The following is a 72,089-nucleotide window of genomic DNA, read 5'->3' on the forward strand; positions in this document are numbered from 1 at the left end:
TTTTAATTCTTTGACTTTATATAAATAATTAATATGTAAAAGTAAAGTTAATTATACGATCAAATTGTTTGAAAATAAGATAATTAATGAAAAGAGAAGTTAATTATATGATGAAATATGATTCTAATTGTTTGAAAATAAGACAATTAACTACAAGAGTGATGATTGATTTAATTGGATGAAAGCATGATGAATTTAATTAGGAGAGAAAAGAATAGTTTAAATATATATATATATAAAGTATATATTATGCAACAACAAAAGTGAAATAATAACGATGAATTGTAACGCCTTTAGTTTAGGACGAGACATGAATGAACTATATTAAAGTAATTCTAAGGATATGAAAGTAAGATTTAAGAAAGACTTTAAAAAAGTTAAAAGTTAATATTTATGCAAGGTGCATCTTCCTTCTCAATGACCCAATCATAGGAACTCCAAAGTTAAACTCTAACGACCCAACTCTTTATACTAAGCTGAGGTCATTACTACTAAAATAAATATAGACTTTCTTACTAAAAATATATAAAAGGAAAATAACTTTTCAATAAAACTCCAAATACTCATTTATAAATCATAATAAATTATGTAGAAATAAAAGTAGAAGTTAAAATTTTAGGTCGACCCTATCTGTCTTTTAAAGAAAAATAACATAAAAGTAACTCATAGGTTCTATAAATTTAAATAAAATAATGTAAACATAAAGACGGAACCAACCATAAACTATCTCCTACGGGAAACCATGGTCACTTCTTGTCATTCACCAACTTTCTTCTACCCCTACATTTGCTTGAAAAATTAAACATAAAAAGAGTAAGTATAAACATATACTCAGTAAGGGACCCACTACTAATCCCGTTAGGTGTCTGTTAACTTTCCATTATAGTTTCACAAGGAAGTACTCCATAACTGTCGTGTTCTCGAACACACGCTATCTAGAGATCCTAAAAGAACACATTTGGTATTCGGTGAACCCGAAGGAAGACCTAAGAGAAACTAGTCTTCAGTGACCCGAAGGAACACCTAAGAGAAATTGGACTTTGGTGACCCAAAGGAACGCCCAAGAGAATTGAGTTGTATGTGACCCATCATACCACTCATAACATATACCAGTGGTCCAGTCGACACACATAGTCATAAAAATGTGGTGATCCCGAGGAACACTCATATAGGTACGATCCTAACAAACAAAGTTAACAGTCAGTCTATAACATGTAGCATATCATAACATATATCATATCTCAACATAATATATCTCAATCATAACATATCAGTCATCTATATCAGTTACATTATGTATATTAGCTATCTTAATACATAATGAAAAAATACATGCAAGCTCTGCATTCTATTTCGAAGTTCTAGTAGTAGAATCTCTTATCTTGAGACTAGGTAATAGGTTTTTACTAACGGTCGCGGTCAAAGTTTTCCAATGAATAGGTCCTAACATAAATAATATTTAAATTAATAGTTTGATAACCAACATCAGACAATTAATTACTTAGTTTTCCAAACTTACCAACGAAACTAAAAGGTTGAAACCAATTTAACTTTTGAGGTATTTCACCGATAGTTATTCCAATGAATTTTGCCAAAAACCTTCAAAGAACAAAAATCAAACTTAATTCCACACTTTAAATTATTTAAGATCCAAAAGGTATTTATTTGAGCATACCAAACCCAACCAAGTACTCACCAAGAACCAACCAAATGGCTTAAATGGCTAAAGGAAAGAACTGCAACAACTTGGCTCACATGAGGCTCAACTTGACTAAGACATAACAACTCGGACGCGACTTAGAATTTTGGAGGATTGGCTCGGCAAGGAGACAGATCGGCTCGAAAGGGACACGATTCAACTTGGGGTTTTTGACCGGCGAGTGCGAAGACAAAACAGAGATCAGAAGACGGTCGGTGAACGATGACCATTTGGATTTACGTGAGATAGAGATAGAGCCGACAAATGAAGGAGGAGACGTGTAACACCCCGAGCTCTAAGGGATTTTTTTTATTATTATTGTAATTAATTTGCCTTGTTATTTAATGATTTAAAAATTTGGGTGTTATTTACTGTACTTGGGGTGGAAGAAAAAAAAAAAGAAATAATAATAATAATATACATATATATTTGTTTTTTAAAAAAAACAAAAATAAAAGAATAAAAGAAAAACAATTTCCTTTTCTCTCTTCACCCGCGCGCGATCCCCCTTTTCTTCTTCATCTTCTCCTTTTTCTCTCCCTACCCAGCCGCCGCACATCTCCCCTCTCCTTTTCGCTCGTCCGCCAACCACCATCACTGCCCAAATCTCCTCATCCCGTCGTCGCCGCTGCACTATTCGCCTGAAGTCGTCGTCCGTCCAGGTTACAAAGCCGCCGCGTACTGTTTCTGTTCGTGCTGCATCCCACTGCATCCTTCAGCCGCCGACCATCTCCCCTCTCCCTTCTCCTTCATTTTTTTGGCGCCGCTGTTACCCACACCCCCAACTACTCGTCGCGGTTCGTCTGTGCCTCCTTGCTGTCCAGATCTGCAACCGCTCGAGCCACTTCGTCACACTGTCCGTCATCTTCTGCTAGTCGCACTGCTCAGAAATCTGCATTGCTCAGCTTGCACAAGTCTTCTGCCCCACGTTTTGTGCCGCCGTGACGTCCGCAACCGTTCCCACACCACGACTTTCCATATTCCAATTTAGGGTTTTGTTCTGCTTTCGTCAACCATTTGCACCGTCGCGTCTGTTCGTCGGCCGACAGTAAGTCAGCATCGTACTTCTTCTTCCAGTCGCAGTACACTCTAATCTATAATCTATTTGTACGATCTTTGTCATTTAGGTTCGATCGCCGCTGCCGCTGTTTTGTTATGTTGGAAGTGACATTCCCTCGTGTTCATAACCAAAATTGTGAATTTTGGAGTTCGGCTCGCCAATAATTGGTATGAACTCGCCAATACTTGGTATCTTTCATTGGATATAGTTTGTTCGAGAAATTGAGAAACCTTGAGGTAAGAGATTTTCTACCGGACTCAATAATATAATAAAAATTAAGATGTATTGATGGTATGGACCGTAATATTATATCTTTTAGGGATGACGCTCATGATGTATGTTTGGATGTGGACCTAATGTTTAATGTTTGCTGTGTTTGACGGTGAGAAATTTATATATATGTGCATGGATTGATGTGGACTTGTGGTTGAGTGTATGTTGTGACTCATAAGGACGTGGAAACGACTGAATCTCGTAGATGTTGCTATATAAAGTGTTAATTAGTAGATTGATTGTTGTTTAGACTGAATGTATGATCTACTCATGTTATGGTTGTGTGCTTGTTAACGGAAGAGACGTCATGGTCGTGCCCTTGTAGACTGAGGAGGAGGTTATGATTATTTAGTTTGTTAACTGATGTATTGATGATATGTTTTTGACTGACTTTGGGCTAAACTAGAGTAAGACGATTGTTTGGGGTTAAATGAGGAGTTTATGTGATGAGACTGTTTCTGTGAACGAAGTTAAGAGTTTATTTTGCCCTTAACGGGGCCCTTAACGGGACCCGTAGTTGGTCTCCTACTCAGTATATTTATACTCACCCTTTTATGTTTAACTTTTTCAGGCAAAGGTTGAGGGTGACAAACTGACGAAGGGCCGGTGATTGCCATAGGGAATATGTTATTTTTGCTTCCGCTTTATGTTTTTTATCTTTAAAACATTGTGATGGAACTAAGCTTACGAACTATTATTTTGGTAAAAAGTACTTTTAAAGTTTTAAAATATTTGAAATCGGGTCCGACTTAAATTTGTTTTTCCTCGATTGTATATTTTCAAAAGTCTTATATTTCATTTTGTATCAATCAAGGTCTTTTGTCAAAAATTAATGACTTCGACTTAGTTAGAAAAGTTGGGTCGTTACAAGACGAAAATGCGGTGGAGAAGACGCGCGAACGAAGATGAGGCACAATGATCGCAACAGTGGCTGCTTGATCGTGAGGGGTGCACAAAAAGGAGGTGGTCGGAGATGGTGGACGTTGGCATAAACATTGAAGAAACGGAGATGATTGGCGATCAGACAAGATTGTGATGGGCGATGACTCTAGGATTTTTTTGGAGGAAGAGGATGATGAGTAGTGTTGTTCACACATATTGAGGAGTATATATTCATATTATTATTATTATTTTCTTTTCCAAAATAACAAAAATCTCTCTTCATTCAATTTCTAGCAAATCTTTTTTTTATCTTCTCCAAAATTGATAATACAATGTCTTACTAATTATATTAGAGTAATTGTAATAGATGACCATTTGAGGAATAATAATTAAGGATATAACAATATTTAAAAAAAAATACAAATATAGCAAAACTATCATTAATATTTACAACATGGTTTATCGGTGATAGACTTCTATCATTGATACAGTTTGACAAATTTTGCTATATTTACAAAAAAATTTAAATGTTGATATATACTTAATTATTTTGAATCCAATTTTCAATTATCCCATTATATTATCCTTAATATGATAATATATTATCTTTCTCTTCCGTAACTAATTATATATATACATATATAATTAACCAAATTCTCTAATCTCACAGTACCATTCAATCATCTTCAAATCTTTAACAACACCAAAATAAAATTCCCACTTCAATCATTAATTAAATATTTCTAATAAATATTTAATTGCTCCTAATTTTCACAAAATCAAATAATTCTTAACAATTAATTAAAATAACATCCAAATAATTTCAACATAATTAAATTAAACTAAGACAATTAAATTTAAAATTACCTTAATTTTTTTTGGTATTGCATAAGCATGCTTAGCTCGAAGCAATTCTAAGTTGGGTGACCTCTTGAAAGTTTTTTTGACCAAGCATGCTGAAAAGATTCACTCTCGTAAACCTTTAAGATAAGTAAGACAAGTGAGAATGGTATTATCAGGTTGTAGGAGAGTGTTGGGGATATGAATTTTGGAATGCGTAAATTGAAAAGAAAAGGAAAACAAAAGGTTCAATAAGATAGTCTTACTGCGGCTTCCGCCGCCACTCACCAGTCTTTATCGGTCTTGGTTTGGTGAGTTTAGGTGAGTGTTTTAGGTCTTTATTGTGAGATTTTAATACCTATTAAAGATTACTTAAGACACTAAATTAAGTTTATTATTAAAATTGATTTTGGCTACATGCCTTTAAAATGTCTCATTGGCAAAGCTTGAGGATTTAATTGGTGAGTTTTTCCATCAAGGATGAGAGACTTTTTCAATCTCAAGTTTGGAAGGCTAAGGTAATTAAATTAATAATTTGATGGCAAAAATTGTTAATTTTGTACCAGTGGAATTGTGATTTCATTTGCAGCAAGAAATTTAGCATAACCTAAGGTAAGGTTCTTCTACTGGATTCCCAATTGATGGTTAGATTACGCTTTGGACATAATTAATAATTTTATTAAGTAAAATTATTAATTATTTTCCTTATGTTTAGGTTAATTTGAGAAATTTTCCCACAAAATGTTGAATTGGTTTCAACCTTGATAAGTTAATTTGGAAGAATTTTTGGATGTTGGCCATTTTAATTTTATTAATTAAAAATTATTGAAAATTTATTTACTGTTTAGGAACATGTTATTTGAAATTTTTTTATTGTCAGCAAAGAAACATTTTTTTTTTTTTGCTAATCTCTCAAGTAAGAGATTCTGTTACTAGACCTTCGAATGTAAATTTAAGAGGCTACATGTATTTACCAATCATGCATTGATGGTAGCTAAAATGCATATTGAGGTGTTGTCTGATGTTATATGATGATTATGCATGCTTTATGAGTTACATGATTATGAACTGTTATGACTGATGATTCATAGTTTGTTAATGTTGATTGTTACATGCTTTTTGGATTGTGGTGATTGTTAATTTTGGCTATTAGGATGTGTACCTACATGAATAGTGTCCCTCGGGATCATCTTCTTTCATAGATCTCTGACTGTGTGCGTTTGACGAAACCATCAGTTTGTCATGTCATGTTTTATGAGTGGTCCAACGGGATTACTTCACGACCCGATATCATGATTGTTTCTTCGGGATCACCAGACTAATGAGTGTTCCTACGAGATCACTAAATTGCGTGTATTCCATCGATCACACGATAGTACCAATACCTAATAATGGAAAGTTAATAGATCATCTAGCAGTGCTAGTAGTGAGTCTCTTACTGGATATATGTTTATACTCACCATTTTTCTATGTTTAATATTTCAGACAAAGGTAGAGGAAATGGTAAGCTGGTGAGCGACAAGAAGGACCTGTGACATGCCATATATTGTCACACCCTGCCCCACACTTTGATTTTTTTGGTACACATAGTTTAGATTTGGCTATCCAATAGCCCAACGATTTTTTTTCACGATCTTTTTTATTTGGAATAACCAAATAATAATTTGAAAAAAATTAAAAAATAGATTTTTTATATTTGGTACTCAATCTTGAACCAAATACAGTTTGAAAAAAAAAACCGCAAAAAAAGAGAAAAAGACATGGAAAGAAAAAAAAGAAGAAAAAAAGACGATGGAAAGAAGAAAAAAAAGATAGAACAAGAGAGAAGAAAGACTATGAAATGAAAGGACAAACATGAAATAATTTTTTTAAAATGGATAGTTGCAAATTTAGTAATTAGATTCAAATAATTAAGTATATAACAACATTATAAAAAATTTACAAATATAGCAAAATTTGTCAAATTCTATCAATGATATAAGTCTATCACTATTAACAATAAAAGTAGTTAGACTGTTATTTTCTGTTGTATTAGTTAATCTGTTATTTTCTGTTGTATTAGTTGTATTAGTTAATATGTTATTTTCTGTTGTATTAGTTAATCTGTTATTTTCTGTTGTATTAGTTGTATTAGTTAATCTGTTAGACAGTTATCAGTTGCTGCCAAGCAACTATAAATACCAAGCTTGGTTGATGTAAATATCTTGACATACAGAAATAAAGAATTTACTGCAGTCAGTAAATTTTCTCCCAAATTCTGCTTTTCTGTTATGGTATCAGAGCGATTTCCGCAAAGAAGTTGCAGAATAAAACCCGAACGTCCTTACCCTCGTGCAGTCTACAGTAATGACGACACCTGAGAGTTCGACGTCCGGCAGCTCCAACTACTCAGTTCCGATTACCTCTTCTGATCTTGACGCCCAACTAAATCCCTTCATGCTTCATCATTCCATCACTCCAACCACCAACCTTGTTTCTACACCATTGGCAGGATCGAACAACTACTCATCATGGAGTAGAGCAATGATGCTGGCCTTATCTGGAAAGAACAAAGTTGGGTTCATCACCGGCCTGATCAAGAAACCTTCAGAAGGTAATCTATTATCCGCTTGGAAATGCAACAATGATGTGATAGCTTCTTGGATTATCAACTCTATTTCAAAAGAGATAGCAGCAAGCCTCGTTTATAATGGAAACGTAAAGGAAATATGGGATGAATTGAAAGAAAGGTACAAACAGTCCAATGGACCTCACATATACCAGTTACGAAAGGACCTAGTAACCACTACACAAGGAAGTTTATCAGTTGAAATATACTATGCAAAAATCACCACTATATGGCAGGAACTTGTGGAATATCGTCCCATGGATGAATGCACTTGTGAAGGATCAAAGAAAATGATCGATTTCTTGAATGCAGAATTCGTAATGATCTTTCTCATGGGATTAAATGAATCCTATTCGCAAATTAGAGCCCAAATTTTGTTGATTGATCCTTTACCTCCCATAAATAGAGTCTTTTCTCTAATCATCCAAGAAGAAAGACAAAGATCCATTGGATCTTCACCCTCCATTGAGAGCATCACATTGATGGCTAACTCTGAAAGAAGATTTTCTTCTGATAAATCCAAGAAGAAAGATACAAGACCTATATGCTCCAACTGTGGCTATAAAGGACACACTGCTGACAAATGCTACAAGTTACATGGCTACCCACCGGACATAGACTTGCCAACACAATAATTTGTCCATCAAAGACAGACAACACAATCCAAGATGGAAATGACAAAGTGACAGAAGTTTCTAAGAGGAATCAATCTGCCTTTTTTGCTAGTCTCAACAGTGATCAATATACACAGCTTCTGGGCATGCTTCAAACTCATCTCAACACACCTCAAAATGGTGAGAATTTCAAAAATGAGACTACACACATAGCAGGTACTTGCCTCTCTAACTCACTCAATGATCCCTTAACATGGATCATTGACTCTGGTGCTTCCTCACATATTTGCCATGACAAGTTTATGTTTACAAATCTCTATAGCGCCCAGAATATGTTTGTTATTTTGCCCACTAAGACTCGTCTAAAGGTTGAGCATATAGGAGATGTTTTCATATCAAATGATCTAGTCCTGAAAGATGTACTTTATATTCCTGACTTCAAGTATAACCTGCTGTCAGTAAGTACTCTCCTCAAGGATGACAAATTTGCCATATCATTTGCTGATTCTAATTGTCTTATTCAGGACAAGTGCTTTTGAAAACGATTGGGAAGGCTGAATTAACTAATGGGCTCTACCTACTCAGAATGAAAAATGAAAGAGTTAATTGCATTCAGCACACTGCACTAATGTGTAAAGTCTCGGCCTCTATGTGGCATAAACGGATGGGACATCCCTCTATCAGCAGAATAAAGGAGTTAGCTAAGATGATAGAAATTTCTGACTTTCCAAATTGTAAAGAAGTCTGCCATATTTGTCCCTTAGCTAAACAAAGACGTCTCTCTTTTCCTATATTGAATAACATTGCTGAAAATATATTTGATCTTATACATTGTGACATATGGGGTCCTTTCAAAACCCCAACACATGCTGGTCATTCATATTTTGCCACCATTGTAGATGATAAATCTAGATACACTTGGGTATATCTTTTGAAACATAAGAGTGATATCCTACAAGTTATTCCTAGATTTTTCAAGTTAATTGAAACCCAATTTTCAAAAGTCATCAAGGTCTTTCGATCTGACAATGCTCCTGAGTTGAATTTCAGGGATCTTTTTGCCAAAACTGGAACAACTCATCAATTCTCGTGTGCTTACACTCCTCAACAAAATTCAGTAGTGGAAAGAAAACACCAACACCTTCTTAACGTAGCAAGAGCATTGATGTTCCAATCAAAGGTTCCTCTTATCTTTTGGGGAGAATGTGTTCTGAGTGCTGCATACTTGATCAACAGAACGCCTATGGTATTACTATCAAATAACACTCCCTTTGCTGCTCTATTCAAGAAGAAAGCAGATTACAACATCATTAAGACCTTCGGGTGTCTTGCCTATGCCTCTACCCCCAGTAAACAGATCTAAGTTTGATCCTAGAGCACAACCTTGTGTTTTTATGGGGTTCCCACCAGGCATCAAAGGATACAGATTATATGACATAGCCAAGAGAAAGTTCTTTATATCTAGGGATGTCCTATTCTTTGAAGAACTATTTCCCTTTCATTCTATCAAAGAAAAGGACATTCCGATCTCCCATGACTTCCTTGAGCAATTCGTCATACCATGCCCTCTATTTGATTGCCTAGAAAAGGAAGATAGTATTGATGCAAGACCTACGACAGAGGATAGCCCTGAAGACAGCCACGGTGTTGATGATCAAAATCCACATATCAGTAACTCAGAAGAAACCAGTAACACTGACCAAGAACCAATTCCCATCATGACCAGAAAATCCTCCCGACCACACCACCCACCATCTTACCTAAAAGACTTCTATTGCAACCTCACCTCCCAAAATTCAACTCCCTTTCCCCTTAACCAATACCTCTCCTATAATGCCTATTCCCAACACCATAAGAACTATATGTTCAATGTTACCTCCATCTATGAACCCACATATTATCACCAAGCCGTGAAACATCAGACTTGGAGAAAAGCTATGGCTGAGGAAATAGAAGCCATGGAAAGAACCAATACATGGACAATTGTATCCATTCCAAAGGATCATCACACCGTTGGCAGCAAATGGGTGTACAAAGTAAAGTGCAAACCGGATGGTACCATTGATAGATACAAGGCAAGACTTGTAGCAAAGGGCTATAACCAACAAGAGGGAATTGATTTTTTGGATACCTTTTCACCAGTGGCGAAAATAAGCACTGTGAAGATATTCTTAGCTCTTGCCACATCCTATAATTGGTCCATTAGCCAAATGGACATAAATAATGCCTTCCTCAATGGAGACTTATTTGAAGAAGTGCACATGACCCTACCATTGGGTTATCAAGTCTCTCAAGTACCAGACAAAGGAGAGAAATTGGCTTGTAAACTAAATAAGTCCATTTACGGTCTTAAACAAGCATCAAGGCAATGGTTCCTAAAATTTGCAGCAGCAATATCCTCACATGGTTTCATCCAATCCAAGGCTGATTACTCCTTATTTACTAAGGGGAATGGAAGCACCTTTGTAGCATTATTAGTATATGTTGATGACATATTACTAACAGGACCATCTCCTTCGAATATCAACTCAGTCAAAGATTCTTTGAAGGCACACTTCAAATTAAAGGACCTAGGACAAGCAAGATACTTCTTGGGTCTAGAATTATCAAGATCTGAACGAGGACTTATGCTCTCCCAAAGAAAATATTGTCTTCAAATCCTAGAAGATACTGGTTTTCTTGATTCTAAACCAGTTGTAGCACCTATGGATCCTAATCTGAAGCTATGTAAATCTGAAGGAGAACAACTGACTGAGGAAGACGCCACTTGCTATAGAAGATTAATTGGCAGACTGATATACTTACAAATATCCAGACCTGATATTTGCTTCTCTGTTCACCGCTTAAGCCAATTTCTGCATAAACCTACTAAACATCACCTAGATGCTGCTCATCACCTATTGAAGTACCTCAAAGGTTCCCAGGACAAGGTGTTTTAATAAAACCTATTGATTCGTTTCACTTAAAAGCCTTCGTTGATGCTGATTGGGGATCGTGCCTTGACACTAGAAGATCGGTCACAGGGTTCTGCATCTTCCTAGGGGATTCCATCATCTCCTGGAAATCTAAGAAACAACCAACCGTCTCAAGGTCCTCTGCAGAAGCTGAATATAGAGCCTTAGCATCAGTCACCAGTGAGCTAGTATGGATCACACAGCTCCTTACTGATTTTAAAATAAAGACCTTGATGCCAACCACTGTTTTCTGTGATAATCAAGCAGCCATTGCTATTGCTTCGAATCCGACATTTCATGAACGGACAAAACACATAGAAATTGATTGTCATTTTGTTCGAGACAAAATAGTTGAAGGATTTCTAAAGGTTTTACCTATCAACACTAGCCTACAACTAGCTGATATGTTCACTAAAGCACTACCTTCATCTACCTTAAACAGACATATATCCAAGTTGGGAATGAAAGACATTCATCGTCCAACTTGAGGGGGAGTATTAACAATAAAAGTAGTTAGACTGTTATTTTCTGTTGTATTAGTTGTATTAGTTAATATGTTATTTTCTGTTGTATTAGTTGTATTAGTTAATCTGTTAGACAGTTATCAGTTGCTGCCAAGCATCTATAAATACCAAGCTTGGTTGATGTAAATATCTTTGACATACAGAAATAAAGAATTTACTGCAGTCAGTAAATCTTTTCTCCCAAATTCTGCTTCTTCTGTTAATCACCGATAGACCATGTTGTAAATATTGGTCTATCACTAATAAATCATATGAGTCTATCAGCGATAACTTTGCTATATTTGCATTTTTTTTAATGTTACTATATCCTTAATTATTATTTCTCAAATGGTCATCTATTACAATTATCCTAAAAAAATAACGAGTTTCATGGACTATTCTATTTTGTTACGTGGGCCATAAACATTTTATTTGATTTATTATATTTATAAAAATTAACCATAAAACAAGACTTTTGTTTTTCGTTTGAGATGGAATGAATTAACAAATATGTATTCAGTAGATAATTTCTATTTAAAAAAATATCTTTTCAAAGTATTTAATTTACCTAGTCAGAATTCTGAAATAATATATATTTTTTGTATTTTTATTGTATGGGTACAGTGAATTTTAAATTTTAAAATGTTATTAAATGTAGTATTTGATGAGGCGAAATTTGTTGGCAAATTAAAAAGAAAAATCAATATTGTTTTTTAAAACATTGACTTTGGACAAATGAGGAATATGAAAAATAAAAAATGGGCTTAGTGGTTTTTAGATTTTAATTTCTTCTCTCTCAAGATCTCTTTGCTAAAAATGACCTTAGGAATATGAAGCTTTTAAGATTTAAACATTTTAAATAGGTAACATCAAAAACTAAGAAAGTTATCTATAACAATAACAATAATAAAAATACGACTAAAAGTTTAGAGAACGGTAAAAACTAAGAAAATTATCTATAACAATGATAATAAAAAAATACGACTAAAAGTTTTAAGAAATGACAAGAGAGCTCGAGAGAAAGATAGAGAACTCAGAGAGTGATGAGAGAAAAAGTGAGTCTTTTTTCTATGTATTTATTAAGGGAAAAAAAGAATTTTTTCCCTTCCAAACTTGTATTTGGTAAATTGAAATAATATTTATAAGTATAACAAAATTTTAAGGTCAATCAATGATAGACATGGTTAGACTCTAATAGATATCCATCCATGTCTATTATATCTCTACAACAAAAATGGTATATGACGACAGTTATTTTCTGTCACGAATAAAATCCGTGACAGTTATTTACAGTCATAGTATTGGAAAGTCATGAAAAGTCTTTACATGACAGTTTTCAAAAACTGTCGCAATAAGTTTTTTCATGACAGAAAATAAATGTCGTTAATTACTATTTTATGACAATAAATAATTGTCATCATTTGCCTATTAATGACAATTAAACAAATGTCGCAAATTTGTTTATTATGACATTTTTGAATTGTCAAGGATATGTCAATCCTGACAGTTCTTTTAAAAATAAATGTCATCTTTTCGAAATTGAAGACTGTAAGCCACTATTTTTACTCACCAATATTTTTTTTTAAAAATAATATTAGTAATAATTGCTAAACTTTTATTTATTTATTTATTGAAAAAAAAGGTAATAACATAATATCTTATAACATCTCATTTTTTTATTTTAAGAAATAAAAATAAATCAATTTATTTTAAATAAAGTATTTAATATCACATTTACCTTATTTGTACTATTTTAGGAAAAAAAATAAATGAATTTGTTTTAAAAAATATTCTAATATCAATTTTGACTTATTTAAATCATTTTATGAAAAAATGAAAATCAATTTTAAATAAACGTATTTCAATACTTATTTGATGTATTAATTTACTTTTCACAAAATTCAAAATATCTCATTTAATTTATTTTAGAAAAATAAAAATTTGTTTTATTAATATAATATCAAAATTTGATTTTATTCTTATTAGTTTTTCTTAATTTGTAGTACACTCCATCTATAAATAGGGGCCTTTGTCATTTGAGAAGAGAGAAAAGTTTTTTGAGGAGAAAATTTTGTTACAAAAGGTCACCGAGAAAGTGTTAGAGAAATTTTTTTAGAAAATCTCTACCATTTGAAAGAAAAAAAAACTTTTGCAAAAGGTGGATATTTTTATTTATTTATTCTTGGTTTCTTTTACTTTCATTGTTATTATTTTTTTTAGAAAAAAATCTTAATCTTTTTCTTCTCCCAAAAAATAGAGAAAAAAAAAGACAGACTTTTTTTATCTTTATTTTATTCTCTTTAAATATATATATATAAAACGAAAATTTCATTTATTTATTATTATTAATATATTTTTATTGTTATTAATGTTTTTTTATAAAAATTTCTGTTTTTCTTCTTTTTAACTTTATTACTGTTTTTAACTTCTAAAAACTTCTGTTTTTCTTCTGTTTTACTTTATTATTATGACTATAGCTTTCTATATATTTAAAATTTTTAGTACTGATTTATTTATATAATTATTATTTATTTGTTATAATAATAATAATTATTATTATGGGTGGCAGCAAGACAACTTGGGGCCCCACCACTTTTTTTTTAAATAATCTTTTTCTTTCTCTTCTAATTCTTCTTCCTTTTATTTATTTTGTTTCTTTATTTCTTCTTTCCTTTTTCATTATTTATTTATTTCTTTCTTTCATTTCTTTCTTTCTTCTTTATTTTTATTTATTTATTTATTCATTTTCGTTATCTATCGTTGCTATTTCTTTTTTTTTCTTTTAAATTATTTTTATTGCATACATAATAATTATTCTTACGTAGTTTTAAACTTATGAATTTCTTTTTGCACTTTGCGATGTTACCATGACATTTTATATCAATTATTTTTTTTCTTCTTATATCGTATTTATCTTTACATTTTATCATTCTAAAAAAATCTGACGGTGAAATTAGAAATATCTGGAAGTCCGTTATTTTCAAATTCTTCAGGTGAGGGAATCGGTTCTTTGGGAGTCCAAGATCGATTCCTAATATTTTTTTAAAAAATCAAATCTTATCTTACTTGCTTAATCCGTCGTGTGATATATTTGATTCCATTGTGCATTATTTCCTATTGATCTAATTTTGAAATATTTCTTAAATTTTCTTTTTTAACCGTTTAGAAATTTTTACTTTAAAACTATCCTTTTTAATTTTTTTAAAAAAAGTTTAACATATAAATATATATTTCATAAGTTTTCCCGAATCAACTTTTTAATAACTCACTTCTATTTCGCTAAAAAAAATTCCTATGATGGAATCTAGAAAATTTGGGAGTCCAATTTCCTAGAATTCTTAAGGTGAGGGATCAATATCTTTGAGAGTTCGAGATTTGATTCCAAGAAAAAATAAATTTTATAAATATTTTTAAAAAATCTTTATTCGAAGACTAGCCCATGATCGACTTTGAAAAATTGTACTAATTTCTCATTTTCTTAAGGTGAGAAACTTTTCTCAATAAGTAGTCTTAATTAATGAAATATTATTCCATTTATTTTATGAGATCATTGCTTCAAATATTGGAGTAATGAGGGGTGAAATAAGACATTGGTTTAAAAATAAATTAAAAAATTTTTCAATTCAAAATTTGAAATTTGGCACCGTTTATCTAAATGAGTGTCGTGGGGTGCTAATGCCTTCCCCACACACAAATGACTCCCGGACTCAACTCAATTTTTTCGCAGACCATTTTTTTAATTGTTTACTTTATTTCGGTGTCCAATCACACCGTAAAAAAGATTGGTGGCGACTCCTATTTTATTTTAAAATTAGCTCTTTTGAAGACGTCGGCCCTCCGCGTCGTCTCGGGCACGTGGCGACAATGATAGTTTAAAAAGGTCACGAATTCGTATTTTATGACAATTTTTCCTGTCAAATATATGTCAATCGTGATATTTTTTTTAGAAAATTAAATGTCATTGTTTTGCTATTGACGACATTTTTTTTCTGTCAAATATAGGGCAATCGTGACAGTTTTTTTTTATAACAAAAATGTCATTGATTTAATATTGACGACAATTATTGAGTGTAACGAATTCATATATTATGACATTTATTTTCCTGTTGCAAATTTCTCAACTACTATCGCTTTTCCCTGTTCTCCTTGTCGCATTGCCATTACACGAACCATTTGAATGACAATAATGTTATAATACATAACACCCATATAGAAACAAATGGTCGACACTTTAATATATATACGCTATAATACACTTCTTTGTAATATTTATACATTTCCAATCATGTTTGAACAATTTACAAATATGAAATTACAACCCTTAATCAAAACTAGTGTAAATATCATCATAATACATATAACATGATTTTATACAAGCATAAACAATCAACCGGTAATCCTTCATCTATGAAAATATTATTTGTTTCTACAGTTTTCTGCATTCCTGATGTACTACTTGTTTCCTTTTGTTGCGAACTTACCTTGAAAAATAAGATAGAAAATGAGATAATATTACTAAAGAACCATACTTAGCGTATAGTCAAATGAAAAATGGAAAAGAAGAAAAAATATATGACACCTATTGGATGATATTATTTATTCACTAGTACAAAAGTGGTCTATCAAACGACAGTAATTTACTGTCATAAACGAATTTCGCGACAGTTATTTTCAGTCATAGAAGCGGGAGTCATGGAAAGTCCTTCGACGACAGTTTTTAAAACTGTCGCAATAGGTTATTTTATGACATGAAATAAATGTCGTTAATCAACATTCAACGACTTCAAATAACTGTCATATTTTATTTTATGACAACAAATAACCTATCATCATTCGTGTATTAACGACGATTAAATAAATGTCGCGAATTCATTTATTGTGACATTTTTTAATTGTCATGAATATGTTATTCGTGACAGTTTTTTTTTTTTTTTTTAAATGTCATTGTTTAGTTATTGACAACATTTTTTTCCAGTCAACGATTGTGCAATCGTGACAGTTTTTCGATAACGTTAAATGTCATTGTTTTGCTATTGACGACATTTTTTTGTAGTAAAATATTTGCAATCGTGACAGTTCTTTTTAAAAAAAAATTGCCATTGTTTATTTATTGACGACATTTTATTTCTGTCACATATAGGACAATCGTGACAATTTATTTTGTTAAATAACTGTCATCGTTCTCCAATTTACAACAAGTAATAACTGTCACAAATTCATTTATTACGTCATTTATTTTATGTTGCACATTTCTCATTTACTATAGTTTTTTTCTGTTCTCCTTGCCGCTCCACCATTACACGAACCATTTGAATGACAATAATGTAGCTGAGAATGACAATTTTGAATTTATAATATTGACACCCATGTACAAAAGAATAGCCAACACTTTAATATATATACACTATAATACAATTTATAATATTTGTACATCTCCATACAAGTTTCAATAATCCACATGTATGGAATCCTAACTCTTAATCAAAAAATATTTTAAATAGCATTAGAATACATCTAACAAGATTTTTTGCAGAAGCATAAATGACCAACCGAATGTTCGACCAACCATCTTGCATCAACAGGATCTTGACATAGAATACTTGTCTTCCATGTGTGGCAATAATGAACGAATCTGAAGAATGGCAATTCGACTAAGGTTTACCAGTGTGTAGTTCAGATTGTCCTTCAGAACACCAACATTATTTTCAACCCAATTGCAATTGAAAACAACAACCTTAAACATATTGTAGTTGACTTCCCAAATCTCTTGAATGGTGCCATAGAAAGACATGTCACAAACGACCGGGTTTTTGTCCTTCACACTTGACACTTGCATTGTTGTTGCGACTAACATAATCCACTGTTTTGCACCGTTCGGTAGTCATCACGAGATTTTGTGTGGTAAGACGTTCCATTAATTATGTATTCGTCGTACATCATTAAAGCAGGGTGGGGTCCATGTGCAAGCCAACGTATGGTGTTCGAGAGAACCTTTCCTTCTTGTAGTTCACTCATCACCTATTGAATAGAACAATTAGTCGTTCTAAATATTGAACAATTAGATTAAACGAAAATAAACTTTTGATTGTGTACATACCCGATCCCTAAACCATGCACTGAATGATCGTTCTAAATATTGTTCAACTTGTAGCCACTGTTCATTTTTGGTTCTTCTGCGATTTTCCATCTTTAATTGATTGAAATGTTGCATATGAAAAGTTTCATACATTAAAGTGGTCCCTTGAGGGTAAATTAATGGCAGTATATAATCATACGAATGCTTACTCAACGTATGGGTGCACTTCTCCAATGTTCTGTAAGACATGAAGATGTGCTTGCTTGAGTTGTTGGACATCAGGTCGAACGTATGTTCCTGCTGATAACGGTCGATCGCTTTGTATTTCTGCCCTTGAAATGAGTGGCCCAATCCAATAGGATCTAATCCAGAAAGAAAATCTGAACAGAATTCAACTGCCTCCTCGCATATGCTTGCTTTTGCAATGCATCCTTCTGGTCGAGCTCTACTGCTAACATAAATTTTCAACACTTTCATGCATCGTTCAAATGGGTACATCCATCGCAAATATACTGGTCCACAAAGCTTTACTTCTCTAACGAGATGAACGACAAGGTGAACCATGATTGTAAAAAACGAGGATGGGAAATACTTCTCAAGATTGCATAAAGTCAGAACTATATCTTCTTGCAATGCATCAAGATCTGAGACAGAAAAACTTTTGGCACAAATCGCATTGAAGAAGAAGCACAATCTACTAATAATGTACCTCACATTCTTCGGTAGGACTGAACGTATTGCAACTGGAAGCAGTTGCTGCATTAAAACATGACAGTCGTGCGACTTAAGGTCGGTTAGTTTTAAGTCATCCAAAGAGACACGACTACTAATATTTGCTGAATAACCTTATGGAACTTTATTTCTGACAAAATCTTGCAAAACCGATACTTCTCTTCTTTTGACAGTGTATAACATGCCGCATGGATATAAGTTCTATTACCAGTAAACGTTGGTGCCAATTCTGGTCTAATTTTCATTTCAACCAAGTCAAGTCTAGTAGTCATCCCATCCTTACTTTTTCCTGGTATATCAAGTAAGGTGCCCACTATGTTCATGCATACATATTTTTCAATATGCATTATGTCTAAACAGTGTCAAACATGCAAGTGTTTCCAATATGGTAGTTGAAAAAAATCAGGTATTCTTTTCCAATAGTCATTGCCACCTTCATTATGCACGGTCTTCCCACACTTCTTCCCACATGAAAATATCATGTCTTTCATCTTAAGGTACATGGCCTCCCCCGACAAGGGTTGTGGAGGAATTTCCATGCTCTTGCTTCCCATTAATTATTTTTTTTGTATCTGTATGGATGATGTCTTGGCAAATACTTATGAAAAGAAATGCCCACAATCAAATGTTCCTCGTAAACAATCATTGAGAAAGAAACATTATACTTAAGATTTAGAGAAACAAATCCACCTATTAACACTCAAATACCATGAAACATTCTCCTAAGACTTGAGTCAATTCAGACCTCCCCTATTGGATTTTGTCGACTTTGACAGTTTTAAAGACTTTGGTCCTATTAAACGAACCACTCGAATGGCATGATGAAAACTAATGGAATTTGTTACATTAATTTGAAAGGTTGTCTCATTACCACCTTAGTGATGGAACCATCTTGAAGGAAACTTCTCGGTTCCCCCCCAATTAGCTAGAACCTTTGTTATTTCAAGTTTTACACTCAATTGAAGGACAATTTCCTTTACAGACATGATGAATGATGAAGGGAATTAGTTGACAATTAATTATAACAATAGTTTGTCTTTAGTTAGTTATTAGGTAGGTTTGTATAAGTAGTTTGGTTTACATTGTACAAGTAATTAGACCAATTTTAGATTGTACCACAGTACACTGCCAGAAATTAAAATTAAAGAGAAATCAACAATTAGAAAACAGAAATTAGGCATAACTCAAACTCACAAAATAATCTCATGTAGTTGCAAGAACGAATTAAGGTCATATAATGAAAATTCAACGATTAATGACTGAAATTGGGAAAAACTGAAACTCACAAAACAATCCCATGGAGACAAAGAAGAACTTCATAGAGAGAGAGAGAGGGGATAAGGAAGAGAAGCTTACCGGCTAAGGGGTGACGACCGACGTCCACAATTTGAAGCTTCAGGTTGATTGCAGAGGTTTGGAGAAGACGGGGTGGTGGCGACGGGTGGTGGTGGCGAGGAGGAGGAGATTTGACGGACGGGCAGGAGGGGCAGTGGTGGGCGGACTTAAGATGGCGGAATGGGGAGAAACGCGGACGGAAGGAATGGGTTAATGGGAGAAGCGCGGATGGAGGAAAAATTGGGGAAAAATTTTGGGGAAAAATTAGAAGGGGAAATTGTTTTTTTTAAAAATACAAATATGTAATTTTAATTTTTTAAATATAAAATAATAAATTTTTTAATGGTAACATTCTATGACATTAAATAACTGTCGCGAAAAGTGTTTTTCAAAAAATCATTCTTTTCCCGCCAAAACGTGAAATTTTCTTTTGTGATAGTTTTTTATTTTCCCATTCATTTTGTGAGATATATAACTGTCATAGTAGACAAATTTTCTTCTAGTGATTATAGTTCATTTGACAACTCTACCCATGTTTTAAGTTGTAATCGTGACTTTTATCTATGTGACTTTTAATGGGCAATACTACAATCGAAAACATCATCATCGATTATACAGGCCCAAAGGCAAACAAAGTGCTTACCTTCTGAAAAATCTTCTTTTTATAGCGATACCCCTGAGAAAGTAAACAAATGAGTAACTTTTATGAGCATGATTTCACAGGAAGAACAAGTGGGAGGTAAAAAACCCAATTTTACATTGTGATACTAGTTGGGTTGAAGTTACCAGAAGGAACTGACATCATTGATATTAGATGCAGTTTCAAAAATGGTCATAATGTTAACCATGCATTGACATGAACAAAAAACAAAATCCTGAATTTCAACGACTTTGAGAATTAGTCGTTATGTTATCCATATTGTAACAATATATCAAAGCTATGAAGTTAAGAGCGTAGAAAGCACCTTTGAGTAGTACTCAATTATGACCATTTTTATAATCCTTGTCCCTGAATGCAATATCCCCAAACTTTTTCATGTTTAGCTAGTTCCTACAAGATAAATTGTTTCACGTTATACAAATGTTATAATTCAACCTAAAAATCATAAAGAAGATAGGATGCATGAATGAAAATATTTGGCATGATGTGCCAGCAAAATTATAGTTACTTACTATGGAGTCAAACGAAAGATATTCTTCAGGAGTCACCACCATGGTAGAATACACAATCACAAATGATAGCAAACACCTGTCACCAAGAAATAAAGAAAAAAGAAAATAATATTTTGCTTAAGATCAGTTAAACATATGAACCATAATATGTTAAGTTTGTATAATATTGGCAACTGACCTTAGATCATGATTAAACCTACAAAACAGACAAACATTGAAAAATAGAACACCAATAATCTCATGACAAATAAACAATAAAAAACCTGAAGTGAAATTAGTTTTGAAAATATATATATCCAAATCCTTTGTTCCAGCTAGATTGACAACTACAGTAGCTAAAAGTATCTCGAGAATCTCAGCTTTTAGCCACTCTAGTTGCATCTAGCTAGTAATTGTTTTGAAGAAATCCCTTCCTGTTGAGCTAACTACAAAGGAAGAATCTAGAAGTCACTATCAAGGAAGCATACATAAACATGTTGACAAGAATCTAAGGAACCATTCCTATAAAAGTAAAACTATGAGGGTGATGTTTTTCCTACAAAGAACCATCAATATATCACAAAAACCATCAAAGAAAAAAATTCAATAAGCAAAACATTTAGGTCTTAAGTGTAAATAAAAGACAAGAAATATATAGAATTTTGAAAATGGAAAACAATTAGGGAAAATTGTAAATAAACTAAGGTAAAAGCTTAAATTTGTATCTCTTTAGATAACTTCTTGAAACTGCAAATTCTGAAGTTAGTCTCGCGACCACGTCATGATCACATAGTGTTTATATTTATTATCAATTTGAAAATTTATATTCTCAATTTGAAATCACTACTACCAAAATTGGCTTACTTGACGTTTTTAAAAGCGTCAAGTAATGGACTGTTAGTATAGTCACATTACTATACACTAGAAAATCGTCAAGTATACAGTTACTTGACATTGTATTAACGTCAAGTAATCTATCACACTTGACGCTTATTATGTGTCAAGTGAGGTTATATACATGACACCTTTTATGTGTCAAGTGAGGTTATATACATGACACCTTTTACGTGTCGAGTGAGGTTATATACATGACACCTTTTACGTGTCAAGTGAGGTTATATACATGACACCTTTTACGTGTCAAGTAGAGTCCTATACTTGACGAGTTTTGCACGTCAAGTAGGATCGTATTCTTGATATTATTTACATGTCAAGTAAGATCATATGCTTGACACTATTTACATGTCAAGTAAGATAATATACTTGATACTATTTACTCGTCAAGTAAGATAGTATACTTGACGCTATTTATCCGTCAAAGTAAAATTGTATATGTGATTTAAGTACGATAGTATACTTGACATATATTTAACATCATGTATAGCATTTATTAATATATTTAATATACAAAATGTTCCATTTTCTGTTTTTTTCATTACGTACATTCATTTCAATAAAACATATTCATCAACAAAATAAACTCTCCAACCAATAGTTACACAACAAAAAATGACCAATAATTTAGTATTATTATAACACCCCGAACTCTAAGGTATCTTACTTTTAAATTAAATTGCATTTTAATTTGAAGATTTTTTTTTTTTAGAAAAGAAGTTAAGGGAGAAAGGGGATTAGAAATGTTATAATAATAATAATACTATATATTTATTATTATTATTATTATTAGTTATTATATTAAATAAGAGAAAAGGTAAATAGAAAAAAGAAAAGAAAAGAATTTTTTTTTTCCTTCCTTCTTCCTCCCGCGCGCAAACCCCCCTCTGCTCCTTCTTTCAGTTTTCTTTTCTTTTCTACCCAGCCGCCGCCCACCCTCCTTTTCCTCTCTTCTTCTTCTGTTCGCCGATAGAGACTTTCTCACCAAGTAGCTGCATATACAAAACTGCATAAAATGGTTATGTGAAATTAACAACTTCGAATTATTATTATCTTTTGTCATACGTATACCTGTTTCAGGTAAGTAGAACCCTTTTGTTTATAAGTCTTCAAAAAATCATCCACATTTTTTATTTCGTTGGAGGACAAGCGTTGGAGATATGCACCATTTTTGGCAATTCCTTCTAATCGCCAGATTTTATCTCCCCTACTTGGAGGGTGGTGTTTCTTGTACCCTTATGCATCATAATAAACAGAAAACAAAAAAAGGTTTGAATATATTCACCAACTTTGATCTAAAAATATAAGGACTAAAGGGAATCTGAATGAAATACGGCCATTGGAAGGACTAAGATATATATAAAAATATAAAATAAGTCTCAAAAAGGGATCTCCAGAGAATGATATTTTCACTTAAAAAGAACTTTGCATTTGAGAAAAAAAAAAGGCATACCTTCACCACGCTGATCCATCACTCTAAAAGGTTCGGAGATAGCTCCCTCAATTCTTGGAAACTTAGTTTTGATTTCGTCATCCACAAATTTCACTCCCAATCTAAACTTCTTAGTTTTGGTCCAACTTGAATTGTCACTAAAGCTCAAATCATTAAGCTGTACAAACCCATTTGCCAAGCGAATTATCTTATCATTCCCAACAATGGCATGGTTAAGTGGCATGGTTAAGATGAAATCGGGGTGGGTGGGGGGAAAGGGAGATTGGAAAAGTGGGGGGAATTTTAGGGAAGGGGGAAAAGAGGGAGAAATTAAAAAAAGAAAAGGTATTTTTATAAAAGAAAGTTTTTAAAAGGTAGGGGTTTTGGGAAGAGTTTTCTTGAGGAGAGAAAGGGGAAGATACAAAGAGAATATATATTTAACAATTTCTTTAAAAAAAGTTTAGGGAAATTGAAAGTAAGGGTGAAAGTTTGAAGTTTTTCAGCAACATTTAAGTTTGTTTCTAAAACTATATAGATTTTAATTACATTATTTATGTGTGTTACTAATTCTTTTAGTGACGTGGATTAAAAATGTGACACTAATAATAATTTTTTGTGACATTTTTTTTTGCTTCTTTACAAACGAACTTTTACTAACAAAAATAACTTGCGCCACTAAAACTTTGCCATTGAATCATAAATTTCTTGTAGTGAATTCAAAATGAGAAAAACAAAATAACTAATTGATCAAATAAGTAAACAAGCAAAAGAACTCCAAAATGGCGAGAATTGCACGAAGATGGAGAGTTGTGGGGGTTGAAGGTCGACGGTCGGGTGGTCGGTGGTCGGTGGAGATAGAGAGTCCTGGTTGTGGGTTGGCAACTGGTGTAGAGATGGAGTGTTGTGGGTTAGAGTCTATGTGGTTGGCCATCCGAAAATGGAGAGAGTGTCGTGGAGATGGAGAGTCGTGGATTATGTCGACAATCGGTGGAGAGATGAAGAGTTGTGAGCCGCGGCCGATGGAGATGGAGAAAACGATGTGAAGGTTTGGTGGAGAGAAAGAGGGAGATAAAACGAGAAGGGAAGGGAGGAAAATTTTCAATAAGTTTATTTTAATAAAATAACTTTTAATAAGTTTATTTTTATATTTTTATGGAGGAGGAGGTTTTTTATAAAAGAGTGAAAATTATTAGTTATAATAAAATGAAAAATGTATATAAAATAACAAACGTTGAAAGGGCTAAGATACTTAATTTCTAACTTAATCATCATATTAGATCATAACTACATGAGCTAGCTTTTTCTACCATACATCAATTGGATTGTGAAAGTAAAGTAATTGAAAGATATACAAATTGATAAAATGCCTTGAATTTGTTACATGTGGTGCTACGAACAACAAAGTATAGAGGCACAATTTAATTTGTACTAAGAAAAGATTTTCTCCAAAACATGTGTCTTCTCTATCTCGTAGATGTAGCTATGACACTGTTAGTAAACCACAAATAGATATGTACGTCGATTTCTCCACACGTTTTTTGTAATTCGATAATTCATTGTTGATTTCTTTAACAAAATTATATTTTCAATGTGGGTGATTTTCAACTTAATCCAAAATATAAAGCCTATTTAAGGTCACGAGTCCTTGATCGAATATAATATCTTTTTATACTAATTGTGACATCAACTATCTCATTTTATACTAATTGATTTGATATTAAATTAGTAATTGGAGAGAATATGTTGCAGGTGCAGTGATTCAAGTCATAAACGTCATGATCGCTAACACATATCAGATGTCAGTTGAGCCATGTGTTTTATACTAATAAAACTCTTGGTGTCGAATAATAACTCGGCAAATTAAGTAAAGGATGTGTTCTATCGAAAAGTAAATAAATAAACAATTACAATAGAGATCACTTCCAGGTTTACTGATTTAAGCGTATAGTAAAATTATGAAAAGTAAATATGACAATGTATACTCCTATTACTAGGTCTAGGTCTATATATGTATGTGTTTCTATTTGTTATATTTACAACTAAAAAAATCGGTTGAAAATGTCAAAGATATAATTTGTGTAATGGCAATTTTGTAAACTACAAATGAGATCTTCCACATTGGTAGGGCTTTAACGTGAAAGGCATTTTAAGCCATAAGAGGAAGTTAAATTAGTCAAAAAAAAATGTGAGGTGATCAAGGGAAGCGTGGCAGTGTGTCATCGTGAGTCATTAGTTTTTCGATAGTATCGCCATGAATACTGTTTCATCCTCAATTCGATTTGTGGTTTTGATAAAGAGTACTTAATTTTATTTTTCTCTCTATAGTTAATTTTACTCAATCTTATTTTCTATAAAATCAAGCGCTTAACATATATAAATTTGAACCATAAGAAAAAGAAGAAAAAACATAAGAAGAAATTGAAATTGAGAAAAAATGAAATCATTTGTAATTTGCTTGATTATCCTTAGCTTATGTGGTGGAGGATCCACATCAACCATTACAAATTCCGCTACGAATGCCAACCCTGAGGATGCTGCTCGTCAATTTTGCAACCTTGGTTGTGCCGCTTCTCTCTGCAGCCAAATTTCCACCCTGCAAAACCCGAGTGAGTTAATTTCTAGTACTCTTGGAGTACCTATTTTATTCTTTTACATTGTTGGACAAAGTTAATATACTTATTTTAATCCTTTAAGTTTTTTTTGGTTTCTGATGTCTCAATCTAAATGCTATTCTGAGAGATCTTTGCTCTGGTTTTTTTCTTATATTAGCTTCTATAATATTGCCCCTTTCACATAGTTGTTTTGACTATATCTATGAATGTCACATTCTAGTTGAGATATTCTGCTCGACTCTCTGATTGACACTATCCTTTCTTTTTTATCAAAAAAGAAAAAAGAAAAAAAGAGCTTTTAGGTCCATTGGTGTTAATTTTGATATTTCTTTTGTATTTTAAGCACTAATAGTAGTGTTGGCAAACATTTTCATAATGAGGATAATTCGTTGGGGAAGACATTGTTTGCTTACATGCATTGAGCATGAAAGGTCATTAGAGGTTATTCTAGTCATGAGTAACATTCAATTAGAGTAGTATTCATATACAAAGTTTTTATTTGGATCAAACTCACAATCATTAGGAGTTTAGTAGCAGTATTCATATATATACTAAAATTTGGTCGCTTACTTTAATTATTTTATCTAGTTTTGATGGGTGATTGTCCTTCCTTTAATTGTATTTTTTTTCTTTATGAATTTGGCAGACCTGGAAAAATCAGAGAGTTGTTATAAAGGATGTTATCAAACTTGCATGAAGTAGTGATGCTAACAAAAGGAATATGAAGTATGGTGAGAGGAGAAAGGAACTGTGATTGACTTTTCAAGATAAACATACCATACACGAATAATAAAACCATTGGCTTAAAAGCCTATTATTTCATATTTAAACACATTTTTTGTTTTGATGTAAATGTAGATTCATGCTTTTGAATGTAGTTGATTATGAGCAATAAAAAACATCACAGTTTCTCTTTTTATGCTATGCGAGAATGGAATGTTATGTCACAATTTTTGTTTTAGTGTAGATTAAGTGTGTCTGTTTGCGGTGGAATTAGTGATTAATGGTTAATAATCTCACAAATAAAATTTATTTCGTTAATTCGAAAATATTTCGAAGGCACCAATTATCTTTCTGAAGATTTTAATGATTTACTCTCGTCCACCTGACAATTGATAAACGAAAAGTTAATCTTAATTTGAATAAGTGTGTTGTATCGATACAATTATATATATATATATAGATATATTTTGTTTTGGGCAACTAAGGTTGCACCTAATCTTATAACTCCAATTTTTTTAACCAAATAAAAAAAGTATATTTTAATTTTTTACAAAAAAATTATCACATACTAAATTTTTTAGTGAGGAATTATGCTATGTTTGTCAACCAACTGGTTGAGATACACTGGTGCGCCAAGTGAGTCCGTTTGCAATATTATCATCTCAAGAAACAAAAACTATATGTATTATGATTCTAAGTCCAACGAATTTACGTTGTCTCATATTCCTTATCGCTCGATTTCTAGTACTTTATGAAAACAAATGAAGATATAGTTTCTATTTGATTCTTAGGAGTTCCAGAACGTTGCACTTTTAGTTTTTATATTTTGAGCTCGATTTAACTTTTAGTAATTTCCAAATTCATTGCTTTTGTTAAATATATTCACTTTTTTTTTTTTGCTGATGAGAACCAAGTGAGAGAGGTTGTATGAACTCAAGCTTTCAAAGATGCTAAAAAAGCGACATGAATTAATGAAGAACGAAGAGAGGAAGAGTCATTTTGGGATTGACTTTATGGTACTATATGAACATAAAGAAATGTCAAATATTGGTGTGTCACGCAACCCCAAAATTTGGCTATACCATAATTCCAAAATTAAGTTATGGCATGTAATTCAAAAGTTTGTACCTAAAAAATGCTAGGGTTTGGTTTATCCTATTATATGATCAATATCCATGCATGCATTTTATGTTGGATTTTTGTTATATATTCGTTCATTAATTTCTCTTTAGAAAATAAAACCACTAAAAAATTCTCGAAACCTACACGCCTATGATCAGTTAAACATGAACCATATATGTGAAGTTTGTATAATATTGGTAACTGACCTTAGATCATGATTAAACCTACAAAACAAACAAACATTGAAAAATAGAACACCAATAATCTCATGACAAAAATAAACAAAAAAAACCTGAAGTGAAATTAGTTTTGAAGATCAATATCCAAATCCTTTGTTCCAGCTAGATTGACAACTACAGTGGCTAAAAGTATCTCGAGAATCTCAGCTTTTAGCCACTTAGTTGCCAATTTAGCTAGTAATTGTTTTGAAGAAGTCCCTTCATGTTGAGCTAACTACAAAGGAAGAATCTAGAAGTCACTATCAAGGAAGCATACATAAACATGTTGACAAGAATCTAAGGAACCATTTCTATAAAAGAAAAACTATGAGGGATGTTTTTCCTACAAAGAACCATCAATATATCACATAAACCATCAAAGAAAAAATTTCAATAAGCAAAACATTTAGGTCTTAAGTGTAAATAAAAGACAAGAAATATATGTGACCCGACGGCCGGTGCAGATGGAGATGGAGAATACTACGTGAAGGTTTGGTGGAGAGAAAGAGGGAGATGAAACGAGAAGGGAAGGGAGGAAAATTTTCAATAAGTTTATTTTAATAATTTTAATTATTGAAAAGAGGGAAATAAAAAATATTTTATATTTTTATGCTTGACAAAATAAAAAGGTGTTTCTGATTCAAGTAAATATTAACTATACTTGACGTGAAAAAATGTCAAGTAAAAGTTTCGCTATACTTGATACTAAAACACCGTCAAGTAAATTCTACACTATACTTGACGTGGAAAAAAACGTCAAATAAAAGCTAACGTAAAATAATTCAAAAAATTTCATGAAAATTTTGCTTTCGTCAAACTATGCTTAACGTTTTGTTTGCGTGAAGTAAAATTTTGTTATACTACTTAACGCGAATAAAACGTCAAATCAAATCTCTCTTGTACTTGATGCGAAAAAAACGTCAAGTAAAGTTAATGTAAAATACTTCAAAAAATTCCACTTTTTTGAAACTATACTTGACGGTTTTTTTTAAAATGCTCAATACTTGACATTTTTTTTTGTAAAACTAACTAGTGTCAAGTAAAATAGATTATGTCGTACTGAAATTTGAGATTCAATTTGTTAAAAAAAATTAAACTATTTTGATTTTTTTAAATATAATTAATTGTAAAGTTTTGGGTGTCTACACCAAAAAAAAAAACTTTTGTGGTTTTCAATTCGTAGTTTTCTTTTAAATATAATTTTATTTCTTTTGTCCATTATCTTAACTCTTAATAAACTTTTTTTTCGTCATTCTTTCTAATCTGAAATATTAAAATTGTTGAAAAATGAAGTATAAAAACAATAAAATATTAAAATACTAAAATATTTTTTTATTGTTTATAATGCAACCATATAAAAGAGTGAAAATTATTAGTTATAATAAAATGAAAAATGTATACAAAATAACAAACGTTGAAAGGCTAAGATAATTTTTTGGTCGCCGTGAAAAGAAAATGATATCAATGAAGACTTCAGAAATGAAATCAACAGGGAGGTTTGGTTTCAATTTTTTATCATGAAGAGAAGAGCTAAAATATGTTGTGCCTCAAGATGTTGAAATAGAGAACAGGAGGGTTGTTGAGCTAGTAAGCCAAAATCTTGAAATGAGTATGTTGCAAGATATCTGATAATCATCGTCGTTGTTCATAAAATGGATTAGTAGGAGTTTTCCTATTTTTATCAAAGATCATTTGGGGACGGTCTCCCCTTATTTAATATATAAGGCGAAACTGGCTTTCTCTATTGAAGACCAAGTATCATCCATCTAAGTAAGACTGCGTTGCAAAGCACAAGACGCTTGTCATCATTATTTGCAAGAGAGAGATAATCTCAAAGAAGATTCCCTCGCTTTAGAGACTATAAGAGCCTTTAAAGTTCATCATTTATGAAGAGTTTGAAGCTTAAGGAAGGACTTTAAGATCAAGATCTAAGTTACATGATCGCTACCTTTTATTGATCTACTTATTACCATCGGTCTCAATGACTAAAAATGATGTTTTATTTGGTAAATAATCACTCCACAGAGATTTTCAAGGCAAATTAGCAGCTAGGTTACAACTCAAGATTACGATGCCTAGTTATCAATTTTTGTGGAAAAGTAAACCACCTATTTTGTATGACTCGTTTTCTTTTTTTGAAAAGAATCTAGAGAATGTTTGAAAAGAAAAGAAAACTATTAAAATAACCATGTCTTAGTAAGCATATACATGCATACAAGCATTTTTTAATGACATTTATCAATTTGATTTTAGTTGTGATGACGCTTGTTTTATCCCTGGTCTCCAGTTTATTTATTCTTGTCATGAGGTGCTTGTTTTATCCCTGGCCCTTGACACCGTGTTGTTGTGGTGGCATTCGTTTTATCTCTGCCTCCAGCTTATTTATGAGATGCTTGTCTTATCCATGGTCCTTAACGTTGATAATTTATATAAAATATCTTAGTTTGATGAGTCAGTGGCTACACCTTCGTCCACCTTCTAATTCTACAAGGATGTACGAAGGGGGGCATACTGTAGCCACCTATTTTTATCCTACACATATATATCTTTTTTTAATACTAATATTAGTAATAATTGCTAAATTATTTATTTATTTATTTACTTTAAAAAAGGTAAAAAATAATAATAATACATAATATCTTATAATATTTCATTTTTATCATTTTAAGAAACAAAATTAAATCAATTTATTTTTAAAAAAAAATCTTTTAATATCATATTTGTTCTATTTTAGAAAAAAAAGAAATGAATTTGTTTGAAATAAAATCTTATAATATCAATTTTGACTTACTTAAATCATTTTAGGAAAAAAGAAAATCAATTTTAAATAACGGTATTTTAATATTCATTTGATGTATTAATTTATTTTTTACAAAATCTCAAAATATCTCATTTAATTTATTTTAGGAAAATGAAAATTTGTTTTATTAATATAATATTAAATTTCGATTTTATTTTTATTATTTTTTCCTAATTTGTGGTACACTCCGGGTTTATAAATAGGGACCATTGTCGTTTGAAAAAAAGGGAGAGGAGAGGAGTTTCTTAAACAAAGAATTCTTTAGAGGAGAATTTCTTACAAAAATTCTTTGGAGAAAGTTTCTTAGAGAAATCTTTTTAAAAAGAGTGCTTAGAGATATTATGCTCGACTCTTTGATTGACACTATCCTTTCTTTTTTATATAAAAAAAAAGAGCTTTTAGGTTTATTGGTGTTAATTTTGATATTTCTTTTGTATTTTACGCACTAATAGTAATGTTGGCAAACATTTTCATAATGAGGATAATTCGTTGGGAAAGACATTGTTTGCTTACATGCATTGAGCATGAAATGTCATTAGAGGTTATCCTAGTCATGACTAACATTCAATTAGAGTAGTATTCATATACAAACTTCTTATCTAGATCAAAACTCACAATCATTGAGAGTTTAGTAGCAGTATTCATATATATACTAAAATTTGGTTGCTTACTTTAATAATTTTCTCTAGTTTAATGGTTGATTATCCTTCTTTTAATTGTTCTTTTTTTCTTTATGAAATTGGCAGACCTGGAAAAATCAGAGAGTTGTTATAAAGGATGTTATCAAACTTGCATGAAGTAGTGATGCTAACAAAAGGAATATGAAGTATGGTGAGAGGAGAAAAGAACCGTGATTGACTTTTCAAGATAAAAATACCATATACGAATAAGAAAACCATTGGCTTAAAAGCCTATTATTTCATTTTTAAACACATTTTTTGTTTTAATGTAAATGTAGATTCATGCTTTTGAATGTAGTTGATCATGAGCAATAAAAAAAACATCATTGTTTCTCTTTTATGCTATTCGAGAATAAAATGTTTTGTCACAATTTTTGTTTTAGTGTAGATTAAGTGTGTCTGTTTGCGGTGGAATTAGTGATTAATGGTTAATAATCTCACAAATAAATTTTATTTCGTTAATTCAAAAGTTTGTACCTAATAGTGTAAAATGCTAGGGTTTGGTTTATCGTATTATATGATCAATAATATCCATGCATGCATTTTATGTTGGATTTTTGTTATATATTCGTTCACTAATTTCTCTTTTGAAAATAAAACCATAAAATAATTCTCGAAACCTACACGCCTAAGATCAGTTAAACCTATCCCTCATAAGAAAAGCAGCACACTGAACCCTATGCTCCTCTAGACACCTCATGTAATTAAATATGGTGTCCACAGAGGACAACCACAACTCAGCTTTGTTGGGATCCTCTAGTGACCCATCAAACGTCTGAGGGTCATATTTCCTAAAGTCTCTCAAGTGTTTCGCCTCGACAGAAAGCTGGTTCGGTAGTATCTGTGGCTGTTGTGCAACCAATCCCTATGCAGGAGGGGCTGCTGGTGCAGGTGGAGCTGCTGGTACAGGGGAACCACTGGTGCAAATGGAACTACTGGTGTAGGCGGAACTACGGGTGCCTGCGGGTTCTAAGCTATAGCAGTCATAAGCTCCGTGAAAAGGCTCCATGTGAGTAAATAGTGCAGCCAACTCGGTGTGAGTCACTGGTGCAGTAGGAATTTACTGTTCAGCTTGACCCTCAACAGGTTGATTACGAACTGCTCCTCTACCCCGGCCTCCACGACCTCCTCTACGAACACCTTTCTTTGGCGGCATAATTCCTATTATCCACCAACAACTCTCTTTTAATAGTCTTAATCATAAGGTACATCATACAGTCTAGTTTAACTTAGGCAAAGTCATGCAAATAAACAATACATATAAGCATAAAGCATACCTGACGAGAGGCGAAGAGTCGCATTAGCCATAGGGACACAAAACACAGACTTACATCGTAAGTCAGTCTATAGAACCTAAAACTTAGGCTCTGATACCAACTGTAACGACCCAACTTTTCTAACTAAGTCAAAGTCGTTAAATTAACACAAAGACTTGAGTTTACACAAAGTACCAAATTCAATTAAATTTAAAAACTCAAGAAAACAAAATTTGTGTTTGGGCCCTGTTTAAAATAACCAAAACTTTCAAGAAAAAAAAACTTATGATTTTCTGATTTTTGGATACAGTTAAACCTCAAATTTTCTACACAGTCTCAAGTACGAAAACAAAACAAAAACATAAATCATCAAGCGGAAGCGAATTTAAAATGTCCCCTATGGCGATCACGCTTCCTTCCGGCCACTCGTCGGTTTGCCACCTTTGTTACCTTTGCCCGAAAAGTTAAACATAAAAGGGTGAGTATAAACATACTCAGTAAGAGACCAACTATTGGTCCCGTTAGGGGAAAAATAAACTGTTAACTTCCTATCGGGGTACCTTGCACAGTCACAGTCTTGTGATCCCGTAGGATACACATAATCAGTCTAACGCCTCGAGGGACGTACATATCAGTCTAGTGTTCTGTAAAAAAACACATATCAGTCTAGTGCTTCCGAAGAATGCACAACAGGTGGTGATCCCGTAGGACACCTGCAAGGTACACTACCCTATAGATAAAGTTAACAATGTCCCCTCAGTCACAATCTAACATTTTTAATCAATCAATCAAATTCTTGCAGTTCAAGTTACCACTATTTAATTCTCTGAGTTCAACACGTTTACAGTCAATTTATGCAATCCAACACCTAGTCAACATTATTATAACGATTCTTCAATGAATAAATTTACACCCAAGCATCGCTCTTCTTACTTCAGTCAATTCAGATTAGTTCATCAATTATAGGACATTACCTATGCCCTAACATAACAACCAACAAACCATAACTTAATCAATTCTATCGTCATAACCAACCAAGTATACGTATCAATCAGTTCATTTAAGTTCAACAAAATTTCGTACAGCTAGACAGGCAATTAAATATAAGATTTTCATATCAGTCAGTCCATCCCAGTTTAGCGGGGTCCATGCAGAAAATACATCTCAATTTCATCGTTGAGTCCAATAGTAGGAATCCTTACCTTGATTTTATGCAAAATCCTTGATCAAACTAATTCCAACAATCAAATCCTAAACATAAATAAATAGAATGTTAGCATCTTCAAATAATCTATCCAACTCAACCAAAAGTGAGTTGTCACTTACCACCTCAAATGGGGAGACAAATCCAACTCAACCTATTACAACCCAAGTATCCGCTCACTAACCTCAATTAGTACCTTAAGGATGAAGTGTTTCTCCAAGCAATTAGATCCAACAATATAATTTATCAATAGCCAAGAAAAAATTAAATCCCCAATTCATCCTTACCAACAACAATTTTGGCAACACACGACAAGGTAAAAGTTGCAGCAGTGTACGAATAAAAAAATCACACAAGCTGTAGAACCGATCCGGCGACTTCACGAATTGGGACGAACGACGACAGAGGGTCACGACAATTCGGGATGACTCGCGGCAGTACGGAACGAGGAGAAGAGATCAGACGACATGAACAGTCGGCAACCTTGCAGATGGAGTTTGGGCGTTCGGCCGGTTTCGACTTCAACGGGAGAGGACAGTTTGTGGGTTTTTAGTGTACCTCACATTCTTCGTAGGACTGAACGTATTGCAATTGGAAGCAGTTGCTGCATGAAAACATGACAGTCGTGCGACTAAAGGCTGGTCAGTTTTAAGTCATCCAAAGAGACACGACTTCTAATATTTGCTGAATAACCTTCTGGAACTTTAATTTCTGACAAAGTCTTGCAAAACCGATACTTCTCTTCTTTTGACAGTGTATAACATGCCGCAGGGATATAAATTCTATTACCAGTAAACGTTGGTGCCAATTCTGGTCTAATTTTCATTTCAACCAAGTCAAGTCTAGTATTCATCCCATCCTTACTTGTTCCTGGTATATCAAGTAAGGTGCCCACTATGTTCATGCATACATTTTTTTCAATATGCATTATGTCTAAACAGTGTCGAACATGCAAGTGTTTCCAATATGGTAGTTGAAAAAAACAGGTCTTCTTTTCCAATAGTCATTGCACCTTCATTATGCACGGTCTTCCCACACTTCTTCCCATGAAAATATCATGTCTTTCATCTTAAGGTACATGGCCTCCCGACAAGGGTTGTGGAGGAATTCCATGCTCTTGCTTCCCATTAAATTTTTTTTTTTTTGTAATCTGTATGGATGATGTCTTGGCAAATACTTCATGTGTCCCATGTATGACATTTTTTTTCCATGTTGCAATCTTATTGAAGTAGTCTCCTCTCCACATATTGGACAAGCCTTATATCCTTTCACACTAACACCGCATAGATTACCGTATGCTGGAAAATCGTTGATGGTCCACAATAAGACAGCTTGCAGTGTGAAATATTCTTCCTTATATGCATCGAAACAACGAACTCCATTCGTCCACAACATTTGTAAATCATCAATTAAAGGTGCTAAGTACGTATTGATATCGTATCCCGGTTGCTTTGGACCTGATATTAACATTGTCAACATCAAATGTTTTCTTCTCATACACAGCCATGGTGGAAGGTTGTATATTGTAGTGATGATGGGCCAACAACTGTACATCGTCGACATATCTCCAAATGGGTTAATTCCATCAGTAGACAAACCCAAACGGAGATTTCTCGTTCTGACCCAAAGGTTGGCCACATGTGGTCTATCAACCTCCATGATGGAGTGTCAGCCGGGTGTCTCAAAATACCATCAACTTGTCTATCTATCGCATGCCAACGCAAGTTCTTAGCATTTTCAGATCTCTTGAACATTCTTATAAATCTTGGAATTATTGGAAAGTACCACATCTGCTTAGCAACCACACCACTTTTTTCCTTTTTTGAGTTCTTAGCGATCTTCCACTTGACAAACCACACTTAGGGCACTTGGTCAACTTTTCATATTCTTTTCTGTACAAGCAACAATCATTAGGGCATGCATCAATTTTTTGGTAACTCAGTCCTAGGGCACCAAGTGTTTTCTTCGCTTCGTACAAAGAACATGGAATTTCATTGTTATCAGGTAATAGATCACTTATTATGGACAACAATTCAGAGAAGCTAGTATTCGTCCAACCATACCTAACCTTCAGGTTATACAATCTCACGAGGGCTGATAACTTTGTGAATTTCTTACATCCTGGGTATAAGGGTTTCTTCGCGTCATCAAACATAGTGTCGAAGGTATTTGATGCATTACAAGATTGTTCTTGAACAGATTGAACCATATTAATTGTATTAAATAAATCGTCGTTTTCATCAGTTTCATCCACTGTATTTTCCATCGTGTTGGTAACGTTATCTGAGTTCAATTCTTCACCATGCAGAACCATACCTTGTAACTCTTATCAATTCCATTGGCATACAAATGATACCGAACTGTTGAGACATCCTTAAGTAAACGATTGCCGCAATTCAAACATGACATCTAATTGAATTAAGACCTTTGGCATGACTCAACCCAAATTTAATGAACCTTTCGACTCCTAAATCATATTCTCTTGACATCCTATTTTGGGTCATCCATGACTTGTCCATTGTGTAGAGGTCTAAGTTGGCCTCGAAATAAACCTGATTACAAAAGAGATTATGGGCAACAACTTTTAAAACTCAAACTTTCAAACGGTAGATAATCCTCAAAGTACTTAATAATTTATTTCATACCATTTAGGAATTTTCTAGCTGTATTTGAAACGATTGTGGTAGGAAAAAGCGTCACACATAGACACACAAAAGTATATTTTCCAAAATAGATAATCAACATCAAAATTATATATACTAAAGAAAATATTGTAACTATATATACGAAGAAATATCGTAATCAACATCAAACTTAGTCCTAACAGCTGGTTTTTAGCTTAGTCTTAAAAGTATACTAAAGAATACTTCATAACTCCAATGATCCTCTAAATTTCAAAACCAAATACATGAGCGGTATTGTTCAGCTTTCAATCCACCCATAATTTCTCACATCTATATATCAGAGTTCATCAAATTCTTATCTAAATATGATGCTGATTTTTCTCCTTCTAATGAAAGATCAAACTTTTGAATTTATAACAAAAATGTGCTATATGAAAAGAAATGCCCAAAATCAAATGTTCCTCGTAAACAATCATTGAGAAAGAAACATTATACTTAAGATTTAGAGAAACAAATCCACCTATTAACACTCAAATACCATGAAACATTCTCCTAAGACTTGAGTCAATTCAGACCTCCCCTATTGGATTTTGTCGACTTTGACAGTTTTAAAGACTTTGGTCGCTATTAAACGAACCACTCGAATGCATGATGAAAACTAATGAAATTTGTTACATTAATTTGAAAGGTTGTCTCATTACCACTTAGTGATGGAACCATCTTGAAGGAAACTTCTCCCCCCCAATTAGCATAAAACTTTGTTATTTCAAGTTTTACACTCAATTGAAGGACAATTTCCTTTACAGACATGATGAATGATGAAGGGAATTAGTTGACAATTAATTATAACAATAGTTTGTCTTTAGTTAGTTGATTAGGTAGGTTTGTATAAGTAGTTTGGTTTACATTGTACAAGTAATTAGACCAATTTTAGATTGTACCACAGTACACTGCCAGAAATTAAAATTGAAGAGAAATCAACAATTAGAAAACAGAAATTGGGCATAACTCAAACTCACAAAATAATCTCATGTAGTTGCAAGAACGAATTAAGGTCATATAATGAAATTCAACGATTAATGACTGAAATTGGGAAAAACTGAAACTCACAAAACAATCCATGGAGACAAAGAAGAACTTCATAGAGAGAGGAGAGAAGAGATAAGGAAGAGAAGCTTACCGGCAGGGGTGACGACCGACGTCCACAATTTGAAGCTTCAGGTTGATTGCAGAGGTTTGGAGAAGACGGGGTGGTGGCGACGGGTGGTGGTGGCGAGGAGGAGGAGATTTGGACGGACGGGCAGGAGGGGGTGGTGGTGACGAGACTTAAGATGGCCGGAATGGGGAGAAACGCGGACGGAAGGAATGGGGAAATTTAGGAGAGAACGAGCGCGGATGGGAGGAAGAAATTGGGGAAAAATTTTGGGGAAAATTAGAAGGGGAAATTGTGTTTTTTTAAAAATACAAATATGTAATTTTAATTTTTTAAATATAAAATAATAAATTTTTTAATGGTAACATTCTATGACATTAAATAACTGTCGCGAAAAGTGTTTTTCAAAAAATTCTGTCTTTTCCCGCCAAAGACGCGAATTTTCTTTTTGTGATAGTTTTTTATTTTCCCATTCATTTTGTGAGATATATAACTGTCATAGTAGACAAATTTTCTTCTAGTGATTATAGTTCATTTGACAACTCTACCCATGTTTTAAGTTGTAATCGTGACTTTTATCTATGTGACTTTTAATGGGCAATACTACAATCGAAAACATCATCATCGATTATACAGGCCCAAAGGCAAACAAAGTGCTTACCTTCTGAAAAACCTTCTTTTTATAGCGATACCCCTGAGAAAGTAAACAAATGAGTAACTTTTATGAGCATGATTTCACAGGAAGAACAAGTGGGAGGTAAAAAACCCAATTTTACATTGTGATACTAGTTGGGTTGAAGTTACCAGAAGGAACTGACATCATTGATATTAGATGCAGTTTCAAAAAATGGTCATAATGTTAACCATGCATTGACATGAACAAAAAACAAAATCCTGAATTTCAACGACTTTGAGAATTAGTCGTTATGTTATCCATATTGTAACAATATATCAAAGCTATGAAGTTAAGAGCGTAGAAAGCACCTTTGAGTAGTACTCAATTATGACCATTTTTATAATCCTTGTCCCTGAATGCAATATCCCCAAACTTTTTCATGTTTAGCTAGTTCCTACAAGATAAATTGTTTCACGTTATACAAATGTTATAATTCAACCTAAAAATCATAAAGAAGATAGGATGCATGAATGAAAATATTTGGCATGATGTGCCAGCAAAATTATAGTTACTTACTATGGAGTCAAACGAAAGATATTCTTCAGGAGTCACCACCATGGTAGAATACACAATCACAAATGATAGCAAACACCTGTCACCAAGAAATAAAGAAAAAAGAAAATAATATTTTGCTTAAGATCAGTTAAACATATGAACCATATATGTTAAGTTTGTATAATATTGGCAACTGACCTTAGATCATGATTAAACCTACAAAACAGACAAACATTGAAAAATAGAACACCAATAATCTCATGACAAATAAACAATAAAAAACCTGAAGTGAAATTAGTTTTGAAAATATATATATCCAAATCCTTTGTTCCAGCTAGATTGACAACTACAGTAGCTAAAAGTATCTCGAGAATCTCAGCTTTTAGCCACTCTAGTTGCATCTAGCTAGTAATTGTTTTGAAGAAATCCCTTCCTGTTGAGCTAACTACAAAGGAAGAATCTAGAAGTCACTATCAAGGAAGCATACATAAACATGTTGACAAGAATCTAAGGAACCATTCCTATAAAAGTAAAACTATGAGGGTGATGTTTTTCCTACAAAGAACCATCAATATATCACAAAAACCATCAAAGAAAAAAATTCAATAAGCAAAACATTTAGGTCTTAAGTGTAAATAAAAGACAAGAAATATATAGAATTTTGAAAATGGAAAACAATTAGGGAAAATTGTAAATAAACTAAGGTAAAAGCTTAAATTTGTATCTCTTTAGATAACTTCTTGAAACTGCAAATTCTGAAGTTAGTCTCGCGACCACGTCATGATCACATAGTGTTTATATTTATTATCAATTTGAAAATTTATATTCTCAATTTGAAATCACTACTACCAAAATTGGCTTACTTGACGTTTTTAAAAGCGTCAAGTAATGGACTGTTAGTATAGTCACATTACTATACACTAGAAAATCGTCAAGTATACAGTTACTTGACATTGTATTAACGTCAAGTAATCTATCACACTTGACGCTTATTATGTGTCAAGTGAGGTTATATACATGACACCTTTTATGTGTCAAGTGAGGTTATATACATGACACCTTTTACGTGTCGAGTGAGGTTATATACATGACACCTTTTACGTGTCAAGTGAGGTTATATACATGACACCTTTTACGTGTCAAGTAGAGTCCTATACTTGACGAGTTTTGCACGTCAAGTAGGATCGTATTCTTGATATTATTTACATGTCAAGTAAGATCATATGCTTGACACTATTTACATGTCAAGTAAGATAATATACTTGATACTATTTACTCGTCAAGTAAGATAGTATACTTGACGCTATTTATCCGTCAAAGTAAAATTGTATATGTGATTTAAGTACGATAGTATACTTGACATATATTTAACATCATGTATAGCATTTATTAATATATTTAATATACAAAATGTTCCATTTTCTGTTTTTTTCATTACGTACATTCATTTCAATAAAACATATTCATCAACAAAATAAACTCTCCAACCAATAGTTACACAACAAAAAATGACCAATAATTTAGTATTATTATAACACCCCGAACTCTAAGGTATCTTACTTTTAAATTAAATTGCATTTTAATTTGAAGATTTTTTTTTTTTAGAAAAGAAGTTAAGGGAGAAAGGGGATTAGAAATGTTATAATAATAATAATACTATATATTTATTATTATTATTATTATTAGTTATTATATTAAATAAGAGAAAAGGTAAATAGAAAAAAGAAAAGAAAAGAATTTTTTTTTTCCTTCCTTCTTCCTCCCGCGCGCAAACCCCCCTCTGCTCTTCTCAGTTTTCTTTTCTTTTCTACCCAGCCGCCGCCCACCCTCCTTTTCCTCTCTTCTTCTTCTGTTCGCCGATAGAGACTTTCTCACCAAGTAGCTGCATATACAAAACTGCATAAAATGGTTATGTGAAATTAACAACTTCGAATTATTATTATCTTTTGTCATACGTATACCTGTTTCAGGTAAGTAGAACCCTTTTGTTTATAAGTCTTCAAAAAATCATCCACATTTTTTATTTCGTTGGAGGACAAGCGTTGGAGATATGCACCATTTTTGGCAATTCCTTCTAATCGCCAGATTTTATCTCCCCTACTTGGAGGGTGGTGTTTCTTGTACCCTTATGCATCATAATAAACAGAAAACAAAAAAAGGTTTGAATATATTCACCAACTTTGATCTAAAAATATAAGGACTAAAGGGAATCTGAATGAAATACGGCCATTGGAAGGACTAAGATATATATAAAAATATAAAATAAGTCTCAAAAAGGGATCTCCAGAGAATGATATTTTCACTTAAAAAGAACTTTGCATTTGAGAAAAAAAAAGGCATACCTTCACCACGCTGATCCATCACTCTAAAAGGTTCGGAGATAGCTCCCTCAATTCTTGGAAACTTAGTTTTGATTTCGTCATCCACAAATTTCACTCCCAATCTAAACTTCTTAGTTTTGGTCCAACTTGAATTGTCACTAAAGCTCAAATCATTAAGCTGTACAAACCCATTTGCCAAGCGAATTATCTTATCATTCCCAACAATGGCATGGTTAAGTGGCATGGTTAAGATGAAATCGGGGGTGGGTGGGGGGAAAGGGAGATTGGAAAAGTGGGGGGAATTTTAGGGAAGGGGGAAAAGAGGGAGAAATTAAAAAAAGAAAAGGTATTTTTATAAAAGAAAGTTTTTAAAAGGTAGGGGTTTTGGGAAGAGTTTTCTTGAGGAGAGAAAGGGGAAGATACAAAGAGAATATATATTTAACAATTTCTTTAAAAAAAGTTTAGGGAAATTGAAAGTAAGGGTGAAAGTTTGAAGTTTTTCAGCAACATTTAAGTTTGTTTCTAAAACTATATAGATTTTAATTACATTATTTATGTGTGTTACTAATTCTTTTAGTGACGTGGATTAAAAATGTGACACTAATAATAATTTTTTGTGACATTTTTTTTGCTTCTTTACAAACGAACTTTTACTAACAAAAATAACTTGCGCCACTAAAACTTTGCCATTGAATCATAAATTTCTTGTAGTGAATTCAAAATGAGAAAAACAAAATAACTAATTGATCAAATAAGTAAACAAGCAAAAGAACTCCAAAATGGCGAGAATTGCACGAAGATGGAGAGTTGTGGGGGTTGAAGGTCGACGGTCGGTGGTCGGTGGTCGGTGGAGATAGAGAGTCCTGGTTGTGGGTTGGCAACTGGTGTAGAGATGGAGTGTTGTGGGTTAGAGTCTATGTGGTTGGCCATCCGAAAATGGAGAGAGTGTCGTGGAGATGGAGAGTCGTGGATTATGTCGACAATCGGTGGAGAGATGAAGAGTTGTGAGCCGCGGCCGATGGAGATGGAGAAAACGATGTGAAGGTTTGGTGGAGAGAAAGAGGGAGATAAAACGAGAAGGGAAGGGAGGAAAATTTTCAATAAGTTTATTTTAATAAAATAACTTTTAATAAGTTTATTTTTATATTTTTATGGAGGAGGAGGTTTTTTTATAAAAGAGTGAAAATTATTAGTTATAATAAAATGAAAAATGTATATAAAATAACAAACGTTGAAAGGGCTAAGATACTTAATTTCTAACTTAATCATCATATTAGATCATAACTACATGAGCTAGCTTTTTCTACCATACATCAATTGGATTGTGAAAGTAAAGTAATTGAAAGATATACAAATTGATAAAATGCCTTGAATTTGTTACATGTGGTGCTACGAACAACAAAGTATAGAGGCACAATTTAATTTGTACTAAGAAAAGATTTTCTCCAAAACATGTGTCTTCTCTATCTCGTAGATGTAGCTATGACACTGTTAGTAAACCACAAATAGATATGTACGTCGATTTCTCCACACGTTTTTTGTAATTCGATAATTCATTGTTGATTTCTTTAACAAAATTATATTTTCAATGTGGGTGATTTTCAACTTAATCCAAAATATAAAGCCTATTTAAGGTCACGAGTCCTTGATCGAATATAATATCTTTTATACTAATTGTGACATCAACTATCTCATTTTATACTAATTGATTTGATATTAAATTAGTAATTGGAGAGAATATGTTGCAGGTGCAGTGATTCAAGTCATAAACGTCATGATCGCTAACACATATCAGATGTCAGTTGAGCCATGTGTTTTATACTAATAAAACTCTTGGTGTCGAATAATAACTCGGCAAATTAAGTAAAGGATCGTGTTCTATCGAAAAGTAAATAAATAAACAATTACAATAGAGATCACTTCCAGGTTTACTGATTTAAGCGTATAGTAAAATTATGAAAAGTAAATATGACAATGTATACTCCTATTACTAGGTCTAGGTCTATATATGTATGTGTTTCTATTTGTTATATTTACAACTAAAAAAATCGGTTGAAAATGTCAAAGATATAATTTGTGTAATGGCAATTTTGTAAACTACAAATGAGATCTTCCACATTGGTAGGGCTTTAACGTGAAAGGCATTTTAAGCCATAAGAGGAAGTTAAATTAGTCAAAAAAAAATGTGAGGTGATCAAGGGAAGCGTGGCAGTGTGTCATCGTGAGTCATTAGTTTTTCGATAGTATCGCCATGAATACTGTTTCATCCTCAATTCGATTTGTGGTTTTGATAAAGAGTACTTAATTTTATTTTTCTCTCTATAGTTAATTTTACTCAATCTTATTTTCTATAAAATCAAGCGCTTAACTATATATAAATTTGAACCATAAGAAAAAGAAGAAAAAACATAAGAAGAAATTGAAATTGAGAAAAAATGAAATCATTTGTAATTTGCTTGATTATCCTTAGCTTATGTGGTGGAGGATCCACATCAACCATTACAAATTCCGCTACGAATGCCAACCCTGAGGATGCTGCTCGTCAATTTTGCAACCTTGGTTGTGCCGCTTCTCTCTGCAGCCAAATTTCCACCCTGCAAAACCCGAGTGAGTTAATTTCTAGTACTCTTGGAGTACCTATTTTATTCTTTTACATTGTTGGACAAAGTTAATATACTTATTTTAATCCTTTAAGTTTTTTTTGGTTTCTGATGTCTCAATCTAAATGCTATTCTGAGAGATCTTTGCTCTGGTTTTTTTCTTATATTAGCTTCTATAATATTGCCCCTTTCACATAGTTGTTTTGACTATATCTATGAATGTCACATTCTAGTTGAGATATTCTGCTCGACTCTCTGATTGACACTATCCTTTCTTTTTTATCAAAAAAAGAAAAAGAAAAAAAGAGCTTTTAGGTCCATTGGTGTTAATTTTGATATTTCTTTTGTATTTTAAGCACTAATAGTAGTGTTGGCAAACATTTTCATAATGAGGATAATTCGTTGGGGAAGACATTGTTTGCTTACATGCATTGAGCATGAAAGGTCATTAGAGGTTATTCTAGTCATGAGTAACATTCAATTAGAGTAGTATTCATATACAAAGTTTTTATTTGGATCAAACTCACAATCATTAGGAGTTTAGTAGCAGTATTCATATATATACTAAAATTTGGTCGCTTACTTTAATTATTTTATCTAGTTTTGATGGGTGATTGTCCTTCCTTTAATTGTATTTTTTTTCTTTATGAATTTGGCAGACCTGGAAAAATCAGAGAGTTGTTATAAAGGATGTTATCAAACTTGCATGAAGTAGTGATGCTAACAAAAGGAATATGAAGTATGGTGAGAGGAGAAAGGAACTGTGATTGACTTTTCAAGATAAACATACCATACACGAATAATAAAACCATTGGCTTAAAAGCCTATTATTTCATATTTAAACACATTTTTTGTTTTGATGTAAATGTAGATTCATGCTTTTGAATGTAGTTGATTATGAGCAATAAAAAACATCACAGTTTCTCTTTTTATGCTATGCGAGAATGGAATGTTATGTCACAATTTTTGTTTTAGTGTAGATTAAGTGTGTGTGTTTGCGGTGGAATTAGTGATTAATGGTTAATAATCTCACAAATAAAATTTATTTCGTTAATTCGAAAATATTTCGAAGGCACCAATTATCTTTCTGAAGATTTTAATGATTTACTCTCGGTCCACCTGACAATTGATAAACGAAAAGTTAATCTTAATTTGAATAAGTGTGTTGTATCGATACAATTATATAATATATATAGATGTATTTTGTTTTGGGCAACTAAGGTTGCACCTAATGTTATAACTCCAATTTTTTTAACCAAATAAAAAAAGTATATTTTAATTTTTTACAAAAAAATTATCACATACTAAATTTTTTAGTGAGGAATTATGCTATGTTTGTCAACCAACTGGTTGAGATACACTGGTGCGCCAAGTGAGTCCGTTTGCAATATTATCATCTCAAGAAACAAAAACTATATGTATTATGATTCTAAGTCCAACGAATTTACGTTGTCTCATATTCCTTATCGCTCGATTTCTAGTACTTTATGAAAACAAATGAAGATATAGTTTCTATTTGATTCTTAGGAGTTCCAGAACGTTGCACTTTTAGTTTTTATATTTTGAGCTCGATTTAACTTTTAGTAATTTCCAAATTCATTGCTTTTGTTAAATATATTCACTTTTTTCTTTTTTGCTGATGAGAACCAAGTGAGAGAGGTTGTATGAACTCAAGCTTTCAAAGATGCTAAAAAAGCGACATGAATTAATGAAGAACGAAGAGAGGAAGAGTCATTTTGGGATTGACTTTATGGTACTATATGAACATAAAGAAATGTCAAATATTGGTGTGTCACGCAACCCCAAAATTTGGCTATACCATAATTCCAAAATTAAGTTATGGCATGTAATTCAAAAGTTTGTACCTAATGGTGTAAAATGCTAGGGTTTGGTTTATCCTATTATATGATCAATATCCATGCATGCATTTTATGTTGGATTTTTGTTATATATTCGTTCATTAATTTCTCTTTAGAAAATAAAACCACTAAAAAATTCTCGAAACCTACACGCCTATGATCAGTTAAACATGAACCATATATGTGAAGTTTGTATAATATTGGTAACTGACCTTAGATCATGATTAAACCTACAAAACAAACAAACATTGAAAAATAGAACACCAATAATCTCATGACAAAAATAAACAATAAAAAACCTGAAGTGAAATTAGTTTTGAAGATCAATATCCAAATCCTTTGTTCCAGCTAGATTGACAACTACAGTGGCTAAAAGTATCTCGAGAATCTCAGCTTTTAGCCACTTAGTTGCCAATTTAGCTAGTAATTGTTTTGAAGAAGTCCCTTCATGTTGAGCTAACTACAAAGGAAGAATCTAGAAGTCACTATCAAGGAAGCATACATAAACATGTTGACAAGAATCTAAGGAACCATTTCTATAAAAGAAAAACTATGAGGGATGTTTTTCCTACAAAGAACCATCAATATATCACATAAACCATCAAAGAAAAAATTTCAATAAGCAAAACATTTAGGTCTTAAGTGTAAATAAAAGACAAGAAATATATGTGACCCGGTGGCCGGTGGAGATGGAGATGGAGAAAACTACGTGAAGGTTTGGTGGAGAGAAAGAGGGAGATGAAACGCGAAGGGAAGGAAGGAAAATTTTCAATAAGTTTATTTTAATAATTTTAATTGTTGAAAAGAGGGAAATAAAAAATTTTATATTTTTATGCTTGACAAAATAAAAAGGTGTTTCTGATTCAAGTAAATATTAACTATACTTGACCTGAAAAAATGTCAAGTAAAAGTTGCATTATACTTGATACTAAAACACCGTCAAGTAAATTCTACACTATACTTGATGTGGAAAAAAACGTCAAATAAAAGCTAACGTAAAATAATTCAAAAAATTTCATGAAAATTTTGCTTTCGTCAAACTATGCTTAACGTTTTGTTTGCGTGAAGTAAAATTTTGTTATACTACTTAACGCGAATAAAACGTCAAATCAAATCTCTCTTGTACTTGATGCGAAAAAAACGTCAAGTAAAAGTTAATGTAAAATACTTCAAAAAATTCCACTTTTTTGAAACTATACTTGACGGTTTTTTTTAAAATGCTCAATACTTGACATTTTTTTTTGTAAAACTAACTAGTGTCAAGTAAAATAGATTATGTCGTACTGAAATTTGAGATTCAATTTGTTAAAAAAATTAAACTATTTTGATTTTTTTAAATATAATTAATTGTAAAGTTTTGGGTGTCTACACCAAAAAAAAAACTTTTGTGGTTTTCAATTCGTAGTTTTCTTTTAAATATAATTTTATTTCTTTTGTCCATTATCTTAACTCTTAATAAACTTTTTTTTCGTCATTCTTTCTAATCTGAAATATTAAAATTGTTGAAAAATGAAGTATAAAAACAATAAAATATTAAAATACTAAAATATTTTTTTATTGTTTATAACGCAACCATATAAAAGAGTGAAAATTATTAGTTATAATAAAATGAAAAATGTATACAAAATAACAAACGTTGAAAGGCTAAGATACTTAATTTTTTGGTCGTCGTGAAAAGAAAATGATATCAATGAAGACTTCAGAAATGAAATCAACAGGGAGGTTTGGTTTCAATTTTTCATCATGAAGAGAAGAGCTAAAATATGTTGTGCCTCAAGATGTTGAAATAGAGAACAAGAGGGTTGTTGAGCTAGTAAGCCAAAATCTTGAAATGAGTATGTTGCAAGATATCTGATAATCATCGTCGTTGTTCATAAAATGGATTAGTAGGAGTTTTCCTATTTTTATCAAAGATCATTTGGGGACGGTCTCCCTTATTTAATATATAAGGCGAAACTGGCTTTCTTTGTTGAAGACCAAGTATCATCCATCTAAGTAAGACTGCGTTGCAAAGCACAAGACGCTTGTCATCATTATTTGCAAGAGAGAGATAATCTCAAAGAAGATTCCCTCGCTTTAGAGACTATAAGAGCCTTTAAAGTTCATCATTTATGAAGAGTTTGAAGCTTAAGGAAGGACTTTAAGATCAAGATCTAAGTTACATGATCGCTACCTTTTATTGATCTACTTATTACCATCGGTCTCAATGACTAAAAATGATGTTTTATTTGGTAAATAATCACTCCACAAAGATTTTCAAGGCAAATTAGCAGCTAGGTTACAACTCAAGATTATGATGCCTAGTTATCAATTTTTGTGGAAAAGTAAACCACCTATTTTGTATGACTCGTTTTCTTTTTTGAAAAGAATCTAGAGAATGTTTGAAAAGAAAAGAAAACTATTAAAATAACCATGTCTTAGTAAGCATATACATGCATACAAGCATTTTTTAATGACATTTATCAATTTGATTTTAGTTGTGATGACGCTTGTTTTATCCCTGGTCTCCAGTTTATTTATTCTTGTCATGAGGTGCTTGTTTCATCCCTGGCCCTTGACACCATGTTGTTATAGTGGTGCTTGTTTCATCTCTCGCCTCCATTTTATTTATTCTTTTGTCATGAGGCGCTTGTTTTATCCCTGGCCCTTGACACCGTATTGCTGTGGTGACACTTGTTTTATCCCTGGTCTCCAGCTTATTTATTCTTTCGTCATGAGCTGCTTGTTTTATCCCTGGCCCTTGACACCATGTTGCTGTGGTGGCGTTCGTTTTATCTCTACCTCTAGCTTATTTATTCTTTTGTCATGAGGCGCTTGTTTTATCCCTGGCCCTTAACACCGTATTGCTGCGGTGACGCTTGTTTTATCCCTGGTCTCCAGCTTATTTATTCTTTTGTCATGAGGTGCTTGTTTTATCCTTGGCCATTGACACCGTGTTGTTGTGGTGGCATTCGTTTTATCTCTGGCCTCCAGCTTATTTATGAGATGCTTGTCTTATCCATGGTCCTTAACGTTGATAATTTATATAAAATATCTTAGTTTGATGAGTCAATGGCTACACCTTCGTCCACCTTCTAATTCTACAAGGATGCACGAAGGGGGCATACTGTAGCCACCTATTTTTATCCTACACATATATATCTTTTTTTAATACTAATATTAGTAATAATTGCTAAATTATTTATTTACTTTAAAAAAAGGTAAAAAAAATAATAATACATAATATCTTATAATATTTCATTTTTCATTTTAAGAAACAAAATTAAATCAATTTATTTTTTTTTAAATCTTTTAATATCATATTTGTTCTATTTTAGAAAAAAAGAAATGAATTTGTTTTAAATAAAATCTTATAATATCAATTTTGACTTACTAAAATCATTTTAGGAAAAAATAAAATCAATTTTAAATAACGGTATTTTAATATTCATTTGATGTATTAATTTATTTTTTACAAAATCTCAAAATATCTCATTTAATTTATTTTAGGAAAATGAAAATTTGTTTTATTAATATAATATTAAATTTCGATTTTATTTTTATTATTTTTTCCTAATTTGTGGTACACTCCGGGTTTAGAGGAGAGAAGTTTCTTAAACAAAGAATTCTTTAGAGGAGAATTTCTTACAAAAATTCTTTGGAGAAAGTTTCTTAGAGAAATCTTTTTAAAAGAGTGCTTAGAAAAAGTTTTTAGAGGAATCTCTGCAAAAAAAAAAAAAAAAAAAAAAAAAAAAAAAAAAAAACTGTGTAAAAGGTGCGTTTCTGTTATTCTTTTCATTACCCTATTGTCTCTATATTTTTTTAAATTTTATCTTAAGCAAATTAAACCTCATTGTTAACTAAACTTAATTGGATGTTGCATTTGGTAGGGATTTAATCCCAATGATCCGCACCTCATACAACAAGTAATTTCTTTGGAATTCGAATTCTTATTTTTCTTTTCTTCTCTTGTTAAAAGAGAAAGAGAAAGAAAAGAAAATGTAGGAAAATTTTAGTATTTTTGTACTATTTTTTTTTCTTTTATCATCATTTTAAAAAAAAATCTTTAGTCTTTTTCTTCTCTCTAAAAAAAATAGGGAGAGAGAAAATGACATTAGACAAATGTGCTCTTTTTATTTATCCGTATTTTATTACCCTTTTTAATCTCAACTCTTAATCTTTATTTTTTTCTCTAAAATATAGAGATAAAGAACAAAGAGAAAATTTTATCATTATTATTATTATCATCACCATTTATTATTATATTATATTATTATTAGGGTTCTTCTTCTTTTTACTTGTTTTTCTTCTTCTACTTATTCTTATTCTTATTATTTCTTTCTTTGTTCATTATTTTTTTTCCGTTTCTTTCCTTATTTTTTTTATTGCTATTATGTTTCCTTTCTTTTACCATTCACATTGCTATATCATAATTATTGTTATATGCACTTAAATGTAACTCTTTGTATTTAATTTTTTTAATGTTTTGAAATCCTTCCAATTTAAAATTCTTTATGTTTTAAATAAAAGACTTTTTTTTTTAAAAAAAACAATCATTTAGCAAATTTGTCTCTAATGCTATAAATGTTTTATGTTTTTTTCAAAACCTTCAAAATTTAACATATGATTTCATAAGATTTCCTAAACCAATCTTTTCTAAAAACTTATACCGTTTTCCTTAAAAAAAATCCTACGATGGAATCTAGAACTTCCTGGAAGTCCGTTATTTCTAGATTCTTGAGGTGAGGGATCAATATCTTTGGAAGTCCGAAATTTGATCCCAAGAAAAAATGAATTTAATCAATGTTTTAAAAAAAAATCCTTTATTCAAAGACTAGCCTATGATAGATTTTGAAAAATTGTAATAATTTTTCATTTTCTTAAGGTGAGAAACTTTCGTAGTCTTAATTAATGGAATATTATTCCACTTATTTTATGAGATCATTGCTTCAAATATTGGAGTAATAAGGGGTGAAATAAGACATTGGTTTAAAAATAAATTTTAAAAAATATTTTCAATTCAAGATTTGAACTTTGGCCACCGTTTATTTAAATGGGTGTCGTGGGGTGCTAATACCTTCCCCACACACAAATGACTCCCGGACGCTACTCAATTTTTTTCGCAGACCATTTTTTTTTAAATTGTTTATTTTATTTCGGTGTCCAATCACGCCGTAAAAAAGATTGGTGGCGACTCCTATTTTATTTTAAAACTAGCTCTTTTGAGGACGTCGGCCTCCGCGTCGTCTCGGGCACGTGACGACATACATGACACCTTTTACGTGTCAAGTGAGGTTATATACATGACACCTTTTACGTGTCAAGTAGAGTCCTATACTTGACGAGTTTTGCACGTCAAGTAGGATCGTATTCTTGATATTATTTACATGTCAAGTAAGATCATATGCTTGACACTATTTACATGTCAAGTAAGATAATATACTTGATACTATTTACTCGTCAAGTAAGATAGTATACTTGACGCTATTTATCCGTCAAAGTAAAATTGTATATGTGATTTAAGTACGATAGTATACTTGACATATATTTAACATCATGTATAGCATTTATTAATATATTTAATATACAAAATGTTCCATTTTCTGTTTTTTTCATTACGTACATTCATTTCAATAAAACATATTCATCAACAAAATAAACTCTCCAACCAATAGTTACACAACAAAAAATGACCAATAATTTAGTATTATTATAACACCCCGAACTCTAAGGTATCTTACTTTTAAATTAAATTGCATTTTAATTTGAAGATTTTTTTTTTTTAGAAAAGAAGTTAAGGGAGAAAGGGGATTAGAAATGTTATAATAATAATAATACTATATATTTATTATTATTATTATTATTAGTTATTATATTAAATAAGAGAAAAGGTAAATAGAAAAAAGAAAAGAAAAGAATTTTTTTTTTCCTTCCTTCTTCCTCCCGCGCGCAAACCCCCTCTGCTCCTTCTTTCAGTTTTCTTTTCTTTTCTACCCAGCCGCCGCCCACCCTCCTTTTCCTCTCTTCTTCTTCTGTTCGCCGATAGAGACTTTCTCACCAAGTAGCTGCATATACAAAACTGCATAAAATGGTTATGTGAAATTAACAACTTCGAATTATTATTATCTTTTGTCATACGTATACCTGTTTCAGGTAAGTAGAACCCTTTTGTTTATAAGTCTTCAAAAAATCATCCACATTTTTTATTTCGTTGGAGGACAAGCGTTGGAGATATGCACCATTTTTGGCAATTCCTTCTAATCGCCAGATTTTATCTCCCCTACTTGGAGGGTGGTGTTTCTTGTACCCTTATGCATCATAATAAACAGAAAACAAAAAAAGGTTTGAATATATTCACCAACTTTGATCTAAAAATATAAGGACTAAAGGGAATCTGAATGAAATACGGCCATTGGAAGGACTAAGATATATATAAAAATATAAAATAAGTCTCAAAAAGGGATCTCCAGAGAATGATATTTTCACTTAAAAAGAACTTTGCATTTGAGAAAAAAAAAAGGCATACCTTCACCACGCTGATCCATCACTCTAAAAGGTTCGGAGATAGCTCCTCAATTCTTGGAAACTTAGTTTTGATTTCGTCATCCACAAATTTCACTCCCAATCTAAACTTCTTAGTTTTGGTCCAACTTGAATTGTCACTAAAGCTCAAATCATTAAGCTGTACAAACCCATTTGCCAAGCGAATTATCTTATCATTCCCAACAATGGCATGGTTAAGTGGCATGGTTAAGATGAAATCGGGGTGGGTGGGGGGAAAGGGAGATTGGAAAAGTGGGGGAATTTTAGGGAAGGGGGAAAAGAGGGAGAAATTAAAAAAAGAAAAGGTATTTTTATAAAAGAAAGTTTTTAAAAGGTAGGGGTTTTGGGAAGAGTTTTCTTGAGGAGAGAAAGGGGAAGATACAAAGAGAATATATATTTAACAATTTCTTTAAAAAAAGTTTAGGGAAATTGAAAGTAAGGGTGAAAGTTTGAAGTTTTTCAGCAACATTTAAGTTTGTTTCTAAAACTATATAGATTTTAATTACATTATTTATGTGTGTTACTAATTCTTTTAGTGACGTGGATTAAAAATGTGACACTAATAATAATTTTTTGTGACATTTTTTTTTGCTTCTTTACAAACGAACTTTTACTAACAAAAATAACTTGCGCCACTAAAACTTTGCCATTGAATCATAAATTTCTTGTAGTGAATTCAAAATGAGAAAAACAAAATAACTAATTGATCAAATAAGTAAACAAGCAAAAGAACTCCAAAATGGAGAGAATTGCACGGAGATGGAGAGTTGTGGGGGTTGAAGGTCGACGGTCGGTGGTCGGTGGTCGGTGGAGATAGAGAGTCATGGTTGTGGGTTGCAACTGGTGTAGAGATGGAGTGTTGTGGGTTAGAGTCTATGTGGTTGGCCATCCGAAAATGGAGAGAGTGTCGTGGAGATGGAGAGTCGTGGATTATGTCGACAATCGGTGGAGAGATGAAGAGTTGTGAGCCGCGGCCGATGGAGATGGAGAAAACGATGTGAAGGTTTGGTGGAGAGAAAGAGGGAGATAAAACGAGAAGGGAAGGGAGGAAAATTTTCAATAAGTTTATTTTAATAAAATAACTTTTAATAAGTTTATTTTTATATTTTTATGGAGGAGGAGGTTTTTTTATAAAAGAGTGAAAATTATTAGTTATAATAAAATGAAAAATGTATATAAAATAACAAACGTTGAAAGGGCTAGATACTTAATTTCTAACTTAATCATCATATTAGATCATAACTACATGAGCTAGCTTTTTCTACCATACATCAATTGGATTGTGAAAGTAAAGTAATTGAAAGATATACAAATTGATAAAATGCCTTGAATTTGTTACATGTGGTGCTACGAACAACAAAGTATAGAGGCACAATTTAATTTGTACTAAGAAAAGATTTTCTCCAAAACATGTGTCTTCTCTATCTCGTAGATGTAGCTATGACACTGTTAGTAAACCACAAATAGATATGTACGTCGATTTCTCCACACGTTTTTTGTAATTCGATAATTCATTGTTGATTTCTTTAACAAAATTATATTTTCAATGTGGGTGATTTTCAACTTAATCCAAAATATAAAGCCTATTTAAGGTCACGAGTCCTTGATCGAATATAATATCTTTTTATACTAATTGTGACATCAACTATCTCATTTTATACTAATTGATTTGATATTAAATTAGTAATTGGAGAGAATATGTTGCAGGTGCAGTGATTCAAGTCATAAACGTCATGATCGCTAACACATATCAGATGTCAGTTGAGCCATGTGTTTTATACTAATAAAACCTTGGTGTCGAATAATAACTCGGCAAATTAAGTAAAGGATCATGTTCTATTCAAAAAATAAATAAATAAACAATTACAATAGAGATCACTTCCAGGTTTATTGATTTAAGCGTATAGTAAAATTATGAAAAGTAAATATAACAATGTATACTTCTATTACTAGGTCTAGGTCATAATATGTATGTGTTTCTATTTGTTATATTTACAACTAAAAAAATCGGTTGAAAATGTCAAAGATATAATTTGTGTAATGGCAATTTTGTAAACTACAAATGAGATCTTCCACATTGGTAGGGCTTTAACGTGAAAGACATTTTAAGCCATAAGAGGAAGTTAAATTAGTCAAAAGAATGTGAGGTGATCAAGGAGCGTGGCAGTGTGTCATCGTGAGTCATTCGTTTTTCGATAGTATCGCCATGAATATTGTTTCATCCTCAATTCTATTTGTGGTTTTGACGAAGAGTACTTAATTTTATTTTTCTCTCTATAGTTAATTTTACTCAATCTTATTTTCTATAAAATCAAGCGCTTAACCATATATACATTTGAACCATAACAAAAAGAAGAAAAAACATAAAGAAGAAATTTAAATTGAGAAAAAATGAAATCATTTGTAATTTGCTTGATTTTCCTTAGCTTATGTGGTGGAGGATCCACATCAACCATTACGAATTCCGCTACGAATGCCAACCCCGAGGATGCTGCTCGTCAATTTTGCAACCTTGGTTGTGCCGCTTCTCTCTGCAGCCAAATTTCCACCCTGCAAAACCGAGTGAGTTAATTTCTAGTACTCTTGGAGTACCTATTTTATTCTTTTACATTGTCTGACAAGTTAATATACCTATTTTAATCTTTAAGTTTTTTTTGGTTTCTGATGTCTCATCTAAATGCTATTCTGAGAGATCTTTGCTCTGGTTTTTTTCTTTTATTAGCTTCTATAATATTGCCCCTTTCACATAGTTGTTTTGACCATATCTATGAATGTCACATTCTAGTTGAGATATTCTGCTCGACTCTCTGATTGACACTATCCTTTCTATTTTTATATAAAAAAAAAGAGATTTTAGGTTTATTGGTGTTAATTTTGATATTTCTTTTGTATTTTACGCACTAATAGTAATGTTGGCAAACATTTTCATAATGAGGATAATTCGTTGGAAAGACATTGTTTGCTTACATGCATTGAGCATGAAATGTCATTAGAGGTTATCCTAGTCATGACTAACATTCAATTAGAGTAGTATTCATATACAAACTTCTTATCTAGATCAAAACTCACAATCATTGAGAGTTTAGTATACTAAAATTTGGTTGCTTACTTTAATAATTTTCTCTAGTTTAATTGATTATCCTTCTTTTAATTGTTCTTTTTTTCTTTATGAAATTGGCAGACCTGGAAAAATCAGAGAGTTGTTATAAAGGATGTTATCAAACTTGCATGAAGTAGTGATGCTAACAAAAGGAATATGAAGTATGGTGAGAGGAGAAAAGAACCGTGATTGACTTTTCAAGATAAAAATACCATATACGAATAAGAAAACCATTGGCTTAAAAGCCTATTATTTCATTTTTAAACACATTTTTTGTTTTAATGTAAATGTAGATTCATGCTTTTGAATGTAGTTGATCATGAGCAATAAAAAAACATCATTGTTTCTCTCTTTATGCTATTCGAGAATAAAATGTTTTGTCACAATTTTTGTTTTAGTGTAGATTAAGTGTGTCTGTTTGCGGTGGAATTAGTGATTAATGGTTAATAATCTCACAAATAAATTTTATTTCGTTAATTCAAAAGTTTGTACCTAATAGTGTAAAATGCTAGGGTTTGGTTTATCGTATTATATGATCAATATCCATGCATGCATTTTATGTTGGATTTTTGTTATATATTCGTTCACTAATTTCTCTTTTGAAAATAAAACCATAAAATAATTCTCGAAACCTACACGCCTAAGATCAGTTAAACCTATCCCTCATAAGAAAAGCAGCACACTGAACCCTATGCTCCTCTAGACACCTCATGTAATTAAATATGGTGTCCACAGAGGACAACCACAACTCAGCTTTGTTGGGATCCTCTAGTGACCCATCAAACGTCTGAGGGTCATATTTCCTAAAGTCTCTCAAGTGTTTCGCCTCGCAGAAAGCTGGTTCGGTAGTATCTGTGGCTGTTGTGCAACCAATCCCTATGCAGGAGGGGCTGCTGGTGCAGGTGGAGCTGCTGGTACAGGGGGAACCACTGGTGCAAATGGAACTACTGGTGTAGGCGGAACTACGGGTGCCTGCGGGTTCTAAGCTATAGCAGTCATAAGCTCCGTGAAAAGGCTCCATGTGAGTAAATAGTGCAGCCAACTCGGTGTGAGTCACTGGTGCAGTAGGAATTTACTGTTCAGCTTGACCCTCAACAGGTTGATTACGAACTGCTCCTCTACCCCGGCCTCCACGACCTCCTCTACGAACACCTTTCTTTGGCGGCATAATTCCTATTATCCACCAACAACTCTCTTTTAATAGTCTTAATCATAAGGTACATCATACAGTCTAGTTTAACTTAGGCAAAGTCATGCAAATAAACAATACATATAAGCATAAAGCATACCTGACGAGAGGCGAAGAGTCGCATTAGCCATAGGGACACAAAACACAGACTTACATCGTTCAGTCTATAGAACCTAAAACTTAGGCTCTGATACCAACTGTAACGACCCAACTTTTCTAACTAAGTCAAAGTCGTTAAATTAACACAAAGACTTGAGTTTACACAAAGTACCAAATTCAATTAAATTTAAAAACTCAAGAAAACAAAATTTGTGTTTGGGCCCTGTTTAAAATAACCAAAACTTTCAAGAAAAAAAAACTTATGATTTTCTGATTTTTGGATACAGTTAAACCTCAAATTTTCTACACAGTCTCAAGTACGAAAACAAACAAAAACATAAATCATCAAGCGGAAGCGAATTTAAAATGTCCCCTATGGCGATCACGCTTCCTTCCGGCCACTCGTCGGTTTGCCACCTTTGTTACCTTTGCCCGAAAAGTTAAACATAAAAGGGTGAGTATAAACATACTCAGTAAGAGACCAACTATTGGTCCCGTTAGGGGAAAAATAAACTGTTAACTTCCTATCGGGGTACCTTGCACAGTCACAGTCTTGTGATCCCGTAGGATACACATAATCAGTCTAACGCCTCGAGGGACGTACATATCAGTCTAGTGTTCTGTAAAAAAACACATATCAGTCTAGTGCTTCCGAAGAATGCACAACAGGTGGTGATCCCGTAGGACACCTGCAAGGTACACTACCCTATAGATAAAGTTAACAATGTCCCCTCAGTCACAATCTAACATTTTTAATCAATCAATCAAATTCTTGCAGTTCAAGTTACCACTATTTAATTCTCTGAGTTCAACACGTTTACAGTCAATTTATGCAATCCAACACCTAGTCAACATTATTATAACGATTCTTCAATGAATAAATTTACACCCAAGCATCGCTCTTCTTACTTCAGTCAATTCAGATTAGTTCATCAATTATAGGACATTACCTATGCCCTAACATAACAACCAACAAACCATAACTTAATCAATTCTATCGTCATAACCAACCAAGTATATGTATCAATCAGTTCATTTCAGTTCAACAAAATTTCGTACAGCTAGACAGGCAATTAAATATAAGATTTTCATATCAGTCAGTCCATCCCAGTTTAGCGGGTCCATGCAGAAAATACATCTCAATTTCATCGTTGAGTCCAATAGTAGGAATCCTTACCTTGATTTTATGCAAAATCCTTGATCAAACTAATTCCAATAATCAAATCCTAAACATAAATAAATAGAATGTTAGCATCTTCAAATAATCTATCCAACTCAACCAAAAGTGAGTTGTCACTTACCACCTCAAATGGGGAGACAAATCCAACTCAACCTATTACAACCCAAGTATCCGCTCACTAACCTCAATTAGTACCTTAAGGATGAAGTGTTTCTCCAAGCAATTAGATCCAACAATATAATTTATCAATAGCCAAAAAAAATTAAATCCCCAATTCATCCTTACCAACAACAATTTTGGCAACACACGACAAGGTAAAAGTTGCAGCGTGTACGAATAAAAAAATCACACAAGCTGTAGAACCGATCCGGCGACTTCACGAATTGGGACGAACGACGACAGAGGGTCACGACAATTCGGGATGACTCGCGGCAGTACGGAACGAGGAGAAGAGATCAGACGACATGAACAGTCGGCAACCTTGCAGATGGAGTTTGGGCGTTCGGCCGGTTTCGACTTCAACGGGGAGACGACAGTTTGTGGGTTTTTAGTGTACCTCACATTCTTCGTAGGACTGAACGTATTGCAATTGGAAGCAGTTGTTGCATTAAAACATGACAGTCGTGCGACTTAAGGCCGGTCAGTTTTAAGTCATCCAAAGAGACACGACTACTAATATTTGCTGAATAACCTTCTGGAACTTTAATTTCTGACAAAGTCTTGCAAAACCGATAATTCTCTTCTTTTGACAGTGTATAACATGCCGCAGGGATATAAGTTCTATTACCAGTAAACATTGGTGCCAATTCTTGTCTAATTTTCATTTCAACCAAGTCAAGTCTAGTATTCATCTCATCCTTACTTTTTCCTGGTATATCAAGTAAGGTGCCCACTATGTTCATGCATACATTTTTTTCAATATGCATTATGTCTAAACAGTGTCGAACATGCAAGTGTTTCCAATATGGTAGTTGAAAAAAATCAGGTCTTCTTTTCCAATAGTCATTGTCACCTTCATTATGCATGATCTTCCCACACTTCTTCCCACATGAAAATATCATGTCTTTCATCTTAAGGTACATGGCCTCCCTCGACGAGGGTTGTGGAGGAATTTCATGCTCTTGCTTCCCATTAATTTTTTTTTTTTTTTGTAATCTGTATGGATGATGTCTTGGCAAATACTTCATGTGTCCCATGTATGACATTCTTTTTCCATGTTGCAATCTTATTGAAGTAGTCTCCTCTCCACATATTGGACAAGCCTTATATCCTTTCACACTAAAACCGCATAGATTACCGTATGCTGAAAAATCGTTGATGGTCCACAATAAGACAGCCCGCAGTGTGAAATATTCTTCCTTATATGCATCGAAACAACGAACTCCATCTGTCCACAACATTTGTAGGTCATCAATTAAAGGTGCTAAGTACGTATTGATATCGTATCCCGGTTGCTTTGGACCTGATATTAACATTGTCAACATCAATTGTTTTCTTCTCATACACAACCATGGTGGAAGGTTGTATATTGTAGTGATGATGGGCCAACAAATGTACATCGTCAACATATCTCCAAATGGGTTAATTCTATCAGTAAACAAACCCAAACGGAGATTTCTCGGTTCTAACCCAAAGGTTGGCCACATGTGGTCTATCAACCTCCATGATGGAGTGTCAGCCGGGTGTCTCAAAATACCATCAACTTGTCTATCTATCGCATGCCAACGCAAGTTCTTAGCATTTTCAGATCTCTTGAACATTCTTATAAATCTTGGAATTATTGGAAAGTACGACATCTGCTTAGCAACCACACCACTTTTTCCTTTTTTGAGTTCTTAGCGATATTTCACCTTGACAAACCACACTTAGGGCACTTGGTCATCTTTTCATATTCTTTTCTGTACAAGCAACAATCATTAGGGCATGCATCAATTTTTTGGTAACTCAGTCCTAGGGCACCAAGTGTTTTCTTCGCTTCGTACAAAGAACATGGAATTTCATTGTTATCAGGTAATAGATCACTTATTATGGACAACAATTCAGAGAAGCTAGTGTTAGTTCAACCATACCTAACCTTCAGGTTATACAATCTCACGAGGGCTGATAACTTTGTGAATTTCTTACATCCTGGGTATAAGGGTTTCTTCACGTCATCAAACATAGTGTCGAAGGTATTTGATGCATTACAAGATTGTTCTTGAACAGATTGAACCATATTAATTGTATATAATAAATCGTCATTTTCATCAGTTTCATCCACTGTATTTTCCATCGTGTTGGTAACGTTTATCTGAGTTCAATTCTTCACCATGCTAGAACCATACCTTGTAACTCTTATCAATTCTATTGGCATACAAATGATACCGAACTTTTGAGACATCCTTAAGTAAACGATTGCCGCAATTCAAACATGAACATCTAATTGAATTAAGACCTTTGGCATGACTCAACCCAAATTTAATGAACCTTTCGACTCCTAAATCATATTCTCTTGACATCCTATTTTGGGTCATTCATGACTTGTCCATTGTTTAGAGGTCTAAGTTGGCCTCGAAATAAACCTGATTACAAAAGAGATTATGGGCAACAACTTTTAAAACTCAAAGTTTCAGAACGGTAGATAATCCTCAAAGTACTTAATAATTTATTTCATACCATTTAGGAATTTTCTAGCTGTATTGGAAACGATTGTGGTAGGAAAAAGCGTCACACATAGACACACAAAAGTATATTTTCCAAAATAGATAATCAACATCAAAAATATATATACTAAAGAAAATATCGTAACTATATATACGAAGAAATTATTGTAGTCAACATCAAACTTAGTCCTAATAGCTGGATTTTAGCTTAGTCTTAAAAGTATACTAAAGAATACTTCATAACTCCAATGATCCTCTAAATTTCAAAACCAAATACATGAGCGGTATTGTTCCGCATTTCAATCCACCCATAATTTCTCACATCTATATATCAGAGTTCATCAAATTCTTATCTAAATATGATGCTGATTTTTCTCCTTCTAATGAAAGATCAAACTTTTGAATTTATAACAAAAATGTGCTATATGAAAAGAAATGCCCAAAATCAAATGTTCCTCGTAAACAATCATTGAGAAAGAAACATTATACTTAAGATTTAGAGAAACAAATCCACCTATTAACACTCAAATACCATGAAACATTCTCTTAAGACTTGAGTCAATTTAGACCTCCCCTATTGGATTTTGTCGACTTTGACAGTTTTAAAGACTTTGGTCGCTATTAAACGAACCACTCGAATGGCATGATGAAAACTAATGGAATTTGTTACATTAATTTAAAAGGTTGTCTCATTACCAGCTTAGTGATGGAACCATCTTGAAGGAAACTTCTGGACTGGGTTCAACAACCCCCAATTAGCATAAAACCTTTGTTATTTCAAGTTTTACACTCAATTGAAGGACAATTTCCTTTACAAACATGATGAATGATGAAGGGAATTAGTTGACAATTAATTATAACAATAGTTTGTCTTTAGTTAGCTGATTAGGGTAGGTTTGTATAAGTAGTTTGTTTTACATTGTACAAGTAATTAGACAAATTTTAGATTGTAACACAGTACACTGCCAGAAATTAAAATTCAAGAGAAATCAACAATTAGAAAACAGAAATTAGGCATAACTCAAACTCACAAAATAATCTCATGTAGTTGCAAGAACGAATTAAGGTCATATAATGAAAATTCAACGATTAATGACTGAAATTGGGAGAGAAAGAGATAAGGAAGAGAAGCTTACTGGCTAAGGGGTGACGACCGACGTCCACAATTTGAAGCTTTAGGTTGGTTGCAGAGGTTTGGAGAAGACGGGGGTAGTGGTGGCGAGGAGGAGGAGATTTGGACAGACGGGCAGGAGGGGGCAGTGGTGGTGACGGGACTTAAGATGACCGGAATAGGGAGAAACGCGGACGGAAGGAATGGGGGTAATTTAGGGGAGAACGAGCGCGGATGGGAGGAAGAAATTGGGAAAAAATTTTGGGAAAAAATTAGAAGGGGAAATTGTGTTTTTTTAAAAATACAAATATGTAATTTTAATTTTTTAAATATAAAATAATAAATTTTTTAATGGTAACATTCTATGACATTAAATAACTGTCGCGAAAAGTGTTTTTCAAAAAATTCCGTCTTTTCCCGCCAAAGACGCGAAATTTTCTATTTTGTGATAGTTTTTTATTTTCCCATTCATTTTGTGAGATATATAACTGTCATAGTAGACAAATTTTCTTCTAGTGATTATAGTTCATTTGACAACTCTACCCATGTTTTAAGTTGTAATCGTGACTTTTATCTATGTGACTTTTAATGGGCAATACTACAATCGAAAACATCATCATCGATTATACAGGCCCAAAGGCAAACAAAGTGCTTACCTTCTGAAAAATCTTCTTTTTATAGCGATACCCCTGAGAAAGTAAACAAATGAGTAACTTTTATGAGCATGATTTCACAGGAAGAACAAGTGGGAGGTAAAAAACCCAATTTTACATTGTGATACTAGTTGGGTTGAAGTTACCAGAAGGAACTGACATCATTGATATTAGATGCAGTTTCAAAAATGGTCATAATGTTAACCATGCATTGACATGAACAAAAAACAAAATCCTGAATTTCAACGACTTTGAGAATTAGTCGTTATGTTATCCATATTGTAACAATATATCAAAGCTATGAAGTTAAGAGCGTAGAAAGCACCTTTGAGTAGTACTCAATTATGACCATTTTTATAATCCTTGTCCCGGAATGCAATCCCCAAACTTTTTCATGTTTAGCTAGATCCTACAAGATAAATTGTTTCACGTTATACAAATGTTATAATTCAACCTAAAAATCATAAAGAAGATAGGATGCATGAATGAAAATATTTGGCATGATGTGCCAGCAAAATTATAGTTACTTACTATGGAGTCAAACGAAAGATATTCTTCAGGAGTCACCACCATGGTAGAATACACAATCACAAATGATAGCAAACACCTGTCACCAAGAAATAAAGAAAAAAGAAAATAATATTTTGCTTAAGATCAATTAAACATATGAACCATATATGTGAAGTTTGTATAATATTGGCAACTGACCTTAGATCATGATTAAACCTACAAAACAGACAAACATTGAAAAATAGAACACCAATAATCTCATGACAAATAAACAATAAAAAACCTGAAGGAAATTAGTTTTGAAGATCAATATATCCAAATCCTTTGTTCCAGCTAGATTGACAACTACAGTAGCTAAAAGTATCTCGAGAATCTCAGCTTTTAGCCACTCTAGTTGCATCTAGCTAGTAATTGTTTTGAAGAAATCCCTTCATGTTGAGCTAACTACAAAGGAAGAATCTAGAAGTCACTATCAAGGAAGCATACATAAACATGTTGACAAGAATCTAAGGAACCATTCCTATAAAAGTAAAACTACGAGGGTGATGTTTTTCCTACAAAGAACCATCAATATATCACAAAAACCATCAAAGAAAAAAATTCAATAAGCAAAACATTTAGGTCTTAAGTGTAAATAAAAGACAAGAAATATATAGAATTTTGAAAATGGAAAACAATTAGGGAAAATTGTAAATAAACTAAGGTAAAAGCTTAAATTTGTATCTCTTTAGATAACTTCTTGAAACTGCAAATTCTGAAGTTAGTCTCGCGACCACGTCATGATCACATAGTGTTTATATTTATTATCAATTTGAAAATTTATATTCTCAATTTGAAATCACTACTACCAAAATTGGCTTACTTGACGTTTTTAAAAGCGTCAAGTAATGGACTGCTAAGTATAGTCACATTACTATACACTAGAAAATCGTCAAGTATACATTTACTTGACATTGTATTAACGTCAAGTAATCTATCACACTTGACGCTTATTATGTGTCAAGTGAGGTTATATACATGACACCTTTTACGTGTCAAGTGAGGTTATATACATGACACCTTTTACGTGTCAAGTGAGGTTATATACATGACACCTTTTACGTGTCAAGTAGAGTCCTATACTTGACGAGTTTTGCACGTCAAGTAGGATCGTATTCTTGATATTATTTACATGTCAAGTAAGATCATATGCTTGACACTATTTACATGTCAAGTAAGATAATATACTTGATACTATTTACTCGTCAAGTAAGATAGTATACTTGACGCTATTTATCCGTCAAAGTAAAATTGTATATGTGATTTAAGTACGATAGTATACTTGACATATATTTAACATCATGTATAGCATTTATTAATATATTTAATATACAAAATGTTCCATTTTCTGTTTTTTTCATTACGTACATTCATTTCAATAAAACATATTCATCAACAAAATAAACTCTCCAACCAATAGTTACACAACAAAAAATGACCAATAATTTAGTATTATTATAACACCCCGAACTCTAAGGTATCTTACTTTTAAATTAAATTGCATTTTAATTTGAAGATTTTTTTTTTTTAGAAAAGAAGTTAAGGGAGAAAGGGGATTAGAAATGTTATAATAATAATAATACTATATATTTATTATTATTATTATTATTAGTTATTATATTAAATAAGAGAAAAGGTAAATAGAAAAAAGAAAAGAAAAGAATTTTTTTTTCCTTCCTTCTTCCTCCCGCGCGCAAACCCCCTCTGCTCCTTCTTTCAGTTTTCTTTTCTTTTCTACCCAGCCGCCGCCCACCCTCCTTTTCCTCTCTTCTTCTTCTGTTCGCCGATAGAGACTTTCTCACCAAGTAGCTGCATATACAAAACTGCATAAAATGGTTATGTGAAATTAACAACTTCGAATTATTATTATCTTTTGTCATACGTATACCTGTTTCAGGTAAGTAGAACCCTTTTGTTTATAAGTCTTCAAAAAATCATCCACATTTTTTATTTCGTTGGAGGACAAGCGTTGGAGATATGCACCATTTTTGGCAATTCCTTCTAATCGCCAGATTTTATCTCCCCTACTTGGAGGGTGGTGTTTCTTGTACCCTTATGCATCATAATAAACAGAAAACAAAAAAAGGTTTGAATATATTCACCAACTTTGATCTAAAAATATAAGGACTAAAGGGAATCTGAATGAAATACGGCCATTGGAAGGACTAAGATATATAAAAATATAAAATAAGTCTCAAAAAGGGATCTCCAGAGAATGATATTTTCACTTAAAAAGAACTTTGCATTTGAGAAAAAAAAAAGGCATACCTTCACCACGCTGATCCATCACTCTAAAAGGTTCGGAGATAGCTCCCTCAATTCTTGGAAACTTAGTTTTGATTTCGTCATCCACAAATTTCACTCCCAATCTAAACTTCTTAGTTTTGGTCCAACTTGAATTGTCACTAAAGCTCAAATCATTAAGCTGTACAAACCCATTTGCCAAGCGAATTATCTTATCATTCCCAACAATGGCATGGTTAAGTGGCATGGTTAAGATGAAATCGGGGGTGGGTGGGGGGAAAGGGAGATTGGAAAAGTGGGGGAATTTTAGGGAAGGGGAAAAGAGGGAGAAATTAAAAAAAGAAAAGGTATTTTTATAAAAGAAAGTTTTTAAAAGGTAGGGGTTTTGGGAAGAGTTTTCTTGAGGAGAGAAAGGGGAAGATACAAAGAGAATATATATTTAACAATTTCTTTAAAAAAAGTTTAGGGAAATTGAAAGTAAGGGTGAAAGTTTGAAGTTTTTCAGCAACATTTAAGTTTGTTTCTAAAACTATATAGATTTTAATTACATTATTTATGTGTGTTACTAATTCTTTTAGTGACGTGGATTAAAAATGTGACACTAATAATAATTTTTTGTGACATTTTTTTTGCTTCTTTACAAACGAACTTTTACTAACAAAAATAACTTGCGCCACTAAAACTTTGCCATTGAATCATAAATTTCTTGTAGTGAATTCAAAATGAGAAAAACAAAATAACTAATTGATCAAATAAGTAAACAAGCAAAAGAACTCCAAAATGGAGAGAATTGCACGAGATGGAGAGTTGTGGGGGTTGAAGGTCGACGGTCGGTGGTCGGTGGTCGGTGGAGATAGAGAGTCTGGTTGTGGGTTGCAACTGGTGTAGAGATGGAGTGTTGTGGGTTAGAGTCTATGTGGTTGGCCATCCGAAAATGGAGAGAGTGTCGTGGAGATGGAGAGTCGTGGATTATGTCGACAATCGGTGGAGAGATGAAGAGTTGTGAGCCGCGGCCGATGGAGATGGAGAAAACGATGTGAAGGTTTGGTGGAGAGAAAGAGGGAGATAAAACGAGAAGGGAAGGGAGGAAAATTTTCAATAAGTTTATTTTAATAAAATAACTTTTAATAAGTTTATTTTTATATTTTTATGGAGGAGGAGGTTTTTTTATAAAAGAGTGAAAATTATTAGTTATAATAAAATGAAAAATGTATATAAAATAACAAACGTTGAAAGGGCTAGATACTTAATTTCTAACTTAATCATCATATTAGATCATAACTACATGAGCTAGCTTTTTCTACCATACATCAATTGGATTGTGAAAGTAAAGTAATTGAAAGATATACAAATTGATAAAATGCCTTGAATTTGTTACATGTGGTGCTACGAACAACAAAGTATAGAGGCACAATTTAATTTGTACTAAGAAAAGATTTTCTCCAAAACATGTGTCTTCTCTATCTCGTAGATGTAGCTATGACACTGTTAGTAAACCACAAATAGATATGTACGTCGATTTCTCCACACGTTTTTTGTAATTCGATAATTCATTGTTGATTTCTTTAACAAAATTATATTTTCAATGTGGGTGATTTTCAACTTAATCCAAAATATAAAGCCTATTTAAGGTCACGAGTCCTTGATCGAATATAATATCTTTTTATACTAATTGTGACATCAACTATCTCATTTTATACTAATTGATTTGATATTAAATTAGTAATTGGAGAGAATATGTTGCAGGTGCAGTGATTCAAGTCATAAACGTCATGATCGCTAACACATATCAGATGTCAGTTGAGCCATGTGTTTTATACTAATAAAACTCTTGGTGTCGAATAATAACTCGGCAAATTAAGTAAAGGATCGTGTTCTATCGAAAATAAATAAATAAACAATTACAATAGAGATCACTTCCAGGTTTACTGATTTAAGCGTATAGTAAAATTATGAAAAGTAAATATGACAATGTATACTCCTATTACTAGGTCTAGGTCTATATATGTATGTGTTTCTATTTGTTATATTTACAACTAAAAAAAATCGGTTGAAAATGTCAAAGATATAATTTGTGTAATGGCAATTTTGTAAACTACAAATGAGATCTTCCACATTGGTAGGGCTTTAACGTGAAAGGCATTTTAAGCCATAAGAGGAAGTTAAATTAGTCAAAAAAATGTGAGGTGATCAAGGGAAGCGTGGCAGTGTGTCATCGTGAGTCATCGTTTTTCGATAGTATCGCCATGAATACTGTTTCATCCTCAATTCGATTTTGGTTTTGATAAAGAGTACTTAATTTTTTATGTAAATGTGTTGTATTTGACTTCTATTATACTCCTATTACTGATTGACTTCTCAAGATAAACATACCATATACGAATAATAAAACCATTGGCTTAAAAGCCTATTATTTCATATTTTAACACATTTTTTGTTTTGATGTAAATGTAGATTCATGCTTTTGAATGTAGTTGATTATGAGCAATAAAAAACATCATTGTTTCTCTTTTTATGCTATGCGAGAATGGAATGTTATGTCACAATTTTTGTTTTAGTGTAGATTAAGTGTGTCTGATTGCGGTGGAATTAGTGATTAATGGTTAATAATCTCACAAATAAAATTTATTTCATTAATTCGAAAATATTTCGAAGGCACCAATTATCTTTATGAAGATTTTAATGATTTACTCTCTGTCTACCTTACAATTGATAAACAAAAAGTTAATCTTAATTTGAATAAGTGTGTTGTATCGATATATTTTGTTTTGGGCAACTAAGGTTGCACCTAATCTTATAACTCCCATTTTTTTAACCAAATAAAAAAAGTATATTTTAATTTTTTACAAAAAAATTATCACATACTAAATTTTTAGCGAGGAATTATGTTATGTTTGTCAACCAGCTTGTTGAGATACACTGGTACGCCAAGTGAGTTTGTTTGCAATATTATCATCTCAAAAACACAGAAACTATATTATTATGATTCTAAGTCCAACGAATTTACGTTGTCTCATATTCCTTATCGCTCGTTTCTAGTACTTTATGAAAACAAATGAAGATATGGTTTCTATTTGATTCTTAGGAGTTCTAAAACGTTGCACTTTTAGTTTTTATATTTTGAGCTTGATTTAACTTTTAGTAATTTCCAAATTCATTGCTTTTGTTAAATATATTAATTTGTTTCTTTTTTGCCGATGAGAACCAAGCGAGAGAGGTTGTATGATACTATATGAACGTAAAGAAATGCGAATATTGGTGTGTCACGCAACCCCAAAATTTCGCTATAACCTAATTCCAAAATTAAGTTATGACATGTAAAATACTAGGGTTTGTTTTATCCTATTATATGATCCATATCCGTGCATGCATTTTATGTTTGATTTTGTTATATATTCGTTCACTAATTTCTTTTTAAAAAATAAAACCCTAAAATAAATCTCAAACCCTACACGCCTATATATCAATCGAAATGAAACTTCACTACAAGAAAAACTCTCTACTACGACAATTATTTTTTATATCGCAAAATCTAGGGAGGAAAAAAAATTGTCACAAAAGGTGAAAAACGCATTTTTGGCGGGATAATGCAAATATTTCGGATAATACTTTTTTTTACAGTTATTTGATTTCATAGAAGATACATGAAAATTAATATTAAGGTTAATTAAGATGTTTCCTCAAATCAATATTTTTCCCAAATCAAAAAGGACTCACACGAAGAAGCCATCTCAAAATGCGAAGAAGGCCATCTCCGGAGGACGCCCGATCCATCACCGCCACTGGTCCTCGTGTCCAAATCTTTGTGATTGCATCTTCAACTTTCGCTCCGATGATAAAATGGACTTCGAATTGTCGAGCCTTCACTCTGCTTGCAAAAATTGAAATTCTTTCAAGTTTATAATATTTGTTCTCTCTTTGTTTCTATGTGTTTAATTAATAACAGGAATCTGCAAAAATTGGGATTCTTTCAGGTTTATAATATCTTCTTTCTCTTTGTTTCTATGTGTTTAATTAATAACAAGAATCTGAAAATAATTGGTGAAATTAATTACAGTTGGTGATGCATGAAGTGAGCAATTCATTGATGGAGAGAATGAAGATGGAAATGCAGAAATTGTTCCAACTTTCGATTGAAGAGAAGAAAAAGCTATGACAGAGAGAAGGGGATGTGGAAGGGTTTGGACAAGCTTTCGTTACAAGTGGAAACATAAATTGAATTGGTGTGATATTTTCTTCATTGCTACATCACCTTTAAAGTTCAGGAATCCTCGATTGTTTCAAAATCTCCCTCTCTCTTTGAGGTTCGATAATTTCTTACATTACAAAACTTTTTAAATGATTCTCAAACTGATAAAAATCCTAGAGATTGAACTTTGAACTCATAAATGCATGTTTTTATAGATATCATTTCCATTCTTTTCTAATTACGTCATATTACATAACATATTGACACACACACTGTACCTAAAGTAAAGTCCAAAAAACTCTCACCTTTTTATTTGAGGCAGCTAATAGTTGTTGTTATATATATATTGCACAATAATAATAATTAAAACTATGAATAACGTAGAGGAAAAATCGTGGCCTTCATATTTTGCAAATAAAAAAATCCAAAGATTAGGTAGGAATTCATTGAAAAAAAAAAGGTGGATATAGGTATTGGACCCATATATTTTGTTTTTCAATATCAAATCTATCCTATTAAAGACAAGTAGAAAGAGTACTCAATTATAAGAAATGCAATAAAAGGTTGAGAACCATTAGGTGTATAATCTAGATTCAAAGGTTGGGAGCCATTAGGTGCATAATCTAGATTCAAATAAGTCTAAGCATGTGTTACCTACAGTAGTATATATATAATGTGTTCAAATAATTTATGGCTAATTAGAGGAAGTTTTTATAGCATTGAAGTGAGGTACTAAATAAGTTAAGGTGAGAGAGAGACAACTGTCAAAGGAGTGGGGGAGGGGGAGGGGGAGGGGGTAGGAATGAAAGAAAGTCACATGAATATTTCCAACAGTTTTTATGGAAATTAAACTCCGTTGGTTTGCATTATCTAGATTATTTTGGTGATCTTGAAACCATAGGAAAGGTGAGTCATGCTCTCTACATGTTAAAATTTTCACACCTTGCACGGTTCTGACAAATCTTATATTCATGAAGTTCTTGAATCAACTTGTTTCTATGCACACTAATCTCACTGGTTTCTTTGCAATTTTATAAGAACACTTAATTTTTTTATATTTAAGTACTTTTTTACATACTTGGTGTGAATCACTCCAAAACTCAACATCTTATTAAATTATTGATGGAACCAAAAAACCATGGTCGCAACTCCACGACTTTAGTCCTTTTTCTTTTAGTTGCTTATTACAGTTTTACTGTGGAAACCAAAATTTGATGTCTCTTGAATAAATATAAAACGATTCTCATTTTTTATTCATGCTACTTCACTTTCTAGGAATGGAAGATAAAAAAGAGAATTTGAGTTTTCTATCTCAAGGATATAATTCTTTTCTTTGTTTTTACACTATTAAGATTTTTAGTTAATTTCAATTGACGAAGAAAGATAGAAGGTGAATTTGCTTTCTTAGTGTCGGATTTAGACTCAACTTTTCCTTTACCTCTCCCTCTGGGCTCTTATGTGTCTTAAGCTAACCTTTCTATTTTGTTATTAGCTAGCTGAGCTTATTTCAATAGTTATCAAATAAGAAGTATAATTGTTAAAAAATTAGTACTTTGACTGTATGAAACTATATTTTTGAATAATTGATTGAATTGAGGGTTAGCATAAACTTCTCTTACTCACTACTACAAAAACGGGCTCTCTTGACGTTTTCAAACTGTCAAGAGACCCTATTTTTTATGGTTTTAAAAACGTCGTTGAAGTCAGTGTCAAGAAAGTCAAAGTTCTTGACGGTTGATAAAAACGTCAAGAATAGTGAATGTTAATGTTTCATAAACGTCAAATATACATATTTTCATGACATTTTAAAATCGTCAAGAATGAACTTGTTTATGACATTTTAAATCTGTTAAGAATGCACTTGTTTATGACGTTTTAAAACCGTAAAAAATATACATGTTCATGACATTTTAAAACTGTCAAGAATGTACTTTTTTATGACATTTTAAAACCGTCAAGAATGCACTTGTTTATGATATTTTAAAACCGTCAAGCATGTTTCAATCTTTAAAAAAAATTGTAATTCAAATATATTTTTGTTCATGTATTGTGTGCTGATCTAATAGTCCTATATAGTTGTTCAGCAACAGTTTCATAAATATATATATGATCAACCATATTCATCAAATATAGTTTCAAAGCTCTATACAATAAATTTCAAGACTTTACATAGATATGAATATTCCATTAGATTGCCATGAATCCAACTCAACTTAAAAAGTCAGAAAACAAGGCTAGCTATAATAAATCTAATCAAAAGTATATCAATCAACCCCTTCCCCCTTCCTCCATATGAACAATTCAAAAGAATTATCATCTAAAGTTTCTATACATAAAGTTTCAGATTATAAGCAGCGCCACAACAAAAAATTTCCTACTTCAAAATCACAAATTATTGGTCACAATCATATGTACAAACCTAGGAAGCCAGCTAACTAAACCCGCACCTCGTCTAATTCTGTCTGTGAGTATGATCTTCGTGTATCAATCTATAAACATGCAAAATAAATTAAATAATTTAACTCACACTATACAAATAAACCAATTAACTCACAAAAGAAATAGTTTGATATATAACATACTGTATCGGATATGACTGCTTCCTCTCGTCACAATTTCTCTCATATACCTACAGTAGATCGATCGGATATATTGGTTCATGACCTAATAAAAACACAATAGTTTTTAAGAGTTTGTACGAGTTTGATATCAAACCAAGGCAACAAATATAACCTTTCTAGATGCAAAGAACTTTAAATACAACACATAATATCTTTTAAAAGAGCTAAAGGTAATTCACATCATAAAGTAACCTTGTTTCTTTGCTTCTCAGCCTAGCTCAAAGTATTTGTATGAGTTTTCTATCAAACCAAAGCAACAAATATAATCCTTCTAAATGCAAGAACTTTAAATACAACACATAATACTTTTAACAAAACTAAAGGCAATTCACATCATAAAATAACCTATAGTTTAGTTGAGAAAAGGAATTTACCTAGAGATTAGCTACGTAGCACATATCCAAAGGAATTTTCCTATCTTATTTGCATTGTTCTAACCTATGAGCTTATAGTCGTGCAAGTTTCCTTGTATGTTTTCTTGATGTGTTAGATAAACAAATGACACCGACCCAAAGCACACAAGAGATCAAATTTCACAAATGAGAATATGTGAGAGATTAATTTTACTACTTCTAAATGACAAAAAGATAGAA

The 72,089-nt window shown here is 32.4% G+C and overlaps 4 protein-coding genes and 4 long non-coding RNA genes across 8 annotated transcripts; 4 read left to right on the forward strand and 4 right to left on the reverse strand.

Annotated features, from left to right (window-relative positions):
* Positions 1-2,656: 2,656 nt before the first annotated feature.
* LOC116403660 lies at positions 2,657-4,201 on the forward strand. Its single transcript, XR_004216420.1, has 2 exons — positions 2,657-2,747; positions 2,827-4,201. It is a non-coding gene; the product is annotated as an uncharacterized LOC116403660 (long non-coding RNA).
* Positions 4,202-22,238: 18,037 nt separating this feature from the next.
* On the reverse strand, positions 22,239-23,310 carry LOC116404074 (calmodulin-binding protein 60 A-like). The gene is made up of 3 exons (XM_031886273.1): positions 23,076-23,310; positions 22,694-22,857; positions 22,239-22,614 (listed from the first exon to the last, which is right to left on the reverse strand). Exons 1-3 carry the CDS (start codon positions 23,296-23,298, stop codon positions 22,540-22,542), a joined length of 462 nt encoding a protein of 153 aa, XP_031742133.1. The 5' UTR covers positions 23,299-23,310; the 3' UTR covers positions 22,239-22,539.
* A 2,123-nt stretch (positions 23,311-25,433) lies between these two features.
* On the forward strand, positions 25,434-26,591 carry LOC116404076. The gene is made up of 2 exons (XR_004217016.1): positions 25,434-25,660; positions 26,313-26,591. It is a non-coding gene; the product is annotated as an uncharacterized LOC116404076 (long non-coding RNA).
* A 13,817-nt stretch (positions 26,592-40,408) lies between these two features.
* LOC116404071 (calmodulin-binding protein 60 A-like) lies at positions 40,409-41,557 on the reverse strand. Its single transcript, XM_031886270.1, has 3 exons — positions 40,960-41,557; positions 40,579-40,742; positions 40,409-40,499 (listed from the first exon to the last, which is right to left on the reverse strand). Exons 1-3 carry the CDS (start codon positions 41,180-41,182, stop codon positions 40,425-40,427), a joined length of 462 nt encoding a protein of 153 aa, XP_031742130.1. The 5' UTR covers positions 41,183-41,557; the 3' UTR covers positions 40,409-40,424.
* A 1,579-nt stretch (positions 41,558-43,136) lies between these two features.
* On the forward strand, positions 43,137-44,476 carry LOC116404079. Its single transcript, XR_004217019.1, has 2 exons — positions 43,137-43,545; positions 44,198-44,476. It is a non-coding gene; the product is annotated as an uncharacterized LOC116404079 (long non-coding RNA).
* A 6,855-nt stretch (positions 44,477-51,331) lies between these two features.
* LOC116404114 (calmodulin-binding protein 60 A-like) lies at positions 51,332-51,941 on the reverse strand. The gene is made up of 3 exons (XM_031886351.1): positions 51,903-51,941; positions 51,521-51,684; positions 51,332-51,441 (listed from the first exon to the last, which is right to left on the reverse strand). The coding sequence occupies exons 1-3, from the start codon at positions 51,919-51,921 to the stop codon at positions 51,367-51,369; spliced, it is 258 nt and encodes an 85-aa protein (XP_031742211.1). The 5' UTR covers positions 51,922-51,941; the 3' UTR covers positions 51,332-51,366.
* Positions 51,942-54,166: 2,225 nt separating this feature from the next.
* LOC116404080 lies at positions 54,167-55,421 on the forward strand. Its single transcript, XR_004217020.1, has 2 exons — positions 54,167-54,481; positions 55,101-55,421. It is a non-coding gene; the product is annotated as an uncharacterized LOC116404080 (long non-coding RNA).
* Positions 55,422-64,141: 8,720 nt separating this feature from the next.
* On the reverse strand, positions 64,142-64,976 carry LOC116404100 (calmodulin-binding protein 60 A-like). Its single transcript, XM_031886314.1, has 3 exons — positions 64,711-64,976; positions 64,331-64,494; positions 64,142-64,251 (listed from the first exon to the last, which is right to left on the reverse strand). Exons 1-3 carry the CDS (start codon positions 64,931-64,933, stop codon positions 64,177-64,179), a joined length of 462 nt encoding a protein of 153 aa, XP_031742174.1. The 5' UTR covers positions 64,934-64,976; the 3' UTR covers positions 64,142-64,176.
* Between the last annotated feature and the right edge of the window lie 7,113 nt (positions 64,977-72,089).

The sequence above is a fragment of the Cucumis sativus genome, chromosome 5 (genome assembly GCF_000004075.3).
Source record: "Cucumis sativus cultivar 9930 chromosome 5, Cucumber_9930_V3, whole genome shotgun sequence".
NCBI classification, from domain to species: domain Eukaryota; kingdom Viridiplantae; phylum Streptophyta; class Magnoliopsida; order Cucurbitales; family Cucurbitaceae; genus Cucumis; species Cucumis sativus.

Excerpts from the sequence above, each read along its gene's own strand:
- LOC116404074 (XM_031886273.1), bottom strand. The coding sequence starts at position 23,298 with ATGCCACTTAACCATGCCATTGTTGGGAATGATAAGATAATTCGCTTG. Across the intron at positions 22,858-23,075 it reads GATGGATCAGCGTGGTGAAG|GGTACAAGAAACACCACCCT; the intron begins GTATGCCTTTTT and ends ATGATGCATAAG. Across the intron at positions 22,615-22,693 it reads GTTCTACTTACCTGAAACAG|CTACTTGGTGAGAAAGTCTC; the intron begins GTATACGTATGA and ends TTGTATATGCAG.
- LOC116404071 (XM_031886270.1), bottom strand. The coding sequence starts at position 41,182 with ATGCCACTTAACCATGCCATTGTTGGGAATGATAAGATAATTCGCTTG. Across the intron at positions 40,743-40,959 it reads GATGGATCAGCGTGGTGAAG|GGTACAAGAAACACCACCCT; the intron begins GTATGCCTTTTT and ends ATGATGCATAAG. Across the intron at positions 40,500-40,578 it reads GTTCTACTTACCTGAAACAG|CTACTTGGTGAGAAAGTCTC; the intron begins GTATACGTATGA and ends TTGTATATGCAG.
- LOC116404114 (XM_031886351.1), bottom strand. Across the intron at positions 51,442-51,520 it reads GTTCTACTTACCTGAAACAG|CTACTTGGTGAGAAAGTCTC; the intron begins GTATACGTATGA and ends TTGTATATGCAG.
- LOC116404100 (XM_031886314.1), bottom strand. The coding sequence starts at position 64,933 with ATGCCACTTAACCATGCCATTGTTGGGAATGATAAGATAATTCGCTTG. Across the intron at positions 64,495-64,710 it reads GATGGATCAGCGTGGTGAAG|GGTACAAGAAACACCACCCT; the intron begins GTATGCCTTTTT and ends ATGATGCATAAG. Across the intron at positions 64,252-64,330 it reads GTTCTACTTACCTGAAACAG|CTACTTGGTGAGAAAGTCTC; the intron begins GTATACGTATGA and ends TTGTATATGCAG.